We start from the raw sequence: 70,970 nt of genomic DNA, 5'->3' as shown, positions 1-70,970 counted from the left end.
TGGGATAGCATAAAGGTTTTCAAGTAAATGGTTGTTTTTTTTTTAATTAAAAACATGAGATGGGAAAACTTTAAGAAAGAATGAGTGAAAGGTACAAGCTAAAACAAATCATATTTCCTGATTGATTCTGACATATGAACTGATCACAGTGCAAGTGAGACACTTGTCATGGACCCTACATCCTACCTACCGTCACCGTCACCATCACCACCCACCCACCAGCACCTACACTGAAGCTCGATCAAGTTTTCTTCAAGTCACGTGAGCCTGTTGATTTTCTCAGTAACGCATCTGAAACATTTCTTTCATTTGGGGGGGAACTGATAGACTATTTACAGTGAACAAAGATTCCTAGTTTGGCCAGGATGGAACACTTCTGCTTACAAAAATAATATAACAATTTTGCAGAAATTGAAAAATGAATTCCATTTTTCATTTATTTACCTTTGGTTGAATGGGGAGAGGCCAAATGGAAATGAAATTAGCCTAATATAATTTAAGTAATTGCTCCTCATAACTTTCTCAGCATTCAGCTTGTGAATGTAAACCAATCTGATCAGAGGTTCCACCAATATGTCTCCAGTGGCAGCCAGATGGGGTGGTTTTAAGCCTGACAAAAAGCCAAACAGACTGGCCCTACTTCTGGAGGTCTCTCCCTCTCCTGTTGCCAAAAGAATGGTTTGAGATACCAGGTCTGTCTTCCTCAAGTTCATTGCCGTTGTCTCAGTGAACTGACTTTTGGGGGTGCACCGTTTTGGAGCCTTGTTGGAGGCTGTGGTCCCTCACACGTGCTCAGGACCTGGCCCTGTCTCCCCCTCTTCCCCCCGAATCCCTCTCTCCTTCTCCCTTCTCCCTTCTGACGCATTGAGGTGAGCCCCACGCAGCACCCTGGCCCCCTGTTCCCCAGGACTCCCCACACTAGCACGAGGTCTGAGTTTGCCCCCAGGCTGCAGACCCAGATTACTAGGCCCCGGCTGCTCGCAGAAGCTGGCACGGTGGCCTCCCCAGGCTCAGGCTGAATCGAGCTTCTGTCTCTGGTCTCCCAAGCACTTTCGATTCACTCTGCCTGGCTTTTATCCTCAATAATGAAGCTGCTGTGAGTCTTCTGAACGGCCTCCAGACTCTCATTAGCTTTCCCTCTGGATACCAGAGCACAGAAAGGGTAGCTGCGCTGAGCCACAGGGACCCGCCACCCCCCAACCCCACCCTCGCTTGCGCAAAGACAGCAGAGCTGTGGGCAAGGCCCAGCGTGTTCTGAGCACACCACCCACTCTCCCCCCAACCCCACCGTGCTCGGGGGCATCCCCAGCCTGCCAGGGGGCCTCGCCAGAGCAGAGGAGCTGGGAGCTAGGCCTTCCGCGAGCCCCAAACCCACCCACCTCCCGAGGGAGCCCACTGGACTTGTTCCAGAGAGTTGAGCCCTGGGTCTCAGGGCTTCAGATTTTTCTCATCAGACTGCGGCGCTCTCTTCGCTGCCGCCTTTCAGCACCCCCGGTAACCCAGACATCCCCGTGCCCTCTTTGGCCTCGCTGTGGCGTTTCTTCCGCCGGGCTGTTCCAGAGAGCAGGGCCCACAGGCTCTGACTGTCGGGCCGAGGAGCTGCCTCTGTTCCGCGGGCAGGGCTCCCCACGCAGAGGGCTGGGCCGCAGGGCTTGGCTGCCTTGCTGGGCAGGCACCACACGCAGCCGTTTCACACGTGTCGTTTCATCTACTCCCCTCATCAACCCTGGGGAGGTGTGTGCATCGACCACCCCATTTCACAGATGGAGAAACTGAGCCCTCACTCACGCAGTGTGTGGGGAGCCAGGGTGAACCCTGTGCCGTCTGATGGTATACACCCCAGAGAGCAAGTACCTCCTTGGATAACGAGAGCCATCAGGAACAGCGGGGTACACTTCACCCTCCACAGCACATCGCTTTCAAAGCATCTCAAGAGATTCCCATGGGCTCTGTCATCCAGAGGCTGGATCCCCTTTCGGCTGCCGCGGCTCGATGTGATTGCATGTGGTTATCTGCATTCCGGGTTCCTCTGCATCGGCACAGGCTTATCTTTCTCTGCGGTGACGGGGACCCCCGGTCCCAGAGGGACCACGGCACTCAGGGCACATGTCCAGAAAGGCGTGAGAGCAGAGGACGACTCCACTCTCCCATGCGCTCTGGCTGTGTTTGTAATGTGCCTCGTCCAAGGGCCAGGGGTGGCCGACCGCGGCCCAGGGTGGCTGTGGACGTGGCCCAAACGAAGTGGTAAACTTACCTAAAATGTGATGAGATTATTTTGTGATGACGTGTCACCATGCATTTAATGTGTGGCCCAAGACAACTCTTCCTCTTCCAGTGTGGCCCAGAGAGGCCAAGAGGTTGGACACCCCTGAAAGCCATCTGCCCAGGGGACTGGCCACTTGCTCTGTGACTCTGCACTGCACAGGGTTGCTACTGGGCGAGGAACCCCATCGTGTGACAGGGTGGGGACTTACCCCTCCTCAACAACAAAAGCAAACGCACTGAAGAAAACCCAGACGTTAGGCACGACCTCTGAGACTCTGTCACCCGGTGCCCAGGCTGGAGTGGACGGGTTTTGTTTTCACCCGAGGAGTGTGATACAGGGTGGAGAGACTCTGAGGGGTGACCACTGAGGACGGTCCCCGGAGAGCTGGGCGTGTGGACAGCATGCATTTGCAGGCCCACCCACAGCCTACCGGGAGCACGAACGCACCGGAGTCCCAGTGATTGGAAAAGGCTGTCTGATTCCCACCAGCCCCCTTTTCGCCTGGGGATGTTGCGGGTGCACGCATTTGGGCACAGAAACGTGTGTCTCCCAACGGGCACTTAGGACCGCCTCATAGTCAGAGAAAACTGGCTTTAACCATGGGATTCAAGTCAATAAAACCACCTTTTTTCAGTTAAAAATAGCTCCTTTTCAATAGGACCTGCTGCTGATTTCACAAATGTCTCTAACATGACAATAATTATTAATTAGTTTGCAACCTGGTGATTTGTGCTTTTGGCTTGCTTTGTTTACAGGCTAGCTGGAGCATTTCTCTGTGTGCAGTGGGCACAGACCCCAGGAGACCCTGGGGCACTCTCACACTGGGGACCGGGACAGCCGGGGCGGACTGAGCTCAGGTTCATTTGCGTCCTGCGTGCGTGAGAGGTGTAGGAACCGAAATGCCCACGACCCTCCCCCCTAAAGAGGGACAACAAAGAATAGCTGTGTAGTAACTGCATTGGGGGTGCTGGCTCTAACGCAAGCAGTCTCCTCTGACGAATGAGGTCACGGAGCCCCGAAAGTCAGTCACGGACCTCAGAGCTCACCTGGGCGCCTCGCTCTTACCTGCTGTCCTTTCGGAGGCTTGACACCGCATCCCTGAGGCCTTAACGAGCCGATCTTCGGAAAACAGCCGACCTGAATGTTCCCCTCCAAAGTCAATAGGTCGTGTGCCAAGTTCAATGAGTAGACCATTGTTCGAAATATCTTGCAACTCCTGTTGGGAATTGCCTTCCAAATTTGCAGGGGCAAGTCTTGTACAGATTTCAGTTTGACTTGGACTTGATTTCAGTCCAGCTTTGCAGGGAAGGCCGAGCTGTGGGGAGCCCGAAGGAGCAACAGGGGTAAGCGAGTAAGTAGGTGAGAGCCTGGGGCAGAGGGGCACCCCCACCAGCAGGTGGCCCTGACTCTGCCCGTCAGGAATTGGTTGTATGGGGCGCAGACGTAGGAAACGCACTTTGATCGAAATCCCCAGTCCGTCACTCACAGGCCTGTGGTCTGACCTTGGTCTCCACACCGTGAAGTAGCCTGGTTCTTCGACCACCCCTTGTGGCTCTACAACTCCCGCCATTGCACAGGCCAAGTTCATTGCGACGGAGCTGCCCTCGACCCCCTTGTCCGAGAGGCAGACTTGCAATTTGTCTTTCAAAACTGAGCTTGGATGCATCTGTCCTGGACCAGGCCTCCCTGGCTCCCTGCTTCTGATGCCCAGGGCTGGTCGGAAAACTAGCCTTCTCTGCGATGACCAGTCCTCTGCACCCGTGACCTTGGTTGGCCTTCACACATCTCCTGAGGCACGGTTTTGTCATCCCCTATTACAGATTTGAAAACAAGCCTCACACCTGGTGAGGGGCAGAGCCCGGAGGCAAACCCGGTCTTCCGCACACCGCAGCTAGCCGCGCTCCTGCCTTCCCCATGTCATACCCCACTGTCTTTATGAGGCTCGACGGCAGCCACCTCTGTTCTGTGGACCCCAGGGCCTAGTCCCGGTAGTTGGGGTGCAGCTCCGCTCCTGTAGAGCTGGACGTGTTCATTGGAAGGTGGCCAGGCGTGGCTGGGACGAGTAGGCCCTGCCTGTGGCCACTCCTCCAGCCGACCTGTTGTCAGGGCCTGGCCGGACTGTCTTCTTAGGGACAACATCAGCGTGGTGAGCGGGTCACTGGTCTCCCCACATAGCACCTGTCGGAAGGGCCCCCAAAGATGAGGAGAAATGCCCCAGGTGAGGGCTCCTGGGTGTCTTCCTCACCAGCATCAGGAACCAAACACCCTCCCTGTGGGTCCCTGACCCAGAGGTCAGAAACCACAACTGAGCCCACGAGGTTCCTCCCTTCTGAAGTGCGTCCCTGGTGACGTCCTCTCTCTGGTCCCATGGACACCAGCAGTCGTGAGGCCTGTACCAACTCCCATTTCCTGCAGCCAGATTTCTGAGCTCTGTGACCCTCCTGGAGCCTCCGGGCCCCACCAGCGTAAGGGCCAGAACTGTGGCCTCGGGCCCCGCTCCCCGAGATCTGACCTAGCGGCCCCTCAGATGGGCTCACGAGCCCTCGGCGGCCCTACCACCTGGCCGTGCCCTCTCGCCGACAGGTGAGAAAACCGAAACGCAGGTGGCGAACCGCCTTTCCCGCATCACCAGCTGGACGGGCGGAGACCTCCCGCTCCCTCTGAGCACTGATTCTGAGGCCCCCGGCCCTGGGCCCGACTGAGACACATGAGAATAAGACAGGTGTGCACCCACCTATCACTCAGTCTCGCACAGACCCGAAGAGCCTGTGGGGTTCGGACTTGCCAGGTGTCAACGGCTGCTGGACGCATCCCGAGTGCAGGGAGCGGCCTGGGCTCTTTGCCTGCCCCCCCCCCCCCCCCGTCCCCACTGTGTTGTAACCCTGTCCTCTATCTCTTCCTTCCAGTGCCAGGATTACCGGGGCGGGGCGCTGGCAGGCGACCTCTGCGAGGACCTGTGTGTGGCAGGGAACCTGCGGTACCAGCGCTGTCTCTACTATGACAGGGGCAAGAAGGTGCTGCAGGCAGACTGGCGCGGCCGCCCCGTCGTCCTCAAGTCCAAGGAGGAAGCCTTCTCCAGCTTCCAGCCGCCCGGCCTGCGGGGGGGCCCAGCCGAGGACGAGGGTCCAGCCTTGCCGGAGGCAGAACTGCTCCTGCTGGTGGCCGGGGAGGTCAGGAGTGCCCTGGGCCTGGAGCTGTCCGAGAGCAGCCTGGGGCCTCTGTGGCCGGGCCTCCGGGGCCCACAGTGGCGGGGCCAGCTGGCCAGCCTGTGGTCCCTGGTGCAGCAGGAGGAGTTTGTCCTGCTCAGCGTGCTGCAGGGTCTCAGCCCGCACGCCCTGCCCGTGCTGGGCTCCTGCGGCCACTTCTACGCTGTGGAGTACCTGGCGGCCGGCAGCGCCCACCACGGGGCTCTCTTCCCCCTGCACGGGGCCTCCAGGGGCCCGGCCCGGGCCATCAGCGACATGGCGCTCAGCTTCCTGGACCTGGTGAGGCAGTTCGACCAGGGCTTCTCCCACCGCCTCCACCTCTGCGATGTGAAGCCCGAGAACTTCGCCATCAGGAGGGACCTCACGGTGAGTGCTCCGCAAGGCGGGGTGTGTCACGTGGGGGACTTTGTGGTCCAGTGCGGGGGTCAAAAATGAGAGAATTTCTGAAATCCTGGGAAACAGGGCAACATGATGCAGCCTTCTGGCCCGCCCTACCCGAGCTGCATTCGTGAGAACTCAAAGGGCTCGTGCACCCTCACCCCACCCCAGGAAGGGGGACCATAGTGACAGGCGGGGACAGCAGGGGCCTGGGCTGTGACCCAGCAGGCCAGGTCCTCCCTGAGGCCTGTCTTGGTTTTCCCTACAAAGCCTGTCCTTGCAGAAAGCAGTCCTCAGGGACCACGGGGAGGACGGCCTCAGGGGGCTTTTGGACGACGGCCCAGTTGGGGACGCTGCCTTCAGACTGCCCAGGCCCCATGACAATGTGCAGAGTTTTCTGGTACTTCCTTCCTGGAGGTTTGCGTGAGCTTATCTTCCTTAGGTGAGCCTTCTGGAGGGACACGTAAAGTTTGGGTGCCTTCCACAAGGGACAGGCATGCCCAGTGGAGATGTGGGCCCCTCTCCGGCATCCACGGAAATGAGCAACTGAGGACGAGGAGCAGCAGCAGGAGGGCTGCAGTGCCATCCGAAGGTCATCCCTCCCCACCCCCCGCAGCTGGGCCAAACCCAGGTGTCACAATAAGGGGCTGTCTGCCAACCCAGGTGTCATTGCCTGGGGTCCTCTCGGACACTGCCGGCAGCTGCAGGTGAAGGGCCAGTTCAGCTTGATTCTGGCCCCCTCGGTGGGCTGGTCACTGAGGGGCTGGCTCACAGTGGATGATGCTCTTCACCGAGTGAGAACGTGGGGGACAAAGAGAGGTCCTGTGACAGCCAGCCAGGGCCCCATGGCAAGTGACACAGGGATGTCAACTTAAAGAAACAGCCTGAAGTCACGTGAACCCACTGTCCTGTCAAGCCTTTGTCCATGCGAAGGGCGTTGCAGCATCTTGCCCAAACTGCTTTGTCCTAATAACCTGTCCCTGGTGATCCCCAAGGGGCTGATAAGCTGGGGGGTCTTCTTGAGGTTCCAGAGGGTTCTGGTGAGTTCCAGGAAGAGACCCGTGCAGATGACCTGGGAAGGGCAGGGAACCCTGGGCTCATCAGCTTCTTTCCCGGAGCTGAGGTCCTGGCCAAGGCTGCCTGACCTAGTGAGAGGGGACATCCCGTGCCAGACTCGGAGGGCCGCTGCTCTCCTCAGGGAAGTCCTGGGGATGCAGCCGCCCCGAGGCCCCGGGAGAGGAGGGGTGCAGAGCTCACACAGCGAGGGGCCAGTTCTCCCGGCATCAGATCCCACGGGCATTGGTCTGGGTGTCGGGGCATGATGTCAGTGGAGGGGCCTGAGAGGCTGTCTGGGCTGGGTTTCCGGGAAAAGTTTGGGAGAGGAGGTGCTCCTGGGTCCGCCCGGGTGTGGCCCCCCTCAGGTGGGCCTGCCAGCATCTCCAGCAGAGCAGGTGCGGGACTTCAGTTCGATGATTCGATGTGTGGACGGACTGTTCCAGAAGCCCTCGGGCCCTGGCCCGGCATGAGCATGGGTGAGGGCGGGGTGCTAGCACAAGATTCCACTGTGCTCACCCCCCTCAGTGAACTTCCTTCCAGGGGCGAGGCTCCAGGAGTGAACTTCACCTACAGTTTTACAACTTCTGAGTAAGAAACAGCCCTTTCAGCACCACCAGAGAGCTTGTTAGAAATGCAGGTTCTCCGACGTTCCCCGAGGCCTCCAGAGCTGGAAACGGGGGGTGGGATGTGGCAATCCATGTTCGGGGAGCAAGCCTCCAGGTGTTCCTGATGCACCCCGGCTACGGGACCGCAGGCGGGGCCTCCCTTTGGGCCAGGTTGCAGCGCCCAGCTGGCAGGGGTGGGCGGGAAGAACCGAGGCCTCAAAGCCGTTCACTTTCTGTAGGTTCCCACGTCCAGGTGTTGACAGTTTACCCCCCAACACAAGTACAAAACACCACTGTGTATGCCAGCAAGGGCTCCTTTCAAGCCGGTGACATGTCTCCTACCCCAGAGCCACACTTTCCAGGGGACATCCTTTCCAGGCCAGGATGAAGCCTGCAGACGGCGTGGGTTGGGTCTGCCCACCGGGGAAGAGTTTGCATTCTGAGATGCAATTTAAGATGCAGTTTACGAAGCCTCCTGCAGCTTCTCTGATTTGTTTTGTTGCCGTTCCTATTTTAGGTGCTTACGGTTCTGCACACAGTAGCTGTAACCCCTCCCTTGCCTTATGGAAAAATTAAAAAATAAATCTGGCTCTCCTAGGTGATGGGAAGGGAGCCAACAGAAATAGTGGGGAGAGAAACTGCAAGGAGCTGAAGGTCCATCTGGGGGGCCCAGGGGCAGCTGGGGGCGTTGCCAAAAACTGTAGGAAAAAGAGAAGGGTCTTGCAGGTCCAATCATACACTGGAGAGCCAAAGAGCTCATTAGCATAACCTAGTCCTTTTTCAGTCTATTAGCCAGTGCAAATAATGAAGTGAGCTATTTCTTTTGGCTAAATAATGAGACAGGAAAAACTGATTAAAATGATAATTTCTGTGTGCGGTGCCTGAGTCAGTAATTGGGCAAAGCTCTTCACAAGGAAACATCTCCCTGTTTTGTTTTCCATTATTCTCCCCACATTTTGAAATAAATTATCTTCCCCCCTCTGTTTTACTGACTATTCCCCGAGAAACTTTCCTGCCTCTCGGCATCCGTCCTGAGTCAGACACCGAAGCGAGGAACCTTTTCTCCGAGAGGCCGCCAAGCAGAGCAGGGAGGGGGCGCGCTTCGGTGTCGACCTGAGAAGGCTTGTGCGGTGCCGCCGACTCCCTCAAATCCATCAAGTCTTTTAATAGCTTTTTGATACCTTGAAGCTATGAACTGCTTGATTTGGGCCAGCTCCAGGTTTCCTCAGGTTGTAGTTCCTCTTTTTTCTTTTTTTAAAATTCAGGTGATGGAGGGAAATCTGCATAATTTAGATGTTATTCTTGTGGTTTTGACGCCTCTTTGGTTCGAAGCCAAGAAGCTGGAATTCCAGGGGTCGAGGTTCTCACACTGAGGCAGGGATGCGAGGTCCGATGCGGCGTCAGGCTCCACACGCACCAGGCTGATGGCAGGGACATCGGGGCTGCCATCTCCCCCCGCGTGTCCCTCCAACCTGTTGGGGGCAAGGCAGTTGACCTTGGTGACAGAGATGCCACCAGCGGGTGACTTAGATACCATCTGCCTCCTCCTCACCACCGCGTCCGCCACCCTGCCTCTTGAATGTGGTTCTCTTCTGTCGTTTCTGTTTGTGCGGATGGATGACCTGATCTTACGGCCTCCCGACCCTTGGCGGTCAGCCACCAAATCGGGAAAGCTGGGAGGGAGGCAGTTCCTTCCGAAGGCATTTTGGAGGTGGAGAGCTGAGAAACACTGGGAGGTGAAAACAGACGTTGCTGAAACAGGGCTCCAAGTCCCTGGCTTCCCCCGGTGACAGCCAAGGCCTTCCTTGCAGCATAGTCGGTGTCGCTGTCATCTGCGAGGGGAATAAAGCCTCGTTTCCCCGATGGCCGGGCTCAGCTACCGGCCGCAGAGCCCTGGGAACAACCTGCACCCCCAGGACCTTGGCTTGAAGGCAGGGACAGAGCTCCCTGAAGCCTCCCTCGGTGCCGAGCCCACTGCCCCTCGCTTACCCTTGCTGTTTGGTGACAGGTGGTGGCCATCGATGTGGACATGGCCTTTTTTGAGCCCAAAATGAGGGAGATTCTAGGGCAGAACTGCACAGGAGACGGAGACTGCAGTTTCTTCGACTGTTCTTCCAGGTGCGACCTGCGCGCCAACAGGTGCGGCGCCCAGCGCGCCAACAGCAACCTGCAGGTGAGTGGCGCAGGCTGCTGCTGGGCGCTGGCCTCTGCCAGCGACTCGCCACGGCCACTGTCACCCACACAAGCTCTGTCCTTGTGATGTGCCACCTGAGCTTCCCCCCTGCCCTGAGGCCACAAGTGGCGTTTTCTACCTGACACAGGGTGGCTTTGCCCCGGATATGAGGTTTTTCCGGGGGTCTGAGTCCCAGGATGTCTGCAGGACCCCCTGACCCCGGAAGGCCCTTGGGGGAGGGGTGGGAGCACAGGTGAGGTCACTAAGGACCACTTTCTGGCTCGGGGCTCCCAGGGGGACTCCCTGTCCCCAGTTAACGTCCCCCTGCCCTCCCCCCAGGTCGTCTGTGACAAGATATTCCGACACTGGTTCTCCTCGGCAATCAGGAGCTCCTCCGTCTCCCCCCGGCTTCAGCGGCAGCTGCGAGAGGCGGTGCAGGAGTGTGCAGACCCCCGTGGCCCGCAGACAGCCTCTCCCACCATGTTCTGGAAGCTTCGGCACCTTCTCCAGGCCATGCTGCGGGAACTGCGGGAGGCGGAGGCATAGCCACCACTGGGCTGTCAAATGCCCGCTCAGGAGAGGTGGCCGCTGCCCGGTTTCAAAGAGGAGACGTTTTCACCCTGCAAATGACCATGGCCCTCCGCACGGGAGCCCGCCTGACGCCATTCCTGCCGCACATCCGCAGTGGGCCCCTGCGCCGCCTCCTCTTCGCTCCAACATCCGCCTTGCCCCCCTCGGACGGAGAGGCCGTCCTGGCCTCTGACCGTCCCCCTTTTGAGCAGGACACACGGGAGGTGGGCACAGAGGGTTTTGCTGGGGGGGCCCTTCATCCTGAACAGCACAGTCCCAGCATGCAACTGCTCTGAAGAAGGGGCCTGTGATCGGAATAGACGTTTCTTCCTGCTGCCGATGCTTGCTGGGTAAAAAAACCGCGCTGAGTGTTACATAGGTGTGCATGCATACGTGTGTGGGTGTGAGGGCACAGGTTCATAGACGTGCACACCAGTGAGCACACATGCCTGAGGGGGTGTGAGCGGGTGTGGGGGGGTGAGCAGGTGAGTGTGTGAGGGTGAATGTGACGTGTGGGAGCTATGAGACAGGGAAGGCGGCCTCCCTGGTGCGTCTTGGGGACGGCTGGCCTGGTTGGCGGAGCACAGCTACCGTCCCCTGGGCATCTGACGCAGCAGGAGCAGCAGCCGGTTGTGAGGAGGTGTGCGCCAGTGGATCGGTGCGTGGTGCTGGAGTGTGTGTGAGGACGGCCCGCACGGGCATCGGTTGGGGGCTGGACAACTCCAGGCTGGGTTTAGGGGTGCCTGTCCCCCAGTGCAGTCTGTCTTCCTGGGGTGCAGCGTTTGCAGGCCTCAGGGGTTTGCCCTGAAGAACATAAAGCAGAGGGACTTGGCCCGACCGGGGCCACAGACAGGGCCAGGGCCAAGGCCAAGGCCAAGGCCAAGGCCAAGGCCTGCCCATCAATGGGACGGTGGCCCAACCACAGGCTCACATCATCTGTCACATGCCGGCAGCTATGATTTCTGGGGCGTTTCTTACAAAGCTCTTCCCCGAAAGACAAACATGAGGGAAGCCACACTCTGGTCACTACCCTGGCCAGGCCTGGGACCCTCGGGAGCCAGCCAGGCATCCCCTTAGAGGGACGCATCCTACTCCAGTCCCAGGAGACTCAGCAGGTACAACTGGTCATGCAGGAGGCACACTGAGACAGACATTGAGGGAGCTGGGACAATCCTCGTTGGCGTGCCGACTGGAGAAGACAAATCAATCTGAAGTTTAAAAAACCCCATGGCCAATAGACAAATAGACCAATCCCGCGCTATTTCTCTGCTCCTCGCCCACCCCTTTCGGGTCCAGTCTCGGGGACAGCCTGCTTCCGGTGCTCGAACACAGCCCCCGGCCGCCCCTCAGCTCCCCCTGGGCCATGCCTTGTGGGGCAAAGAACGGCCCAAGACCCCACAGCTCTGGTTCTAAATTCCGAGGCTAAGGAGCGGAGTCAGAGGCCCCGAGTCACCCACTGGGCCCCTGGTCCACCACCACGGCACGCACGTCCTCATGTGACGGAAGTTCAGAAAGGCTCCCCTCTCATTACGAACCTGGACAACTGGGAAAAACCCACCTCGGTCACCTTCGTGGCCGGAGCAAATGAAAAGTGAAGTTTGGTGCCCAGGCCTCAGAGCAGCCGATTGTAAACCACAGGGGACCCGCTGTCTGCCTACCCGGCGGAAGTGAGGGCCGAGGTGCTGGGGTCTCGGTGGACCACAGAGCCGTCTGGTTGGGCTCTCTTTGTGCGCATGAAACAGAGGGCGAGGCAGGGAGGGGACAGCGGGGGCTGGTGGCCTGTGCGCCGAAGCAGTCAGCCTCTGCACTGTGGGTCTCGGGCCGGCTGACCCTGGGGTCCCATCCCAGCCTGGAGCTCACTGGCCAGGCTGCAGGGCTGGCTCCAGAAGGGGAAGAAGTTCGTTCTCATTTCCACCGAAATGGAAACAAATGTTTTCGCTTATCCTGGAAACTATGCACTATGTAATTACCCAACACAATGGTGTTTTTGTTGCGGAAAGGGAGCAGTTTCGTCCTTTGCCCTTGGTTTCTCTCTCACACACACATGCGCACACAGCCCCCACTTTCCCACCCGCCTGCATTTACAGCAGGGCTCTTAAACTCTCTCTGGTGAAGCTCGGTTTTCTGTTTTGTTTTTTAAATTTTCCAGACCCTTGCAAAACAATGCCTTCATATTGTTTACCTACGATGAACCCACAGGGCTGTGTCAGTATTTGGCAGTGATGCCCCACAGCAGCCTCTCTGCTGGTGGGGAAACGGGGCCTAAGCGACCCCGACGCTTTGTTTTGATGACACGCACGCTGGACAGACCACTGTCAGATGGGTGGGCGGGGCTCGGGATGGGGAGACTATAAAGGGGGTTCAGCAGCATGGGCGGTGTGGCTTTCCGTTGCATTCGAAGTAAAGCAAGTAGAGCTTAATTCGCCTCCAGTGCCTCTTCCGAGTCAGCTGTCCTCTGTTATCCCGACACCTTATCGTCAACGTTACCTTGTGATGAAACCGTCCAGAGACAAGCAGGAGCTGCACAGAAATTGGAGGCAGTTTGGGTCCCCGGCTGCTGTCCTCCAGACACCTGGGCGATGGGTCCCTGGAGGCCTGGGGCATCTTTCCCACACGGTAGGCCAAGGGACTCTGACCCCCTCCTGGGGCCCAGGAACCCACGGGTGGTCCTGCAGCCTTGCTTTGCCCAGAGCCTCTGGCTGCCAGTCTTAACGGAGCAAGTGCCATTTTGTCCCCATTTCGTTGGGAGGTGGCCTGTCTGACAGCTCCTTGTTCCCTGCCTGTCAGAGTCCAAAGAAAGTGAAGTGCCCTTTGCTTGCGGCCGGGACAGACCGCATGTCTATTTCTATGTCTGAGGCGGGCACACCTGTGGGTGATCAGAAAGGTTGCTGTCCCTGAGCGGACCTAGCTGGTCCGCAGGTGGGGACCAGGGCCACCACCTCACTTTCCTAAGGCCGCATCTTCCCTTTGTCAGGAGCATGAAAGTGCCATGGGGCCCCATCACCGACGGGCTTGGAGGGTCCGCTGGCCCGCCGCTGGCAGCCGGCCAGTCCTGGGCCCTGGTTCTTCAGATGCTCAGCTGTCCACACCCTCATTCTCTGCTCTGGATTTCCTCTCCCTTTCACCCTCCCAATCCCCTTGGAAGGCGGGAGCCGAGACTGGGGGCCGCAGCCTAAGAAGCTGTGTAGTTCTGAGGGAGCTACCAAATTCTCCAGATTCCTGCTTTTGGTCGATGCCTCTGCCCACCGTAAAAACTCCTGCTTCACTTCTCCTGCCGCAGTCTTCATTTCACTGTTTTCTACGAAAACACACAGCTGAGTCCTTTGCAGGGTGAGCAGTCCCCACAGGGATTCTGACACAGAGGCCAGGGGAGGGGCCCCTGAAGCTGGAAAGGAGGGGACTCTGGAGGCACCACTGCAAGGTATGACCTCTGTGTGGTGGGTGGTGGCCGAGGGGGTCCTGGGTGCATGGGAATGGGCACAGGATCGGCCATGCCTGTAGCGGCTGAGGGTCTGATGGGGCCCCAGGGCCTCTCCCGCCTCCTGGAGCATTCGGTCGTGGGCTTCAGTTCCAGGAAAGCAAACCAGGAGCCCTAAGAGCAGTTCTGACTGACTGAGCTCTGCGAACGGTTGTTTTGTGGGACTCCGCACCCCGGGGGCCAGGCCGCACATCCACCTGGTTCTCGTCCCCACAGACGGGCAGATCCTCCAGCCAGGCCCGCGGGAGGAAGGCGCAGAACAAAGTGCTTTGTCTCGATAGGTGTGTGGCATCGAACGGAGACTGCTTTGAAGGAGACTGAAGTTTAAACTCGTGGAAAGGAATCCACAGCTTTTTATAAGTAAATTCCAGTTTGGGGGGCCTCCTTCGTACTACAGGGTGCCCAGCAGCACGGCATTGGCCGACACCTCTCTGACGGTACGCGATTACTCTTTTCTGGGGCAGGAATGATTCTCATCCTGTCTCAGCACAGAACTCACTTTTTGTTAAAGGAAAAACCACATCTTTTTGTGTGTGTGTGTACATACGTACAAAAACGTGTGTGTGAATCTCTGAGACTTACACACGAAAGTGCTGCTTGTGATTCTCTCTGCGGGGCATTTGCTTCCTACGTCGTATTCCTCAGTCTTGTGTATTTCTGATTTTTTTTTGTAATAATCATTTTGGTCATGGGAAATAAATAATAATATATATTTTTAAAAGTCAATGTTTTTAAAGTCTTCCAAGAGTGAGTTTTCAGTTTCCCAGGGAAACTTATTTTGAACTATTACATTTAATACGCTTACGGGCCAAGGCCTTGGGAAAAAACACGAGTCTATAAAAATCCAGGTTATTTTTGCTCAGACCCTCAGCATAGAACACGTCTGTGAGTTGGGAGGCTGAGCAGCACCGTCCCCCACTCGAAACCCACGCTGCCTGCCTTCCGGCCACCTTGGAGGCGCCCCAACATTCGCTCCCGTGTCGGGGGCAGGCCTCATGTTCCCCAGGACTTGGAACTCACCCCCGAGACTCCAAGCCTCACAAACACAGCGCCTGTGTTGGGGGCGATACTCATTCTGAAAGTTACGTTATTTGAACCCACTGCTCCTGTTTGAAATGCTTTGCAATTCAAGGCCCTATCTACCCAAATACAGGGTTTACCATTGTGAGCACACGACAAGCAGAGTTGATTCCTGCCTTCTTATCGATTAATTGTTGTACCTCTTCTTATCATTACTGACCCACCTTTGCCCACCCCGGTTTGCTGACTGCATGGAATTTGACTTCACTTGTGATACTGTCTTTTAAAATATGTTTTGCAGTTTTATGAAGACATTTTGTTATTTTTAAAAGCTTTTATTCATTTATTCTTAGAGAAAAGGGAAGGGAGGGAGAGAGAGGGAGAGAAACACTGATCGCTTGCCTCTCACATGCGTCCTGACCGGAGACCAAAACACAACCCAGGCCTGTGCCCTGGCCGGGCATCAAACCAGCAACCTTCCGCTCTGCGGGGCAGTGAAGGGGCGACGCCTGACCCACTGAGCCACACTGGTCAGGCATATTTATTTTTTAATGACAAATGGAGACGAATGGCATGACCTCGATCCATCGAGGACACTGGAGTCCTGAAGCGTCCTCCTCGGACTCGAAGATGCCAGTAGGAGGGGCAGATGTGGCAGCCGAAGGAAGCAGATTTGAGTCGTGGGATGGAAGCCCCCCCACCGTGGCTTTGGGGTCCCTGAGACTCGGCCTTGCTTTGGTTTGGGTTTCGATCATCCTTCCGAAGGTTGCTTGAGAAGACGGAGTGCCTCTGCGGCATGAACCAAGGCTGCATGCACCACGGTGCTCCGTCTGGGGCCTTCCTGGACAAGGAGGCTGGGACGCAGCCGGTGTGCTGGGCCCCAGCGCTGGCTGGCGTGCGGCGGCCTCTGGAAATGACACAAACACATCTGCTCCTGGCCTCGCCTTTGCTCGCATCTGTCTGTGCAACTCGGCTCTCCCAAGCTTCCTGGGACTGTAACAACCCCCAGGGGAGCCCTAGTCAGGGGGCGGGGGAAGCTCAGAAGATGGGAAGCGCCATATGGTGACTTGGAAAGTTGCTGGCAGAGTGGGTGAAGACCTTTCTACTTGAGGTCAGCGGTGCAGCTAATTTTCAAGTCCATGGGCCAGAGGCTCCGAAGACAGCTGCCCCTGCCGCTGCCCCAGATCCACGGGCTCATGGTGAACTCTAACGTGCATCGTCCTGGGGACATGCAGGCCCGAGATCCCCTAGTGACACCCTCAGTGCAGCCTTCTCCTCTCCGGCGTGAGTCCGAAGACTGAACCAAGAGGCTGTTTTCAGTCAGTAAAGAGCCAGGAGTTCCAGGTGCCTGCTGTGGGGAAACAGCTGGGATGTGCTAGCTTTGGAGAGAAGAGCCACTCTCTCAGCCACCATGCAGCCCCCATGCACGTCTATCCATCTACCTCTGAATGAAGGCACTTCCTTAAAAAAGAAAGAGCCTGCACAGGAGTTGCCAAGAAGGTGTTAAATGAGGCGGAAATAACATGCGCAGGGACGCTCACGATAGCGGTGACCCCGGTTAGCGTGTGGACTGGACTCCGTGCATGGAGGGGCCGCCAAGCCTCACTCAGTGCGCTGGCGAAGCTGGGCCACCCACAGCTGCAGAACACTCGGCACTCCGGGGAGAGAGGCAGTGAAGGGGCAGGGCCAAGTCCTCCCTGACCCCTCTCCCCTCACAGACCTTTCCTTTAAGGTGCAAACCCTCCGTGTACCAGTGAGAGAATGAACTTCCTGCATCCCTCCCACCCCACCCCACCCCTGTGGCAAAACGGGGGAGCCCAGTGAGAGGGAGGTGGTGCAGAAAGGGGCCTGGGTCTCACTCTCAGCAGGGCCAGGGAAGCTTAACGTGGAAACGGGGGCCAGTGGGCGGGGCCCTGATCAGAGGCACTGAGCCCCAGGTCTGGGGAGGCTTGGCCCAAGGGCGCCGCCGTGACCCCGCAAGCTGCGGCTCTGATGCAAGCCTGTGCGGGTTCCTCCGCACGGCTCTGCCCCTCTGGCTCCTCCCTGAGGCTGAACTTGGGAGTGCGTGTGAGCACACGTGTGCATGCATGTGTGCACATGTACTTGTGTGTGTTTTCACATGTGTGCTACACCAGTTGGAACCAGTTCGATGTTTGGAGGGAAGAGAGGAGAGGACCCCGAGGGAGCCACACCAGGCCAGGCAGGTCCTCTGACGCCCTCAGGCATATCCTGGAGGCGAACTCCAGTGGGGTGGACGTGGGGACACGGGGACAACTGGGGTACCAGCTGGATCCAGCAGCTCTGCAGGCGACAGAGGGGCAAAGGCTTTTCCTGGCTCCCCTCCCCACCCCCGGGCTCCCCCTGCAGTGCCATTATCGGACAGTGCTGGCAAGCCTTCCTCCTCTTCCGCCCGGCGGTCCCCTCAGCTCTGTCCCGAGCCCTCCTGGGGAACCTTCTTCAGCCTCCTGGGGGCGATGTGGAGGGTGGGGGTGGGACGGCAGCGGTGAGGCCAGTGCCCTGCTCCGCGGAGCCTGGGAGAGGAAGGTGATGTGTCCCCCAGGCTGGGGAGAAAACCCGAGAGGGGAGGGGCAGCCCCAGAGGGATTTTACAGTAAGAGTAGAATCACCCCCAAACCTTTTTATTGACTAGAAGCAACTTCTAATGCTGAAGTTGCTTCTCAGCAAATGAGAAGTTGCTTCTCAGTTGCTTCTCAACTTCTCAGTGATTTGCTGAGTTGGCCAGCAAAGCCCTGCACTGGAGACCACGGAGAGGAAGTGAGGTGTGCATGCACCGTTGGCAGAACGGGCCGCTGATGGGCTTCCCACCAGGCGGACCCAGCCCCTGGCGATGGGTGCCCACGCACAGTGATGATGGGAAGTAGTGACCTGGGGCATCTTTCTGCCTCTTTGGTGCATTGGTGGCCTCCTGGGAAAGCCTGTTTTGGAGCAAACCAGCTCATTTTATATCCATACAGTGCCGGGCCGTCGGCCCAGTTTTTCCCAGTGAGATCACACACCAGTAATTACCGTTCGCCCAGAGTCAAACCAGGAGGAGTATTGATCTGAAGAAAGCACTTTTCTCAGTTGCAGCCAGCTTTGGAAATGGAAATCGACACCCAGCCTCCTGATTCCTTGGAAGAAATAAATGGGGATCGGTAGAAGACGACCCACTGGGACCCCACTAAAGAAACGGGGTGGGGAAGAGAAACGGAAAAAGCTGATGAGAAATGGTGGAGCCGATGACGGTGGGACGAGATCCTTCCGGAAGGCTCCTGGAACACGACCCGGTTTATCGCTGCTCATTTGTAGGGGGATGGCAAAGCGCCCGCCACCCCAAGTGGGTGCCGTTGTCTGCGCACCTGAGGACCCCTGAGTGGGTTTCCCTAACCCACGGGTGGTGCCCCTGCCTGTGAATGGCCCCCACTCTCAGAAGGAGGGTGCCTGGAACTTGATGCAGCAACATGTAGTGCACAGAAGGTGGGCCCGGCCTCCCCTGGTCTGTGAAGGGTCTGCAGCCCCCCACGTCACTAAAGCAGATGATTTGGAAACAGGGAGTGGGGGCCGTCTCCACGCAATCCGGACGGGACCCCCGGTTCCACACCAGCTCGGTGAATCCCCGTTCAGCCATCTTCCAAAAACCCACCAATACTCTCCCATAGACCCGCTTTGTTGCCTAGAGAGAAAAATTCAAATGCCCACCCGAGTGTCACGGGTCCGTGAGCTTCCAGAGCTCCCACTGTGCACGGAACCATCCCAGCTCTCCGCCGAGGAAGGCCACTCACAGATTACACGGATTTGCTTTTAAGAGCAGTTGCAGGTCCACGGCCGAGTTGCGCAGACAGTGGAGTTGCCACAGTCTCCCTCCCCCATTATTGACACCCCCACCAGAGAGCCGGAGGTGGGGGTGTGCAGAGTGAGTGGTGGGTTCTTTCACAGTGTCCGACCCAGGAGGGCGGCGGGCAGAGGTACGGTCGGCTGGGAGAACGGGGACATGCTCAAACGTGATGACAGACTGGAGGGCGTCTGAGGGGCCCCCAAGCTGCCTGAGCCCGAGATTTTCCCAAAGAGACACGTGCAGCCTCCTCGGTCCCCCACCTCCCGAGTCGGACTGCTGGGGGCGTCTCTGGAGTCCGATTTTTTCAAGCTTCCCAGCTTCCCAGGTGACCCTGAGGCTCCACCAGGCTGCTTTGCCAAATGTCAGTACAAAAAACAGAAACAAAACCCAATGTGACGTCTCTAAAAACCAATGCCAATCTGTTTGAAGTGACTTTGGTGTCGTTCTTTGCAGAGGCTGGGGGGGCAACTGTATACTACTAAGCTGAGGCGGGGTCTGCCCTCCCCTCTGCCGAGTACCCCACAGCCGGAAGACGGAACCCCAGCTCCGAGGACGGCCCTGCACGGGTGCGAAATCTGCGCTACAGCAGTTCAGCTGCCCTGGGGTGTACCCGGGTTTCTTCCCCGCAGCTGCCATAACAAGGTACCAAAAGGCTCGTGGCTGAGGAAACACTCACATACTCCCCTATCATTCTGGAGGCCACAAGTCCAAGGTCCCTGTCACTGAGCAGGAGTCGGTGTGGGCAGGGCTCTGGGAGGACCCCTCTCCACATCTCCTCCAGCTGCAGTGACTGCCGAGCTCCTCGGCTGGTGGCCTCACCCCTCCCCTCTGTCTAGGTGTCACATCCTCCTGTTCCGTGGCCTAATGTCCAGCTGCCTCCCTTTCATAAGGACACTTGTGACAACATGCAGGACCTCCAGGTAACCCAGGATAATCTCTCCGCCTCGAGGTCCTTAATCTGATCACAGCTGCAAAGTCCTTTTGGTGGAGAAAGTATTCCCAGGTTCCTGCCTTTAGGACTCGGACATACGGGGAAGGCTCACTGGTCAGCCCACCACAGGGTCAGCCCGTGTGGAAGACCATGCAGGCCTCTCACAAGCTCACTGACCTGCGTGTGCCCACAGCCAGCTGCTCGGGTGATGAGCGTGTGTGTGATGGGAAGGAGAGCTGGAGAACGGAGGAGGGGCCCGGGCTTGGCAAGCGGAGGGCCCGGCTGCTCCGTCAGCCAGCATTTAGGGAGCCCTGAACGGTTCTGAGAAAGCAAAGCCCGGGGCGCACTGGGCGAGGGGCAGGGGCGAGTGAGCACCAGGACCCCGTCTCCGGGGGGAAGGCTGACCTCTGCTCCCAGCACCGGGCGGTGGGGGCGGTTCTGGGAACAGAGACCTGTAGCCACATGTTAGTTATTATCACCGTGGCTGCAACCTGCGCACCAAGGTCACCTCCACAGTGAGCTGTTCCGTTCCCTGAAGGAAACACTCCATTTTCACTGTTTACTTTGTCCTTTTAACCCAAAGCCACTCTGCTCTAAGAAACCCTTTCCTCCTGCAGAACGAGACCGCGCCGGCGCGAACCATGGAGAGGGTTGCTGAGAGGAGCAGCTGCGGATATTAACGCGGAGGCCCGAGGGTTACAAATCGGGTTACAAATCACCAAGAGCCTGTCTGTCGACAGGGCCTTTCTGGTGAGGCTGGAAGGAAGGGTTTGTTTTTTTTTACAAGTACCTCAAGGTTATGAATAGAAAGTCGCCGAATTTAAATAACTGTGTTTTTAAGAGACATTCTTTCCCTTCAAGCAATAAGTGAGTAACAATGTTTTTTGTCTCTGACACTAAATAAAGTCACTTAAGATGAAAAACTGCTGTGAGCTGCTGACGCTCGGAACTGGTTGAAAACTGAGAGGCTGAGCCCCGCTGACTGTGGGAACGTGCCCTTTCTCCCCTGGGACCCGCCAGGCGCCCAGACACGAGCCTAGGGAGGCTATCGCAACGGGGTCCCTGGGGAGTGGGGCAGAATCTCAAGGAACCCTCTGTGTTTGTCTCGGGAGGGAACACGCCTGGACGATGAATGTGCGTGGCCTGGAAGGTGGCCTCCCACCCTCGCCGGCACAACCGGGGTCCTTCCCGTAGAGCGAGGGGGTCACTCACCGGCCCTGTGGCCTTGGGGTCCGGGCCTTGGCGCTGAGGGCTGGCAGACCCCCACCTCTCTCAGCTCTGTTTCAGCTCCTTGGGTTCGTGGGCTTGAGCTCCTGCACTTCATCAAGGACTGCTGGCGAAGCCTAGTGCTGGAGTGTGCCGGTGGGTTCAAATCTCGTTGCTATGTGTGCCTCAGTTTCCCCACCTGGGGTCAGATGCTCCTGAGAGCGGCCCTGGGCACAGGGCCTGTCAGGGAGCCAGGGCTGAGGGCTGGCGGTGGTCTGCCCCCAACGCGGCACAGCGCCTGGCGTAAGCCGGGGGGCGCCTATGAGGGCCAGGGGTGGGACGGGGCAACGGCGTTTTCCCACCCAGGGCCGCCTGTGAGCAGGGCGATGGTGACCGTGTTCTAACGACTCTGTGGGCCCCAGGACGTGACTCTCCCGCTGAGGACTGGCCACTCGCGTGTGTCCCATAGCTGCACTGCTGGTTGTCATCTCTGCACTGCACGCTAGCGTGAGCACCCTCACTTCACCCCAGACTGACCAGCACAGACATCGTGGGGGGCATCCCCCGCTCCCCAGGCTCTGACACTGGGGAGCCCGGCACCGGGCCCCGCCTCCAGATGCTGCACTGCCCATGGTTCTGGCCAGGGCTTCCAGGGGCACCAGCTGCTGGGCTCCAGGCCTGGAGGGAGAGTCTTGCTCCCATGTCCTGGCCTCCCGGTCCCTGGTTTTATGTAGAAACTGGGCCTGTGGCTGGACCCCAATGACAACACCGGGGAGCAGCTCTGAGTCTGGGCCCCGTCCAAGTCAAGCAGAGTCAGAGAGAAGCTGAGGCCAGGGAGTGAGATGCTGCAGAGCCATTTGGAGCCTTCGGAGAAGGGCCTGGAGGACTCAGATGAAGCCATTTGCTTTGCTAAGGAGGACTTGTGGGGGGGGGGACTTCTCCTGGGGGAGGCCCTGCCCACTCCCAGGGCAGCAACACCCTGGAAACACAGGGCTATGCTTTGTGGTCGCAGTACAATGTCCACCTACGAAACTGTCCCACGCCAGCAAGCCCCACCCAGGTGCTCAGAGTGGTGAGCCTGGTGCTGGTTGCAACGCCCCTGACGTCCGCGGAGAACCAGCATTCCCGGAGCGTTCAACCTCTGTTCGTGTCCACTTCTACCCTGACTCCTCTGATGTGGGGATGGGCCTCATGGCATGCAGGGACCCAGCTGCCCCCACAACCTGTGGCTGTCGCTGAAATCAGGAGGCCTGGCTCTGTGGGTGCCCTTCCTTTGAGGAAACGTGCCAGCCTGGGCAGCAAAGGCCAAGGAGATCCTGACCCCTGGGGCCATTCTATGGACCTCACCCAACCTGCGCTTGTTCTTTAGGAAAACCTGTGGCCGAGAAGTGACCTCCGTCCGGACTCCTTGGTCACAGATGGGAGGGTAACGAGAGCGCTTGGCTTCTGTCTCTCTCTCTCTCTCCCCCGAAACCAAAAGGAAAGGACGCCCATCTTGTGCCCGCCGCCCTCTCCTTGGAGACTTGTGCATCCATCCTTGTCTGTGCTGGAGTGGGGGTGACCTGGACCAGCTGATGTGGTTGCGGGGGTCTCAGGCTCGCTGGGCACAGGGAAATGTTGGGTGTTTCAGTGGCTGGAGACAGGCCTGCGGAGGAAGATCTCCCCACGTCAGAAGATGAGTAACATTCACAAGGAAGAAACGCCGTCAGTCTATCTGCCTGCGTTCTGGCACCGGTGTGAAGCCCTCCAGGCCGGGGCCTGTGAACCTCGCACACCGAGTTCCTGGTCCTGGAGGCGGGAGGCCCAGACCCACGTGCTGGCAGATGAACTGCCTGGGGAAGGCTCTCCTGAGTCACAGGACCCCCTCACTGTCTTCACACAGTGGAAGGGACAGGGAGCCCCCTGGGACCCCCTTCACGAGGGCTCCTCCTTTGTGCCCTCCTCACCTCCTAACACCATCACCCTGGGGGGCAGGTTCCCGCGATGAATTTCGAGGGGACATAGCCATTCAGAGCCTCCTCTGTAAGAGGCTAACCCCCGAAGCCTCTTTCCCTGTGCGACCCAGGAAGGACAGACAGCCTCTGTCTGGGCCGGACCCGCAGCCTCACCTCCCGCCTTCCTCCCGCAGCAGGTGCGCCCTGGTGTCTGACACACCCCTGCGGAGGTGGGGTGGACGTGAGTCCCGCGTCCTGGGACTCCAGAGAAACGCAGGTACGAGGGGGCTGCGGTAACAACCCCAGCAGCCACAGCTACTTCTTCATGATTCTGGTTCTTTTCCTTCAGGGTCCTGCAGAGACGGGCAGCAAAGGCGGCCTTTTGGGAGCTGTTACCTGCCTGTTGTTGCTTTTTGCTCATGCCTCGCCCGTTGCCCTCTTCAGGTCCGGATGCCCACAGCAGAGGGCCACGGAGATGGGGTTCCTGATTGGCAGGAGAGGATTCCCAGTGGCAAGGCCCTGGGGGGAGTGGAGGGACGAGACCAGGGCCCAGAAGGGCAGGGCCGTCAGGTGAAGGCGCCTGGTGCCCAGCGAGCTCCCTCTGCAGAGGTGCAGGTGGGAGGTAACCAGAATCAATTGCTGCAAAACACTTTCAAAGGCTCGCTCCCCTTCCCGCCTCCCCTAACCTCTCCTTCCCTTTCTCCCCTTTTCTCCTTCTCCTTCTCAGTTCTGCTCCGCACTGCTCCCTGGCAGGTCTGGGGGAGTAGAGCAGCCCCAGGTCCTACCAGCCAAAGATCTCCTTTGTCCTCAACCTGGGGGGCCTCCACGCCTGGCCCCCTGTGGAGAGAAAGCCCCCCAGAAACTGGATGCTCTGCACAGCGCATGGGCCACCCGCGGAGGGTCACTTACAGCTATTTGGGTCATCAATTAGATCAAAAGAGGCATTATAGTCCCGTGAATGGCAGGCCCTGAATAGATGTGAAAACAGCTTTTTCGAGAATCCCAGAACCCAGGGTAGAAAGGATCTAAAGGGAGCTAGTGTCCTGGCTCAGCTCAGCAGTGGCTGGAATTCCTTCCCTTGGCCAAGACCCCTGCCAGGGTGTCTAGCGGTACCTGACCTCTCCCAGTGCCCAGCGGCTCAGCCCACCCCCGAGGCCCGCTCGGCTGCTTTAATTGGCACAAGAAGTCCTCGTCGGAATCAGCCCAGTGTCCACTTAGCTTCTACCCACTTGCCTGTCTTGCCACGGAGGCCGAGCTGGGTGGGTCTTCTCCCTTCTCCCACATCCTCCGTCCGGCAGACATCGGAAGGCTCCGGAGTGCGTGGTCCTAGAACACTCGGGCTCTGGCCTTGGACAGACCTCGGCCAGGGGTCCCAGCTTGGCGCGTTCTAGCTGCGCGGCCTGGGGCCTGTGACTTAGTCTCGCTGGGTGTGTAAGTCGGGCGAAAAGCACACCTCCTCCGGGAAGCCGTGAGAACCAGCAGAGACATCTGTGAGCCCCAAGAGGAGTGCAGCACCTCTCGCCTGGGGGCTCAGCTGGGCCTAGCAGGTGTCGGGCATGGGAACCCGAGGGGCTGCCCTTCCTCCGGGGCTGACGGGGGAACTGCTGGCACTCGGGCAGCGCCCGCGGGTTTCTGTAATCAGCTGGACTCGGCCGCGCCATTAACTGAAGATTCCGATTCTGCCCCACGATCTCAGAGTTTCGGTCAGCGGGACAGGGTGGATGTGGGAGCTGGTCTGGGAGTCCTCTCCTTGAGTTAACAACACAGGGGCCCTGCTCCACATACATTAGAGAAAGCTCCATGAGACGACAACACATGTGGAAGTTCAGACCCCGGCTGCAAACCCCAGTGCCAGGTTGAGGGGAGCTCAAAGCCATCGCCGAGGACCAGGACGGAGACGTGAGTGAGCCACGCGGCCTGCAGGGCTCTCAGAACTCCAACCCCACCGGCAGGAAGGAGGGAGCCCAGACCACAGGGGACCTGTGCCCTGATCCATCCCCGCACTCAGCTCCAAGCTGGGAGTCGACATTTTCCAGGGAGTCAGGGAGGGCTCATCTGTGAGCAAGAATCTTCTGCCCATCCAACCTGGGGATGCAGCTCAGAGCACGCCCCTCACACTAGGTCACACTAGGTGGAGAAGTGTCAGCAGAGACCCTCGCCACTGGCAAGCTCAGGGTCTGGATGGGTGACGGGTAGAATCCAACTCCATGATACTTGGTTCCCTTTTCTGTTGCCACACCCGCACTGTGGCCTCCAAAGTCAGGACGGGTGATATTCCCTCTCCACACAAGGAACCTGTCTGAACCCAGGTCCCGCTGAGCCCCTGGGGGTCCTTCCCTCCTCTTGACCGGCACTCCGGGGGGGGAGGGGGCGCTGTATATCACCTCCTATGTGGTTTCCTTTCCAAGAGGGTGCTGGCCAGGGAGGACCGACCTCAGTCCAGGCTGCAGGCCCCTCCGTGGGCTTCGCTCGGCGCTTTTCTTGGCTTCGTCCCAGGCCCCTGGGGCAGCTATTTTTGGTTCCTTCAGTGAAAAACTTTAAATCAATGTCTTTTGTTCCAAATGCTCCCTGCAGGGCTGGTCCGCACGCAGCAGGGCACCACTGCAGAGGGTCTGCCCTGACCCAGCTCCCTGCTCGAGGACACCGGGCAGCCCAACTGCCGAGCCCCACAGAGAATCCAGGTGTCTGTCTGTCTGTCTGCTGCAGAGTCGTTCTCAGAGCCCACCGCCACCACGAGGGAGGGCCCCGAAAGGTGCTGTGAGAAAATTGCCATGGAACTTAACCTGCACGGCTTAGCGGCAGGCCCTGTGAGTCCCCAGAGACTTGCGGTCCACAGCGGAGGTGAAGGGCCGGGCCGTGTGGTGAAGAGGACCCGTGGCGGCAGCCCCACACTGTGCACAGAAGCCCAGGCCCTGCTCCCGGGCTGGCGGGGCGCAGGCGTGTCATGTTTTCTCGCCCGCCCCCTCACCCGTGTGAATTCCCCAGCTTTGCTGCAGCAAATCACCATGGACCTCATGGCCTGAAACCACCCAGGCTCATCATCTTGCAGTTCTGGAACCTTCTGAGGCAGTGCGGGAAGGCGGCTCTCTCCTGGAGCCTCTAGGCAAGCACCTGGTCCCAGCCTCTTCCAGCTGCTTCTCCAGGCCGCCCACACCCCTGGGCTCCTGCTCTCTGCTCCATCTTCAAGGCCAGAAGCCCCTGCCCTCATCAAATTGCCCTCCCACCTGCCCCGTCCTCATGTTGCCTCCTCCGACTCTCCTGTTCTCTCCTGCCCTCAGAAGGGCCCTGGTGCTTGCACTGGCCCCACACCAACGTCCCAGGTACTGTCCCTTCTGGAGACCCAACCCGATCACGCCTCCAAAGCACCTTATGCCGCAGGAGGTCGCACTCAGTTCCTGGGGATGAGGAGGGCGGCATCCCTGGGGGGCATTGTTCTGTCTACCCTCCCCCCGCCCCACGCACCGGGATACCCTAGTTTCCGCCCCCCGCAAATCCACCGTAGGCACCACACCCAGTGCCCGGTGGCGGGGCCAGCATGAACAAACTCTGACAGAAAGCTGCTCTCACCAGGACTTCCCCAGCACAGTGACGGTCGGTCGCCTGTCTGCGGAGAGCCCATGACCCCTTCACCATCTTTGGTTTTTACCCAGACTTCTCCAGGATCCACTTCCACCTTCTACCTCATTTTCACTTCTTTTGGGGGGGTTGCACGAGGACCCCCCCAGAACTTTCCAGAGGAGAGGGAGGGGACGGGCTGCAGCATTTCCCACAGGGCAGCTGCAGGCAGAGGCAGTCGGGGCAAGGGGCGTCCTGGGTGGACGTTCTGTGAGTCCGGCAGAGGGGAAGACGCCTCTTGGAACTCCCCTCATTCCTTCAGTTCTCGTGCGCTCGGCTCCGTCCCTCATTCTACCTGGCTGGTCTGCAGGGAGCCCCTGGGGCTCCGGCCTGAGCGTGGGCCTGAGCAAGGTGGTGGCGTGGGACAACTCAATACCAGCGGTCCCCAGGCTCAAGCCCTTGCCAACCCCAGGGTTGATGCAAGCTGCGCACAGGCCTGGGGCTGCCGGACCCTTCACTCTGAGGGGAGGACCCATGGGAGCCTCATCCCTGTGTCCCAGACTTGTCACATGACGAGGTGCCCAATCACTATGTCCTGGATGCAGCTCTGGCCTCCCTGAGCTGGGCCTCTCGCCTGTGGCAGGTTTGCAAATCGACTTCCTGGGTGTCCGGCAACTGGGTGGCCGGCAGCCGTCCCTGTAGGAACTGTTCCCTCCATGCCCTGTATTGTGATGTCTGATCCCTGGAAAGGAACGGCCGACCCATGATTTTCACAATCCCTTAGGGTTTCATTGGCGTCCAGATCTGTTCCTGTAGCGAAACAGGGTCTTTTCAAGAAGGATCGGCTCAGCTTCTCGCCCTGGGTTGGCTGCTGCATGGGACGTGGAGGTTGCCCACGCCCGTCAGAGACACAGATGCGGGACAGATGTGGCTGAAGCGCCCAGTGCAGCCGTGTGGGTAGACCTTGTGGTGCGGACCCCAGACGAACTAGCCTTCCAAAGAGAGCAGAAAGTCCCCTCAGCTGTTTCACGTTCACGTTGCAGGTGGCCACTGTACTGCTCACACCATTCCACATCCTTTCTCCTTCCCCCTTCCTCTTTCAAAGTACAGGGTTCGGGACGACCGGAAAACGTTTCTCCGTGTTTCCCTCCCTCTAGATTCTGCTGACCTCCCCGTTACGTGGGAGTGTGTGGACTGCCGGGGACTCAGACGGCCGTCTGCAGAAGGTCCTCACGTGCTTTTCTCAGCGGCTCCTCCCACCGCCGGGTCTCGGGCAGGGCCCATGCGGTGCCCCCTCAGGTGCCTCCCACCAAATCACAGGGGGTCCCAGCTCTCTCCAACGGGCAGGACCCAGGTCTGAATACATACCGGGACCCCAGTGTCGGAAGCAGTAAGTCGAACAACTTTGCCCCAGACTCCATTATAATCAGAAGGTGGAGGGGTTGTGAGCCGGCACGAGCACCAGTAGGCACCCACCGCCACTCGGGCGCTACTTGTGTGTTCTATCGGGTTACGGCAGGCAAAGCAGCCCCCGTAATTCCCAGCTTGATGTGTGTTTCTCTTCCTTGCTGAACAGCAGTATGTATGACAACCCTGGGTGAGACTGGGTATGAAGATTTCACACACACACACACACACACACGTATAGGTACACATATATACAGATATGGCTACAATGACATGTGAAAATTATATAATTTATAGAAACTATCAGGATGTATACTATATAAATATATTTATACATATAAATATATATTATATACTGCCGCCGCCCGCGGCAGCAAGGTGTTCGCGAGGTGAGGCGATGGACTTAACTTAATTAAAATAATGGAGAGGTCCAAGTGCTCCTGGCTGGCAAATGGCGAGTTTATTCAAGGAACTGCTGGCTTATATGCAGAACTACAGTGGCCTGAGAACAATGCTGTTTTACAAAGGTTTGTACATTCCCGAAGGCTATCAAGAGGGCAAGATGTTCTCACATCCTGAGAACATTAGCCCACAGATAGCAGTGTCCTCAAGATTATCTCCTTCCTGGAACATGACGCACATGCCAAGACCTTGTTCTTTCCTTCAAGGCTGAGAAGGAGAAGGTCCGGAAGATGTCAAGATACCCGCCGGCTCCAGGGACCAGAAACCAAGTCCCGCCACCGTTTTCACAGTGGGGGCTCTGTCCGTGATCCCCTGCGGCCTGGTGGGCCCCCACAATATACCCTTAATGAAGTGAGGAATCTAAAAAAGTTTTAATTTTAAAGGTCCTGCCATGTCCTGCCTCTTAAACCATGCGGGTGGATTTGTCTTTGAGGCTGCCTGTCTGCTGCTTCTAGGAAGCAGCCCCAGAGGGCGGGACCTCTGCTGGGAAGGAGATACTTAAAACCCTGCGGCACTGGCTCCCAGGAGCTGGCCTCCTCTGCACGATCCTGCAAAGGTTGTAATTACTGTGCTTGGAGTCACATTCTGCAGATTGTAACTCTTTAGAGGAATTTTCTTTCCCAAATATGGATTCAGGCTACAATGTGTCCATGCTTTACTGCTTATTTCGTGAGTGGGTGTGTAATCCCTTCCAGGCAGTGCTGAGAAATGAGCCCCAGGCTACAGGAAATCCACGCAGACCTGACCTGGATGGGAGACCATCGGCCAAGACAGAGAGAGAGAAGAAAGGAAACTCAGGTAAGGCAAGGTAAGGACAGATAAAAAGGGGAATCTAATCAACTGGGCTAGGGATGGCCCAACACCAGGCTGTGTCCTAGGCTATCGAAGAAGTCCCAAGGGGGCTTCTTAAAATGAATGGCCAAGGGGACTTAAATGAGAAAGTGATACCAGAAAGGTGTCTAGAAAAGGCATAGCTATTTGGAAATTAAACCAGCTTCTAAATAGAAATCTGGAAGAATTTAAATGGAATGGAAGTGAAAATTCAACATGTCAAAGTTGTGGGAAACAGCTAAAGCCGCGCTTTGAGGGACATTTATAGCACTAAGTGCTTACAGTAGAAAAGAGAAAGATTTAGATTTAACATCAATGACCTGAGCTTCGACCACATCAATTAATCGCTGAGTCCTGTTGGTTTTCCTCCCTAAGTGTTTCTTAGTTTACCTCTCTCCCTCATGCTAATACAGCCTCCTAACCGATCCCCATCCCCAGCCTTGCCTTCCTCCGACCCGAAACCTCCAGTTCCTTCTGTCCCTCTGCGTGGCCCTACCGATCTCCTCACTCCTCAGTTATTGCGCCTTCCGAGTCTCCTCCCATAGTCTCCTCTGCTTCGACCACCCTTTTGTGTCTGGTCCGCACTGCTAGCTCCCACCCACAGAAGCACCCCACTTAACCCCTCTTCTTCCTGGGAGCTCTGCTCCTGCTGGAGCTTCCACAGTATCCCCGCGCCCTTTGCTTGTGGTCACATTTAACGCCTGTCACAACTCATTTCATGGACTCTCCCCCGCTGGATTGCAGGAGCAGGGACTGTTGGAGCTGCCGTGTCTGATATTGCGTATCTGGGCACAGCACAGTTCCTGACATGTAGTATGTGCTAAATAAACAGTTTACACATAAACGAAAGCCTGTTTTAGTGAAAATAGGACCACTAAGTTTGTGGTTATAGGTCAGCAAGGTCAGGATTTTTGGGTTACAGCCTGTGGTCAACACTGGCCATTTCCTGGCACTCCCTCACCCTTCCAACTTAACCACAGCCCTGCATTCTATTTGGGGACCTGTGTGGCCTCTGTGACGTGTGTACTCACCCTGCCTCCAGGAGTTACGTAAGTACTCCCCATTGAGAGTGTTGGTCTTCTCTGGGCTCCAGCTGCTTGAAACTGCAGCTTCGCAATCCAGTGAGTTACTGGGACTCCCTCTGGGGCCTCCCGTTCTGCCACCTTCCTACCAGGAAAGTCACTGGGTGAAGGTCCCTGGCAGGGTTCCCATCACGCTTTCTGGTAGGGCTATTGAACGGCATCTGGGTGACCGCCCAGTGCCCGGAAAGCATGAGCCACGGCTTCGCACGTGTCGGAGTGAAACAGCCTAATGTCACGCAGACGAAGTAGGTGAGGATGGACCAGGGGAGCCAGCGTGGGTTTCTAAACAGCATCAGGCGGTGACATTTTTGCATGCATCAAGCAAAAGGAAATGGTTGCCTTGCTCCATCTATTTTTAACAATAACATGAATAATTCACGTTCACTACGCAGTCTGGACATTGAAAAAGAGTTAATGAAAGGCAGGAATCACCCAGAATGAGCACAAAGTAACCATCGGTGAAGTTCTGTTCTCCTCCTTCCAGAGGTGTTTGTACGGGCAACACAGACGTGCATTTTTGTTTTAGGAAATGTTCACACAGCCTCCTTCTCACCTTTCCGGACCCGGCTCAAAAAGTCCTCAGAAGGAGAGAACTTTTCCAGTGTAAAGTCCTCTCGCTCTCTCCACATCAACTCTAGAGTCCAAGGAACCTGCACACGTGCAAGTCACCTGCAAAACAATCAACACAAATAAACAAAAGTGCCCATAGGAAATAATAAAAAATCGCCCTGCCGTGGATGACTACATTATGGCACGTTCACATATGGCATGATGGGGTCTGCAGGGGAGAGTCGGCCGCAACGGTAGCATCGGTGTGGTCGAACCCCAGACACATGCTGACTGAAAGAAGGAAGCCACGGGAGAACCCACATGGCATCGCGTCCCTGCGCATGGTGTTCACACGCACTGCCCAGGGTGCACATGCATGAGCAGTGAGACTGGAGAGGTCTTGTTTCACTTTTATTCTTCATGTTGCACATACGTACTCCATAAACTCTTCCTAACAAACAGGCTGTTTAAGAGTAAATGGGACTATAAAGCATCATAATTATTTTTCTTTGTAATTATAATACGGGTGTGAACTGCATTAACTCCCCATATCCCGGCTTCCTCACTGTTAAGTGATGTGACTGGCCTTGTTGGTCAAGGTCTCTGTCTTTCTTTTAGCCCCAAACAGGCGGGTCTGCGGGAGCCTTCCAAGGATATCTGATCAACCCCCGTACTTCCCAGTGGAATCGCTGGTTAACTAAAACCAGTGCAGGCAAAATGGGCCCGTCCGATTTGGGATTTGGCTCTCCCTTGCCCTGGGAAGAAACTACCCAGGCGTGATGCAAATCAACTTCCAGTGTCTGAAGATTCCTCCTCCTGACTTGCACAGAGCTCTTCACCTTGGAGGCTCATTCCAACTGTGAGACACTACTTTCAGAGCTGAAAAGTTCGGGGAGATGCAGTCTGAATGGAGCCATCTGTCGGGAATGTCATGGTCCCCAACCTCTGGGTGGAACTGTGTGTCCTTCCCAGGTGGAACTCAGCCTCACAGGCAGGCATGCTGCAGGTAGCACGTGAGTATGGAGTGGGACACCCCCGGCCGATGCTGTCCTCGGCCCAACTCGGTCTTTGTCACATCGATGGTTCACACACAATATTCAGGGACCTGCCAAAGGAGAGCCTGCCTGTTGAGTGTCAGTGTTCCTGCGTGGTAGGGACACGCAAAGCCATGTGTTTCCATGTATGTGCTTCCTGGGGACGTGGAACCAGCGTTCTGTTTCTCATTGCCCCCACGGCTGAAATGCACTTGACACCAGCTTGACTAGACTAAATTTGATCATCGTGTGACTGGCTGGGTGTGTGCGACCTGGAGTATTGAATATCCTACTTTACGTTGCTTTAGTCTCAGTTTCATCCAGTCGTTTCCTTGGGGACCAGAGAGCAAGAGGAGGACAGCAAAGTAATGAAATGGGGTAAATCTGGTTAAAACGACTTTGCTTTGTTTCATCCATTTACAAAGTACTAAAACCAGTTCTTAGGAGGCAAAAGCCAGGCTGGATTTATTGCTCCGGGAAACACAGAGCTTGCTCAGTTCTGTAACACATACAGGTCCTTTGTTTGGCAGACAGGCCACAGAAGTCAAGGTCGCAGTTGGGAATGCCAGTTTACGCCGGTGCTGCAGTAAGCACCGGCCTTCGTGGGGGTCTCGTGAGGTGGACGTCACGTGGGCTGCAGGGGCTCGGAGGGTCTCCAGCCCTGTGGCTTCGCCATCTACAAAGCAATTGTATAGCCTGGGGATGGTTAGGGTAATGTATGTTGACACCAGATAGACCCCAGAAGCCTTGACCATGATCTCTGGGAGGACAGGCCCTTCTGCTGAGAACTGAGAGAAGTCACACCAGCTTCTGAGTTCTCGGTGCCGTAAACTGGGAAGACCTCTGTGGGGACCATTCTGTGTGGCGTGGGCCCAGCTCCCACTCGGGAATGCACAGGACCCACGCCTACAGACAGGTTCTCCCATGGGGAATAAGGCCTGTAATGTAGCTAGGTCACTATGAGACTTGCTTTTGCTAAAACTCCCTCACCATGAACTGAGGCATCAAGTGCTTGCTGTAGCTTCCTAAAATCCATGCTAAAACTCCCCAGTGTGGAGTGTAACCGGTTCAACCACTTTTCTCTTTTCATTTACAAATATCCCTCTTCTGTGATGTGATTAATAGCATCGGCTCCTTTGTTTTCTGTGAAAGGTCACCACCTAAAGCAAACCTGTGCGTAGTAAATGAGGACCATAATGTAATGCACCCAGAAAAAAAATAAACAAACAGGTGGCCCTCCACCTGTCATGGTGGAGGCCGCAGCTTTTTCTCCCCTGGAGAGAAAAGCCATGCTGTCCCTTTTCTTCCACAGGACTCGGTAGTCCGTGTGAATGAATCTCATCTCATCCATAATGACGCGGACACCGTGGACCAGTGTCCAAGTCATACCTCCAGGCTGGCCCCGCCCAAACCAACTGAGTGGTGCTTAGGAGACTCAGAGAAGCGGGAAGGCCCTCCCCGCCCACACCCCCGAGGGCACGAAGGGCTTGTTCAAATATGTAAGCTGCTCACATTCTCCCAGTCCCCCACAACACCTCAAGACTCCCCAAGTCAGATGGGAGATGTCCCTGAGAAAACGAGTCTACGTGAAAGCGGAAAGGAGACAGAGCCCGAGAACTTGGAACGTGAAGCAGGGCTTTGGAGAAGTCGTTCGGAGATGACCGACACTGTGCAGGTGTGCACGCAAATGTGTCTTGTGAACCCTGCTCTGATGTGGGCACCACGGAGCCCGTGCAGTGTGGAAGCAGTGAGTGTCGGCAGGGAGGCTGCATGGCGTGTCCGAGGACCCGACACGCCTCCTGCCCAAGTTCGAGGCGTCTCTCTGGGACGCCCTTCCTCCAGTGCTCCTCATCCAAGTGTCTTTGGTGCATTCAACCAGCAACGGAAACAGATGCATTGGGTCCAAAGACATAAAAAAGATTAGAGGCCATGGGAGGCTGCTGAGTCGAGAAGGGGGTGATCGAAGGTGAAGTGGGAAGGGATCCCTGTTAAGGGACCAGTGACAGGAAGGAAGGAGACACCCACGGATGACGCTTCCCAAAGGAGCAGTCTGCACCCGGGATTGCTACCCCCACTCACTCCCCCTTTTCCCTGACAACCAGGTAGGCTTGTGATAGTCAGTGTAAGGGGCCCCTCAGACAGCATCACCGCCACACTGGGAAACCCGGTGTGGCCCAGCCCCCTCCGCCCCGAGCCCTGCCCCTCTTCTGCCATCAGCAAAGCTGTCCTCCTGCCACCAAGCCCAACCCCGCCCCTTTTCTCAGTGTCCTGATCCAATGGCCTGCCCGTCCAGGGCCTCCTCTCACCTCCCCCACCTCCTCTCACCTCCTCTCACCTCCTCTCACCTCCCCCACCTCCTCTCACCTCCCCCACCTCCTCACCTCCTCTCACCTCCCCCACCTCCCCCACCTCCTCTCACCTCCTCTCATCTCCTCTCACCTCCCCCACCTCCTCTCACCTCCCCCATCTCCTCTCACCTCCCCCATCTCCTCTCACCTCCTCATCTCCCCTCACCTCCCCCACCTCCCGGGTGCACCAGCACTTCCACCCGCCAGCAGCCAGGCCTCTCCACTCACCCCGCTGTCCTCTCAGTACTGCCGTCGGAACGGCCATCGAAACCTAAGTCAGAGCAGGTCACTCTCTGGTCTCAGCCCAATCTCTAGTCAGGGAAACGTCCTTGCCACGCCAGTATGACCCGCTTTTCTCCCAGTCACTGTGGGCAACCTGGGCACAGGGCCGTCCTGAGGCCTGGACAGCCCGCCCTTCAGACAGCCGTGGGGCTGACTCGCTCCTCCCTGCGCGTCTTTGCCCAAGGTCGCCCTCCTTAACCATCTCCCTTGCTTCGCTCTGTTCTTCTTTCCTACACTTGTCGCTTATTCACCGCGTCTGTTTTCCATCCCTCCCACTGGAACACCAGGGCAGCGTTCCCTGGTCCATCGCAAGCGTCTGCAGCAGTGCTTTGGCACATGGCGGACGGCGAATACGTACCAGGCAGATGCAAGACGAGGGCGTTCGGGCAGGAAAGTCCTGTGAAGTCGTGGAGGCTCAGCCTAGGTCACGTGGTTCCAGCAGCGAATGCACGTGAAACAATGGAGCCACAGAGGCAACGACCTGGAATGCACCCAAGCCTTCCCACCCCTGTCCACAGTCACTGTGACATATGAGAAATACATCTCTTTGAGATTATTATTTTTAAAAAGACACTATGTAGGATACAACACAGTTTAAGCATATGTATATAATGACCGTGACATCTACAAACACTGGTAAATACTAACCATTCTTAAGTATTAATAAATCATCGAATACACTGTGGTTCCAGCATAACACCGGACGACCAGAACTTCCAAAAGAGCAAAATCTGGTTAGCGAGCTGGTCAAATAAAAGCCAACGAATGACAAACCCGTATCTTTTACCTGTTGGTTATACTAATATTGTCCATATAGTAAGTACAAATAATGTGTAATAACACAAAAATACAACTAAAAACAAATATAGTAAGCAATAAATACTGTGAAATTTAAAGTAGGAATAATACATGAAAAGTATTTCTATGGTTCTATGAAGATGAGTCCTGCATTAATTCTGGCACACTGCCATAGGTTTAAATGCAATGGCTGCTCTCCTAAGATTCTTGATAACACAGAAATCATTTCTGTATGGTTCTGAAATCACAATGGTTAGAAAACTCACACACAACTGGAAATGTGACGAATGATCTGGGGGCAGGGCAGAGGGCGTCCGCGACACCCACAGATCACCCATACCTAATCGAAGCGCCATTTAGTTTCCTTAATTGAATTCAGAACTACCCTGGCTTTCGAAATCATAACCTTGAAACGAGCCAGTCTTCCTTGATTTCTCCAGTGAACCCTAACACAGAAATCTGGTCCCCAGCTGCTTCCCTGAACACGGACAGTAAATGAACAGTCAGCCCATCTACAGCCCATCATAAACACAGGCACGCATGCACAGATACATCGTTTTGGGGGGTGAACTTTCATCGGATGAATGTTGTAAGACAAAAAAGCAACCTACTTCTACACCACCAAACCGACTGAACCTCACATAAGCAGGCTTTGCCATACAGGTTAACATTTATCTAAACGAAACACTACACTGTAAATTCTAAGTTTCAGACACTCGTGGAATGGAGGAGGTGCTATCAAGGGTATTTATTTAAAGAACTGGAAGGTACTGCACACTACTTAAGTTCCTCTTCTAGTTCTTTTGCTTGGGGCACGAACGATGGGAGCCCCCGCCCCCTACGATGCGCCGCTGGGCGGCCGCTGGAAGGCAGAAGGGCGCGGGGAGCAGAGGGGACCTGGAAGGCAGAAGGGCGCGGGGAGCAGAGGGGACCGGGGCAGGTGCGGGCGGCTGTGTGACCCCACGCACACGCTTCTCGGCCGCCTTCCGCACCGAATGCTCTCTCCGCAGCCTCGGAGACAGAGTGACAGGCCACCCTCTCCCGCAGTCTGCTCATGACCTCTCGCGCCAGATTCCAGACGAGGAAGGCGCACTCCAGATGGGCTCTAAACTAGAGGTATTTCTCTATGAAAGTGAGAAAACAATGGTAAAGCAGAGAGAATTCCAGAAAACAGAAATGCTTGCAGTAACATCATATAGGAAATTAGCCAGGCAGAATTTCAAGAGAAAAAATTGACTATTACAGTTATGAAGCAGGGTACATGTTCACTTTTGCATTTAATTGCAATGGTTTAGTGAGGTAGCAAAACAGCAAATCACAATAAAAAAATCAAAGTTCCACTTAAACTTGGCTCTCTGATATTTTTAAAAGTTAAATGATTTCTTCAATGGAACAGTGAGAGTTTTTAAAACATTTTACCACAAAAATGATCCCGTTTTGTAAATTAAACACCCAAAACGTCTGAAAGGCAGAACACCGATGGTGAGCAGCCGTTCTTCCTCTCCTTACATGTTCGATAACTTACTCGTACACGGACCAGGAGGCTCTTTTCGGCGTTTGCTTCAATGCGCCTGGGCTTGCGTGTCTCTGCCAGGAGCCCCGAGGGTTTGCCGGCTGGAGAGCGGGCAGGTCACCTTTTGGCAGCCCCGCGCCTCACCCCCAACCAGCACAGAGCACAAGCTGATGAGCAGGTCCAAACAGAGACACCTCTACGCCAAAGCCTGGTTACATGACAGCGGGCTCTGGCTTTTCTGTGAAAGAGGTTTTACATTTATTGAGGGATTTCTGTGAGCTTTCAATAAAGCAAAGTGAAATTGAGTGAGTCCATAAAGATACGGCAGACACCCCAACACATCATGTACACATACACATTCTCAATAATAAAAAATGAATGCAAATAAATGTCAACAATAGAAATAGTAAGGGCAAAACAAAGATATTTCCAACTAACAAAACCAGCCATATGAACGGGCACTTGCAGACACCCGTGCGAGACCACTCCCTCGACACTGTCACCATGGTGAAGAGCTGGGGGAACGTGGGTGTCATTGAGCAGGCCCAGCTAGCTATGCTCACGTGGACCGCAGGTGCGGCCACGAGGGACGAGGCTGTCGAGGAACGAGCGGGCCCCGCCCACCGCCGCGTCAGGAGCCTGACTCCTGTTCACCCGAGTGCGTGAGCGTCTGTCCGACATTCTGAGGGGTTGTCTCTGCAAAGAGAAATTACAGGTGGCTTTCCAAACTTTTTTCTAGAAACTGTTTCATACTTCTCAAATTTTTGACAGGGGCATATATTAATTTTATATTTGAGGGAAATTAGTTGCTATAATGATATCCCATAATTTTTCTTATTATGTTATTCCTTCTGGGTGATAGGAATAATTTTGTATTTTAAAGATTGTCTTAGGTCTTAAGTAATTCAAAGTGGGAAAATGATGTGCTTCTAAAAATTATGAAATCTGGAATAGAATTCACTTATTTTAAGAATGAAAGTTTTAAGGCTGCAGGCACATACGTTTTCCCGTAAGCACCTGCTGAGCGCATTCAAGTGTGAGGTGTCACAAACTGCACGGCAAAATAGGTAGGGGATTTCAGCGCCTTCTGGTTAACTCAAATCAGGCTGCAGATTTGATTTGTTATAAAAAGAAATAGCACTTGGAAGAAAAAAAAGAAGAAAATGTTTTTTCTAGTTTGCTCATAAAGACTTTGAATTGAAAGTATTCCAATAGTTCCATGCAAAAAAAGTGTGTGTGGCTGTTTTGGCGGTATGTTTGTTCTTAGAGCAGACAGATGGCAGGACGGGACGACATGTAATTTCCAGATGCGCGCTTTCCGACTTCAGTGCTGAGACGCAGCGTTATCAGCTAAATCTTGAGCTCGCCCTTAGTCACCACTGCAATACTTCTGGGGTCAACTTAACTGCCCTGAAGCATCACTGAGGGTTAATCGTCCTGGGTAAGAGTCCCCGCAGGTGTGTTCGGTGGTGGTGGGCTCACACCTCTGGGCAGTCAGCAGTGGCTGCTGTGCCCCCCGCACCGAGTGGGCGGGACGGGGCCGCAGTGGGACCTCTCCCGGCCTCAGCTCTCTGCTGTGCACAGTCTGGACTCAAGAGCTGCCCTGTCCTTAACACCTATTTCCTGGCTGGTTTCAAGGATCCAAGGCATCGAAAAGTAGCTCCTTCTTACCAAGAGGTTGGAGACACCTAAACCTGGCAATTCCAATTCAGGTAACACAATGAAAACAAATGAAAAGGTGTCACCTACATTACCTGATGGGTACTTCCTGCTTCTGCATCCATGCGGTAAGCCTGAGCGACACCGAGAGATTTCTTGGGTTTTGATTTGTCCACGTCATGTATCTGTAATCAGATTAAAGAATCACATCTTTAACACGTTAACTATATCGACTTGCGGTTGTGTTGGGGACAACTTTTGTCTCAGTGTGGTTCTGGGTGACTGGGGAAAACCCTTTAGATCTTTATTTAGGGGTTCTCGCGACCCACCATATGGCCAGTGTCCCCGGATTAAAGCTGTTTTCTTACCTGGCCCGTAGAAGCACTGGACTGGCCGTTGCGGGTATGACTGGAACGAGGCTGCTCTGCCGTTTTCGAAGCCTCCTGACCCAGTTTTCGTTTGGACCCGTGGGCCGTTTTACTCGCCATCTGTCTGGGGGCGCTTCCATCGATTTCTTTAGCTTGATTTACTGACTGATGCTGTAGCAGTCGGGCATCTTCCACGTCCGTGTCGGACTCAAAAATGTGTGGTCTTTTCACTTTTAGGGACCCGTGTCCTTTCCCTAAAATTTCTGCTATGCATTTGCTTGTTAAAATTTCTCTCTCTTTCACCTGGCAGTCAACAGCACTTCTTATCACACTGCAATGCTTATCTGAGATCTGAAATCCCGAGTGGTCAGAGAGCGGCTGACTTCCACCGACACCCACGGCTGACGCTTTTCTGGGATATTCTGTCCCGTCTTCACAGGACTCGGTCTGGTTTTCTCGCAGAAGTCTAGAAGTCTTCTGGTTTAAATTCCTCCCATTCATCTGAACGTTACGATTAAATCTTTTTGTAATAGCTGGGTCTAAATTGGGTTTGTTATTCTGGATCACATTGGTTTTAAGCAAAAACAGTTTAGATTCCAACATCGCTTTTGGTTCTAGGTACATAATGTGTTGTTTTCTTTTCAGGTTGCCAGGTTCTAAGACCTTTTTGTTCATGTGTATGGACCTATTTCTGAAGACTGGTATGAGTTTCGGGGCCACGTTACTTTGGGAGCTAAAATTTGTGTCTCGAACTTGAACGCTTCCTCTGGTGGGCTGCGCTGCTTCCAAATGTACCTGCGGCGCCTGGTCAGACACAGCGGCCTTTCTGTTCTGAGCAGAGCCAGGCTGCAGAGGTGGAGTCGCGGAGCCCAAGGGCTTTTGCTGGCTGCCCCAAAGCTCCACCTTGTGGTCCGTGGCTACTGAACAGGGTGGAAGGTGTTGAGCCAGGGTAGGTCCTGTGGAAGGGGCCCGAGTCAGAGAGCACTGGAACCTTTGTTTTGAGGTCAGATTGGGTGGCTTGATTTTGTTTTCCTGAAAGAATATAGATTAAGAGATTTTTAAAATGTAATAAAGTCCTTAATGGAAAAAAGTGATATAAAGCATCATCAAAATATGGACATAAAGTAACACTATACCATGTAAAACAGGTAAAAATCCAAAACAAAACAAAAAAATGCAGAAACAAAAAACCAAAGGAGCCTTCTTGAGGAAATGTGTGTATTTCTTATGGTTTGTACCCCTCTTTAGACACCAGCCTTTTGTGACATATTTTAAGATGAAGAAATGTTTTAAATTCTGTGTAACAACTTTAACGATTTTAACGATGATCAGCTACCAGCCGTCCTCCAAACAGGCCCACGCAGCTCCCTCGTCACTCACTGTTTCTCCCTCAACTCCTGCCACAGGCAGCCGTGGCTGCACGATGGACACGGGGCTGGGTTCAACACCCACCCACGCTTCCTCTGGTGTTCCTGCTAGAGCTGGGAAATCGAAGATCGTCCCCTTCGCAGCCAGGGGCCAGGATGTGATTTGGGGCCGACCAACCAGGGCACGCGCACCACGTTTTGGAGGCAGGCAGGACGTAGAGCCACACGTGCGAAGCTGCTGCTGAAAAGCTGGACTGCGGACGCCCTTGGCCTCCTAGCTGCAGAGTCAGCAGAAGCCTGGGGTCCACCCACCAGCCTCGTCGGTGTGTGGAAACAGCGCCCAGGCACTCACTGCCCTGACGTGGACAACGGGGAGACGAGGGGGACGCCCTCGACCATGCAGCCCTGCATGCCCTCCTCGCCCCCCAACGGAGGCTCCCCCTGCACACAGAGGAGAGAGCGGGTCTCATGTCCCATGAAGTGCTGCCTCCCAACCTGTGTTTTGTTGGAAGCGGCTGAGTCATTTAAAGTGTCTAGAATGATTTCTTTTCATTTGATGAAAATAGTTAAAGAACTAAGTTAGAATCAATCATAGAAAACTAAAGAACAGCCATTTTTTTGGACTCCTGGTGTTACAAACAACAGTAACGTCCAACAACATGCCTAGCACTCGGCACACCAAACGACAGAAGCAAAACGAGCCGCCTCATTCTAGGCAGACTCCCAGAACAGGCTCCTCGTGTCCCGGCATAAAACTTCGCTAGAAAATGCATCTGGATGATGTTTGCATTCACACCTGTTCTGTCTCTGCCTGTCACTCAGAGGTGTCTACCTGATGGAAATAATTCCCAGGAGTTGTTTTGCCCCCCAGCCTGTCAATACATTATTTACTCGTTCTTCCAATTTCTAAAACACAGTCAATGGCCTAAAGTGGGAACCTCTAGGTTTATATTCAAAATTTATGAAAGACTACAAAAACGGCCCACAGAAACACCAGATGAGATCATAAATAATTTAGGAACTTAAATTTGAGAGCTTAAAATACTTAAATGGTCACCAAACCAAAGCTTCAAGAAGTCATAACCCCACAAATAATGCGTGCTTCGCCACACTGTTACCATTACTCTCCCAGGGGTCACTGGCAGATGTGGCTTAGTTGACTTTCACTTTCTAAAATGTTACACATAATTTATATAGCTTTGTACATTAACATGAACTTACAGAGGGAAACCAAAAGCTTTAACCTCTATTTAGATGTGAATGGATTGACCACAACGACCCATCAAATGTGTCTTATCTATTAAAATCCGGCTGTGCATTGCACACCTTGAGCATTTATAAAAGTTGAACCAGAATTCAGTGACACTTAGATCCATCCACAGGTTTGTGGGTAATATGGGGTTTAGAAGGATGCAGTAACTTTAAATGACACGATACAAGGAAGCAATCAGCCAAATCTGGGATACAGGACATTTTCCAGGGAAAATTATCTAGTTTTCCCTGGAAGTAACTGGCTTAAAATAAAGAGCAGTGAGTTGGAATGTTACAGAATGAAAGAGACTTAACAGAAATAACCACCAAATGAAATTATGTGGCCCTTGCTTGGATTCTAACTTACACAAAATGCCTACAAATTAACCTCAGAGATCATGGGGAACTGGGGAATAACATGGTATCAGATATTAAGGAGTTGCTGTTAAGTCTTTAAAGGCCCTGTGAGACAGACACGCACGCACAAGTCTGCAGATGAGGTAAGAGCGGGCTGGCAGGGCTACCTGGCACCTGCTTTGCCTCTGACTCCTCCCTTCGGGCAGGCAGGCTTCCTGCCCCGCCCGCCCACCTGGCAGGCGCGGACTCCAAGGGCAGCCCCATAAGTACCATGTGCGCTAGCCTCCATTTCAGACACCTCCCCCCCCCAGAGAGCCTGATTTGTGCCCAGTGCTGTTCTATCACCACCACCACGCCCCCCTTTGCAGCCAAGGAAGCCAGGGCCAGGGAGATCAAGCAAGCTGCCCGGACTGCACACACGGTAAAGGAGTTCGAACCCAGGCAGCCTGTCTCCACAGCCTGGGATCCTAACCACACGTCTACACTTTCTCCAACTTCAGGATTAAGAGGCTGGCTTTGGGTTTCAGTCGTCATTCTGCAATATATTTAACTGTACGGCTTTGACACGACTGCCCGGAGGCCCTCAGATTCGGTTTCCTCCTCTGCAAAACTGAGAAAAAAATCCTTTGTTCCAAGAGTTTATTTTGACAATTAAATGAGATAATATGCATAAATTAGGCAGCTGGCATACAGAAGGCACTAAATGAATTGAGCAGGGAACACTCTTATTCTCAGGAGCAGCACAGAGACCAGACTTTCCAATTTGTTGTTTCACAGTTAAGACCCAAATTTTCCTAAGCTTATCATTTGGGTTCCCATTTCTAAAACAGACACGGGCTAGAAATGTCCAGTATTCAATAGCCACAGAGGCCGGCAGCAGTGAGGCTCCCCTGGCTGTGGTTGGTGGGGCACGTGAGTGTCTCCCACGAGATGGACAGCAGTTTGAATATTGTGCCTAAAATGCCACCTGGTGTGCTTGAGTGGGATGTTGTCGTGTTACGGAATTACGTGCTTATGATTTTGTAATAAAAAGGGGTTTTATTTGTGCATCTTCAATAAAAATGTAGGAAGTAGCAGCCTACCCTCTAAATTCCTCAAGTTCGGACCTGTCCAACAACTGAACTTTCTAAGCAGTTACATCTGGGCAGGAATTTCAGACTCATGGTCACACAGATGTGAACGGTATCTGTCCATCCACACTCCTCTCTGAGGACACAGCCTTGCCCACAGACCCACCATCCAGGCTGCCATGGTTTTAATTTAGACCATGGGTTTGAAGAGCTGCCCCTGCCAGGGACACAAGCTCCACACGTTGACTAGTGGCTGGTTAGTGGCAGGTGAGCAGCCTGGCCTGAGGGGACGAATGGGGCCCATCACACTGGCTCTGGTGAATTTCAGTGGGGGATTATAAAGAGATGGAACAATCAGCGTGTCAGCAAAAGCTGAAGAAGCGCCCTTCAGGACACGTGCTGCAGCCCCAGCGTGTCCATGCACATGAAGGCCAAATCCCTGGAGCAGCGGGAGCTACAAGCAACAGGGGACATGGACACATCCGAGAGAGGAGACCGAGCAGACACAAAAATATTTACTCCATGTGATACTTCAAACTGCTCCAGTTGTTCAAACTTTTGTCTTTCCTTTGATGAAAATATGTTAACTATGTGTCATTCTGCAGAAAGATCACTGTTGAAAATTTAAAATTCACTTCCTTAGATTTGTTCTTTAAAAACTTTCCTCTTAATTTTGTTTTCTTTGAACAAAAATATCTTATTCTAGTGAATGTGAGGATACGCCATATTTTCTTTACCAGTATCACTTAATTTCTACTTCCTTTTCATAAATAAGATTTCACTTAGCATGTCATCTTACAATGAAAATGGTATTGAAATAATTTAATCTCTATAAGTGAAATCACTCAAAGCCTTTTTCAATCACGCAGACTCAAACGAAGTAGCAGAAGTTCAAAGTCAAGTTGGGTCTGTATGAGGCAAATGTTTCCCAACTATCCTGTAAGGTCACCCCTTCACTTAATGACCTTAGTGAACTCTGCTGTCCCAGGTGCTTGGGACAAGGAGGTGGACACAGGCCCCAGGCCAGGGGCTCCCACTAAGCAGATTGGCGAACTACGCTGATGAGCGCTCACTAAGCACCTGCAGTGATAACAACCAATGGCAGTGACAAATGGTTAAGTCCACTAGCAGCCAACAGGGAAGCACTGAACTGCGGCCTGAGTCAGAAATGTCTCAGGGAACTGGACAGGACATGGGTCTCTTACCTGTACGCGTGGTTTAGTTAGTTCTGGTGTGTGGTAGCACGATTTCGTTGTCATCTTAATGGGAAACCCACAGATATGGGGAAGTTCGGACTTCAGATCTGAAAGAAAGCTTTTCAACACACCTTCCAAGTCTGCCCTCGGGAAGAACTGCAGCGGCCGACTCCTGATGCAGCGGAGGGGGTAAGTGAGCGGCGTTAAAGATCAGTGAACATCTTCACGGACTGAGAAAAAGTGAAACAGCGACTGCTGGAAAGTGTGCAGCCTAAATCCTAACTATTTCACATAGTGCTTATTAATTCCAAGCTAACTCATTCCAAGTTCACAATCCAAAGCTAAAAAAAACACGTTTCCTCACAGGAATAATATTAATTACTTCTGTTTTAATACTCACAACTGAGACAACTCAGTGTCTCCTTAGGAGATGGCTCTCTATACAGACTGGCCAACGACGACAGTCCAAACTGATTTATAAGGAAGACACTATGGCCCATACGACTGTAAAAGAGTTTACGGTCAACAGTACGCGGGCCACATCTCCAGGAGGCAGGGAAGGATCAGGACAGAGGAACAGCACGGGAAGATTTCACCGAGGGCCCAGAAGCAGTTCTTGGAAAACAGCAGTTACTTTTCTGATGAAGACTCTTCTGAAGATTTGGAATAATGACTTGTCATCTAACGAAAGGGAATGATTGAAACCTGTATCTGTCCACTTTCCTTTTATGTTAACACGTGGGTTAGGAAACAGGGAGAGAGAGAACACTGTGGCCCCTGTCCCCCCCTTTGAAAGCCAGTGGTGACGACGCGAAGGGACAGGGACCGCGGGGTCGGGATGCAGAGCTTCGCCTGAGCTCTTCCCTTGGGCTCTGTCACGTGCAGACTTTTAAAATACTCTTAAGATGTTTTCTTAACTCTATGGAGAACATCAAGTACAGGGCAAGCCCTCTACATTTGCCCGTAAAACAATTTTCCAAAAATAAAATTCTTTGTCAAACTAACTCTTCCCTTTCAGAAATACCAAAGTACCACCGGAGGGAGCCCTTGGCTAAGGAGAATCCACGACTGTGTTCTCCCTGTCCACTAGGAATCCAGTGAGCGCTTCCCTATCAACCGCACAGTTCCCTCGCTGTCTGAATTGCTGCGGTCGTGTTTCAGGGAAGAAGTGGTTTTACGAAGCTCATGCTCAAGTAAAAATGGGAAGACACTGAGAAACAAAACTCAGGCAGATAAATAGGAGCAGAGAGGAGAGCAGCTGCATCTGGACACAGAGAGGGTGGCAGTGTGTCAGCACCGGGGCGGAAGGTGGCGGAGAGCAGCAGGCCCCACCTGCGTGTAAAGGATATGTAAAGGCCCTCCCTCCCAGCATCCTGAAGTGGACGCTGCAGTACACGTGAACACCTCCGGGATCTTCTGGGAGTTTATAGCCGTACTGAAAATGAAGAGCAAAGCTGAAACTCTCTGAAGAGAAAGCCAAACTTAGATTACACTATAAGAAGCCAAACCAGGTAGCCCGTAGTGTGGGTTTCTGTCCCTTACCAGGTCATCCCAGTGCGTCTGGAAGTCTGCGTATGACTGGAAAGGGCAGTCGGGAGGCGCGGCACGCAGGATGCTGAGTATCTGTCCCAGTTTCATGCTGTGAGAGGCAAGAGTGGCGGCGCTGCATGAGCCACGGCGTAGGTGTGGGGTAGCTACGCGCTTCAGACGTGTTCAGGAAGACTTAGCGACTGCCAGCACGTAAGTGATAGCCACTGGTCCCTCGTCCCAAACACACGCTGGATTTAAATTTTAGCTAGAATTGTTAGGAAAAACTAAACTGAATTGATGCAAACAATATGCCAGTTATAAACACAAAATAATGACTAATGTTGCCACAAATAGATATGCCTGGTAATTGTTAGACTTTAGAGAAAAGTTTAAGAGTTGAATAAACACGAGTTAAATCTGTATTTCCCATCTACCCTTTCCTGAATGATAAAATTATTAGGTGTATGCTTGCTAATGTTATTTTTCATAAAGCAGGTTAAAATTTCATCCCACTATTCCTATCCATATTAATAATAAGCTATTTTTTCTGAATATAGTACAAACTTAACTCATTTCAAATAATACTGAGTCATTAATTATATGTAAAAGTTCTCAGGGTTATATTGAGATTATTGTAATAGTTTTCATCTCATGAGATATCTATAAATTTTACTTTAAAATAGATCTAATAAAATGTATTATAAATGTATATTATATATTTAACGTACAATTATTTTAGTCACCTGATACAGGGAACTGATGGCTTCTGTAAGTACGACAATATACTTGTGATCTCTCTTTAAAGTTATCATTCAGTTTCAGAAATTCACAAAATGGTTTCTGCTTTTGCACATGTCAGTGTTGAAGCAAAATTAGAGAAAAATGGTATACCATGTGCCTCGTCTGGGTAATGCAGACCGAAATCTCACCTTGGCAGAACGTAGCACTCGTTGCTTAAAATCGAATGTCCCTCAATGACAGCACTCTTGTGAGTATCAAAGTCCTTTATGACACTTTGAGAAATACCAAATTCTTGTAGCTTTTAATAGAAATAAGATTTTAATGCATGAGTCCTCAAAAGAATTTGGCAAACAAAAAGAAACATTAAAGCCTCACGCACACAGCCAGCTGTGATTTTGAAGGCGGTGGTTACGCTGGACCAACCACCTCCTGTAACGTGGTCCGTGTTCCGACTCACTCTGTCTCTCCTCTACACACCCGCACGTGTTTCCTGCTCTCCCTCCCGTCGCCCACGCAAACCTCCTGTCCTGCACTGCCTCACAGACATGCACAAACCGACCGCTCCTGCAGTCGGGACCCGGCGAATACCCCGTCGAACAGGTAAGTGAGGTGAGATTGAGAGGGGCTGACGCCGGAGGACGACGGAGGGAATGAACTGAAATGAGCTGAACGAGCACGTGCTGAATGTGCAGCGCTGGGCGAGAAGAAAGCGGAGCACCCCCTCATTTCCGGGGTTTGCTCCCATGCTGACAGGAGCTCTACTGTCCTGATGTCGATACACGACACCTGTTGCTTCAAACAGAGCAGGTGAGGCAATTTATCTGGTGGGCAAAGCTGGGACAGCCCCGTCCTCTTCCCCGTGGGAGCTGGCCCGTGGGCAGTGAGTACGCTACGCACCCTCAGTCAAGCTGGGAGCAGGGTCTGATCTCCCCAGGGAGCCCGTGGCTTCTGCACCACCACTCACAGGTGGGTCAGCCAGCCTCATTCTAGGGTGCAGACAGGCCACCTCCTCCCAGTAATCTTGTCCATCTTTTTCAGTAGTAAAGAGTGTGACTGTGTGTCTGTTACAATAAATACAATAAATGCAAAAAACTTGAGAATGCTTTACCCAGACAACACCAGTTAGGCCATGCACTTGGGTGCTATGAGAATAAAAATAAAAGACATGTCCTTCTCCTAAGAAGGCAAGAAGTGTTATGTGTAACTGTTGTGTGTTAGGGGCAGCGGGGAGTCCTGAAGGCCACTAAAAGGGTCGTGGAGCAGGAGAATTACATGGCTGGATCTGTGCTGAGCTGACAGTAATTTCTTTGGGTAAACAGACTAAGAACTGCATCAATATATTAAGAATTTAATATGGGTTTTGAAAATTAAAAAATCTTATCACTCTTATTAAACATTAAAACCTGCTACATGTCAGTAATAACAAGAAATATACTAAGAAATCTAGCACATATAATAAAGTAACTGTAGAGATAAAAATATGTGGTACCTCAGGTGGCGGCAGTCTGATTGTATAAGCTTCTATACTCAGACAAACTTGAGTCTCTGTTACATTGATGTCTAATACTGAAAATAAAATATTTAATTGTAAATTTTCCATCCAATCAAATTAACTACTTCATTAGTTAACAAAATTAACAAAAGAATTAACAGAATCTATTCAAGTTGGAGACGCAGTAAGAATGGACAGTTCTCTACAGGTGGTGAAAGGCAGCCTCTGAAAGACCGAGGCTGAAACAGCCTGGCTGCGTGGGGGTGTTCGGGAGGGTGTGCTGGGTGCTTGTGGTGGGGTGTCACGGGCAGGCTTGCAGTAAGGGAAATGAGGTCCACCGTTGAGAGGAAAACTGCACGAGTTCCTTGTACAAGCCTGACACCTATTCTGTGTGAAAAATGGAGAGTGTCTTCCGAAATCAGGAGGTGCCGCCAGACTCTGACCCCAGTGGCCTTCCCTAACCATGCCCTCAGGTGCCCTGGAAGGCTCCTAGCATCTGATACAGCCTCAAGGCTTCTGCCCGCTTTCTCATAATTAAAAGCACTCACTGAAGGCAAATATGGTTACCTTGGGAAGGTAATGTTCTGTCTCTTGACCTGAGAAGTGGTCCTAGAGTAACTTTAGTTTGTGAAAACCCCATGAGCACTGCACTTCCCATCTGTCAGTCTCACTGTAGAATATTAGAGTCAGTAAACTGAAAGACACAATTCTAACACAGAATTGTGGTGGAGGCCTTTGCTCCCCTAAACTGTTATCTTTACTTTACTCTTATCTCTGAACTGTCGTCTCCTGCTGGTAGTCGAGGATGACAACTGTCGTCTCCTGCTGGTAGGTGAGGATGGCACTAAGCGTAGCACTGAGCCCACTGGCCCACAGGCAGAGTACAGGCAGGGCCGCTGTCCGACTCCAGCAGGAACTAGTACAAGGAGGGCAGCCGAAACGGAAGAGCTGCGGACTACGGATGTCCCCCCAGGGGTTAGGGCTGTGCCCAAGGGCGGGAAAGGCTGCCGGGACCGACTAGTCATGTCTGCTCTCTGGGGACGACTGTTCAGGAGCCTGTCTGCCTGCACAGTGCAGCCGCACCGCTGAACTCGATTAGACCGTATCACGCACTGTCATTTTAGATCATCTGTGTCTTCTCAGTTTTTTAAGAGAAGAATCATGTTCTCATAAGAAATAAAGCTTTTGCTGGCAACTACCCATTATAAGTGGCTATAAGAATTAAACTACTTCATAGTCATAATTTTTTAAAGAAATAAACAAATTATAACTTTTATTCAAATTGTGAGAAGTGAATTTTTCTCAATGAGGTAGGCTATGCACTTTGAATCAGAGGTGATTTTCCCAGGTGAAATGTGATTATAACACCTGTTTGAATTCTGATATGACCTAATCACCACGATCGTAACAACTCAACAATCTGTAGCACTGTTTAACAACTGCTGATTAGATTAACGTTTCATCTATTAACTTAAGCATTTTTACTTACCAACAGCATTTTGCTTTCCCATCTGAGAAAGAAACTCTCTTCCTTAAAAAATTGATAGGATATATCATATTATTATAACCCACAAATCATGCTTGATAAATGCAACCTTTTTATGTGAAATTATCAAAGTTAAGGAAAATGCTTTAAAATGCAGTTTTATACAAAGAAATGTCAGCTCACATAAAAAATATAATCATTCAAAAATTATCTCTTCAATTAAAAGGATAAAAATATCTTATTATAGCCTCAAATATTTATTTTGTAGTATAAAATGCTTAGGAAATGGTCAGACCTCAACGTAAAACTCAATACCATTTTGGTTCCAGCAATATTAGTAATTTGTTTACAGTAATTTTTATCTCTCATATCTTTTTCTTCTAAGCATCAATTATTACATAATAAACGTATTTTCTTTAAAGAAATAAGAGCGGGCCTCTGGATACAATCCCCAAGCAAGAAGACGATGTCTGTGTTGCTGTGGGCCTGCCTGAGAACGCGTGGTGGGGCTATGCTTTAGCGACTACTTCCCGAGTGGACTCACATAACAGAAGTGACCTGTCTCAGCAAGTCACAATGGCTGACAGGGAAAAAGTCACCTTGCACCAGGAGATGGCCGGTCTTATTCCAGGCTGGAGCAAGTCTGGCCGTGAGTGAGTACGAAAGGCAGTTTTGAAGAATTACAGGAATTACTCTTTGAGGTGCCTCTGCCTGAAAAGGTTAAAGGACAAAATATGAGCAAATCACAGCAATCAGTGTGTCCCTACAGACTCATGGAAACTGTCTGCACCAGGACCACCCTCCACAGGCTGGGCTGCTCTGATGTCAGCTGTGTCACTGCCATGGTCACCACAACCCTACCTGGTCCTAAGGTTAAGAAGCATTGAACTGTTTTCACTCTGAAGCCATGACGACTGTCATGCCGTGACAGCCCGTCTCTGCCTGCTTGTCCGCCTGACTCAGAGCCCGAACCTTCAGAGCGCCTGAGCTAGGCCCCGCAACTCACTCTGCAGTCTGCTGTACACAGAAGACACAGACCAGAACCGCACTGCAGCAGTTCTCATTACTGCCCACGCTCTCCAGTTCCGCACCTGAAAACAACGAGATGCTTCCCCGAGTACCAGCAAAACGCATCTCTCCTTGTAGAGAGTTTTTTAAAAGCAGGACTTCTGACCAACAAGACTAACAGGATGCAGACTTACCCTCCACCTGAGACAAAACTAAAAACTGGGCAGATCATATGAAACAACGGTTCACAGGACACTGGACATCAAGCCACAAAGAAGAGTGGCCCCTAAGAGACAGAAACCAGCACACTGACCAAAGAGGGTTTCCAGGTGCGGTGTGGGGCTGTGGGGGTCCTGGAATAGCTGGGGGACTCCCTGGGTTGAGGGGAACAGAGCTGACATTCCAGGGCAATAAGGACGGTAAAGCCAGGGGGACAAAGAATTGGAGGTGAGACAGCGGCGCAGAGAGCAGACTCGGAGACCACAGAGCCCCTCTCGAGTACGGATTAGCACCCTAGTGAGGAAGCTCCTCCGGGCTGGGGAGAGAACCAAGGCCGTGTTCTCTGCATGTCTGTGCAAACACAGTCCAGAGGAAAAGGCTGCGTGTGCCTCTGCTGGTGGGACGTGCAGAAAAGTGGCTGTGCCCAGGAGAACTGTCTCCCAACATCATCCCCCTCATTTTCATGCCATTTGGGCTTCTGGTCAATTTCCCAGGATGCAAGTAAGTAATCCGTTGGTGGGGACAGGACCAAATCTGTTCATCTCTCTCAAAGAGAATTAGGGCTCCTGTCAACAGGACTCCAAGCAGCAGGGGAGGGGGCCAAGCTGCAATGTTGACTTCACATGTGCCCCCGGGGTCCAGGACCCAGGCAGCTGAACGAATCCCGCCAACTGTCAGGATGTCCCTTAGGAAGCCAAATTCAACACAGGTTCAGCAGGAGGTATGGGCTCACAGGTGCGCCAAGAGGAAGGCGAGGGCAGGTCTACCATTCATAAATATCTTGCCTGGTACCCTGGATGCCCTCTGCCAGGGCAAAAGTGGTCTCATGGATCCCATCTGCCACAGCTGCGGGCAAATCCTGTACCACACTTTCTCAATAACTGATAAAACAGGGAGACAGAAGGTGAGAATCCAGTACCTCAACAACATCAACTTATGTGACCCAACTGCACTGTAGACTATGTGACACAAGAGCACAATATACCTTCATCTCAAGGGGACAAAAATCATTTCCTAATGCAGACCATATTCTGGGCCATAAAACAAGCCTCAGTAAATCCTAAAACGTTCAAGTCATACAAAACACGTCCTCTTGCCACAGTTAAATCAGAGGACAGTATCAGAAAGATCTCTGGCCCCAGCCGGGTGGCTCAGTTGGTTCCAGTATTGTCCCATACGCCAAAAGGCTGTGGTCGAACCCTGGCCAGCACGCATGGGAGGCAACTGACTGACGTTTTTCTCTGTCCCTTCCTCTCTCTCTAACATATCCTTAGGTGAAGATTTTTTTAAAATATATTTTATTGATTATACCATTACAGTTGTTCTATCCCCCCTTCATTCCCCTCCACCTGCACACCTCCTCCCCCACCATTCTCCCCCCTAGTTTATAACACGTGTCTCAAGTTCTTTAGATTCTATATTTCCCCCACTATTCTTGCCCTCCCCCCTATCTATTTTCTACCTACCGTCTATGCTACTTATTTTCTGTACCTTCTCCCCCCTTCTCCTCCTCCCTCTCCCCTGTTGCTAACACTCCATATGTTCTTCATTTCTATGGTTCCACTCCTGATCTAGCTGGCCTCTTGGTTTGCTTTTGTTTTAGGTGTGATTGTTAATAACTGTGAGTTTGCTGTCCTTTCACTGTTAATATTTTTCATCTTCTTTTTTTTATATAAGTCCCTTTAGCATTTCATATAATAAGAGCTTGGTGATGATGAACTCCTTGAACTTGACCTTATCTGAGAAGCACTTTATCTGTCCTTCCATTCTAAATGAAAGCTTTGCTGGATAAAGCAATCTTGGCTGTAGGTCTTTGGATTTCATGACTTGGAATACTTCTTTCCAGCCCCTTCTTGCCTGGAAGGTCTCTTTTGAGAAATCCGCTGACAGTCTGATGGGTATTCCTTTGTAGGTGACTATCCCCTTATCTCTTGCTGCTTCTAGGATTCTCTCCTTCATTTTCATCTTGGCTAATGTAATGATGATGTGCCTTGGTGTGTTCCTTCTTGGGTCCAACTTCTTTGGCACTCTCTGAGCTTCCTGGATTTCCTGGAAGTCTATTTCCTTTGCCAGACTGGGGAAGTTCGCCTTTATTATTTGTTCAAGTAAGTTTTCCACTCGTGGCTGTTTCTTTCCCCCTTCTGGTACCCCTATAATCCGGATGTTGGAACGTTTAAAGATGTCCTGGAGGTTCCTAAGCCTCTCCTCATTTTTTTGAATTCTCATTTCTTCATTCCTTTCTGGTGGGATGTTTCATTCTTCCTTCTGGTCCATTCCATTGATTTGAGTCCCAGTTTCCTTTCCATCACTATTTGTTTCCTGTGCATCTCCCTTCATTTCAATTAGTTTAGCCTTCATGTCCCTTTAATTTGTGACTATAATCAACCAGTTCTGTGAGCATCCTGATAAACAGTGTCTTGAACTGTGCTTCTGAGAGGCTGGCAATCTCTCGATCGCGTAGAGTTATGGGCTCTGGGGCTTTGAGTTCTTCTTGCGCCATCTTTTGGGCTGTTCGTGCCTGTTACGTAGCAGGATTGGAGCCCTAGGTGTTCACCAGAGCAGGGCAACTAAGTCGCTGGGTTGTGACACTGTATGTGGGGGCAGGGTCAACAAAGAACAATGGCGTCCTGTCTGCTGCCTCCTGCCTCGGCCCCCACAGGGGGCCAGTGCCACAGCTGCCACCGTCACCTGGGCCCATGTGTTTCGTCCCACTGCACGCGAGTGCGCCACCGCTGTTAGCCCTCCACTGGGTTCGCCCCCTGGGGCCTGCGTGGTCCGTCTCACTGTGCGCGAATGTGCGACTGCGGTCAGTCTGCCCCACACCCTGACGCGGTCCAGGCTACTTGTGCGCCTAGGTCTGGTGATCTTTTCTGCCCGACTCTGCTCCACTGCTGGCTCCGCCCCTCTTACTGTCCCGGTTGAATGGTTCGTTGTTGTCAGACTTCCGTATAATTCAATTTTCTGTTCTTTGGCTGAGTCTTTGTTCTCCAAACCTTTGTTGTATTCAAACCTGGCTGTGGGAGAAGGCACAGTATTTCCACCTATGCCTCCATCTTGGTGGAAGTCCCTTAGGTGAAGATTTTAAAAAATCCCTAAAATATCCCCAAATGGTGGAAACTCCATAATACATTTCTAACTAGTGTATAGCTCAAAAAAATCAAAGGGGAGTTAGAAAGTATATTGAACTGAAGAAAATGAAAGCAAAACATAGTTATGAGAAAATTTATAGCACTTAAGTGTGTTTACATTGGAAAAGAAAAAGTTCTCAAATCAGTGACCTCAACTTCCACCTTAAAAAGGTCGAAAAAATGAGCATCATTTATTTTTGCTAACGAGGTTTCCCAGGAGATGCGTTTACTCGTCTACCCCTTCAGCACATTCATTGGGTGCCTGCTGAGTGCCTGGCTCTGTGCTGAGTGAACAGAAGCAGACGTGCCCTGGCCTTACTGGAGCTCACCCCACGGAGGAGGGTCAGCCTCCTACTGTGGGGAGGGCTTGGACAAGGAGGTAAGGAGGGCGTGGTAATGGAACACAGCGAGCATAAATCAAAGGGCATCATGGCCTTAGGCGAGGCTTCATGTGCGAGGGCCGGGGGCAACCTGTCCGGCCAGGGGCCTGGCCAGCTCCAGGCCCTTTCTGCGACGTGCTCTCTTGTCTAGATCCAGCTTAGCTTCCCAGTACATCTGATGACCATTCCTGGTTATTCCCAAAGGCACTCTCATTACCACTGCATGGGATCACATTTTATTTGTGTTTGCATCTCCCCATAAAGAAATACAATAGAAATAAACCCAAAATAAGCATAAGAAAGGAAATAATAGAGGCAAAAATGAAAATCAATGAAATAAAAAAGAGAAAAATCAATGAGACCAAAGCTGTCTTTTGAGATCAATAGGACTGTGAAGCCTCCAGCAAGACTGGTAAGGCAGGAAAAGAGGCGCACGCCACCAGTGAGTGGAACGAGAGAGGAGACACCACTCCAGGCTCTGCAGCCGAGGGAAATCAGGCAAGACTACAAGTAAGTTCATGTCACTGGTCTGACGGCCGAGACGAAAGACACAGTCCTTGAAACAGACAACTTGAGTATCTCTATTATCTATTCAAGAAACCGAACTGTACTTAAAATCCTTCCTTTATGAGTAACTCCAGGCCCAGATGATTTGATTGGTGAATTATACCAAACATTTATAGAAGGAATAGTAAAAATTCTATACAAACTCCAGAAGCTTTTTAAAAAGGACAAGACTTTTTCCTGTGGGCAGGGAATTTATCTGGTTCACGGCTTCAACTCCAGAAGCAAGTAGAATGCTCAGCATATAATAGATGTTCAATAAATACCCACTGGCTACAATGACTATTATCCAAAAGTATCCATAAAGACAAAAATTGAGCAGAATCATGAAGGCCCAAGAGGGTAAGAAAGTCAGGCTGGGAGAAAGCTTATGAGTTTCAAGGCATTTGGGATCTGTAAGCCCGGAGAAGGGGACAAAGCAAGTTTACTTAGTCCCAGGGGGGCACTGGGGTAAGTGGGAGAAGGAAGAGAGCATAAACAAAAGGAATCTGGACAACTTCCAGGGATAAGGCCGAAGGTGCGAAGTAAAACACTGGAAAAATACTTCATAAAGTGTGTTTTTATTAGTGTATAATGACTGCAGAAGCTATATTTCTTAGTTTTTTATTTTTTCTTATAATCTTAAGATATATATACTTGGTATAAATATTCTTTTACTCAGTACTCACATGTGATCTATTCTTATGCTAAAAATAACTTTTAACCTTTAGAATTCATCTCTAAAATCATATTGTATCGATTAGTTTTGTGACACACTTGTCAAAAAGGCACAATTTTGACCTTGAAGTCAATACATTAATAAGATTAAATTCTCCACAAGCAGCCCGTTAGACAGCAAAGGGATCTCCACTAAATGGAGACACTTGTCATAACAAAGGACAGAGTTTTGTAGAGATCCCTGAAAGACCTGGTTTCCAGTTCTAGGTAAACAATACCCCGTGAATTTGGTTTTCACAGTTTGGACTCCTCTGAGCACAAGGATGACACTAACGCCCTTCCCCACGGTTCCTGGAGAACACAACCCTCCTGCAGACCATGACCAGTGGCTGGACCTGCTGCCCAGTGGTTTAGAGACACCTCTGGGGCCGGGGAGACCCCATCCCAGACCCTAAAGCGCACGCTTCATCCTGGAGAGGGCCGGCAGCCTCATTCCCTGGACCTCAGCAGGTTGGTCTGCTGGTGTAACGGGGGGCGCAGTGCCTCAGAGAGACGTGCGGAGACGTGACGTGAGCACCAGCCACGTCTCCTTGGCCTGAGTAACTGGGATGCACAAGGCGCTCGACCCACGTATTCCTATTTCCCTTGCTAAGATCTAGAGATCATTACCATGAATGTGATTTAAACTGTTTTGTGCCTCTACTTATTAGCTATATTGTTACAAACCGTATTTTTTATCTCTCAGGGCTTTTCTTCATCTGTACAGATTATTCACTTCCGGGCAGCTACATACCATAAGTAAGATTATGCCAGGTAAAATCCCCACAAGTTGTTACCCAGCAAAAATTAAGTGTCTTCCCTTTTGTCTCTACTAAATGAAAACCACCATTCTGCTCGTTCGCATGCACTTATGAGAAAGATACCCCAATTTTTGTTGGCTGACAAAAAAGGTGAATACAAAATTAATATGAACAACATCTGGAATTACATCTTTTTAAACACTTACCTTAGCTCCATACTTTTCAAGATAGGCATTAAGTTTTCCAGCCTTATAAAATGGTATCTATAACAAAAATCCACATATAAAAGTGACTTAAGAAATATGTTATTAAAAAAGCAATACCTAAAAGACTTAAAAGGCTCGGCAGCAGAGCACAGAACTGGACGTCTCCCTGACAGCCCCTGCACCCCAGATGCCAACCTCCCCTGAAACACAGGAGGGTGCGCTCCCCTCCAGGGAGGGAAGCCTTTCTGGGGGTGGCAGGAGCCCCAAAACCATATGACAAAAGAGGCCAGTAAGCTTCATATAATAAACACGAATATGTTTCTTTACCTAGAGTATGTTCTCAGACATTCACAAGGAAAGGGACATAAGTGGGGATCAAGCGGAAGCTCACACGGCCAAGGCACCCAGCTCCCCCACGAAAGCCATACAAACCAGCAGGCAGTGTTGGGGACCTGGAAGACCGGCAGGTGTGGAAAGTCTGCAGATACCCAGTGTCTGTGGGCATGTGGAAATACAGAATTTTCCAAACACGGTTTGTTAAAATGTAATCTAGCTCAGCTTTTCGGAGAGCAACTTCACAGTATCCAGATTATAGTTAAAATGAGCTGCAGTCTCAGTTCTAAGAATTCAATCCACAGAAACTACCAGAAAAATGCAAATGATACCATTTCTATGATGCTTTCTGAAGCACTGTTTGCAAGAGCACAACACTAGAAACTCCAGATGTGCATTAGAAAGTGAAAGGCAAGTTTCAAAATAGCATGCACAATATTTAAATATTTTTGTAATATTTTAGAGCATGTAAATACTTATAAAAAAGCAAAACATATTTTTCAGATGGCTATTCTAAGATTAGAATATTTGAATTTATTAGAACTCTAAAATAATCTCCTCTTTGTTTCATAAATTTTTCAGGTAGAAAAAAACACAATTAAGAGATATTAGTATAGTATCTACTTGTTCACCAATAATTTGTTCTTCTTAACAACTATATTAAGGATGAAAAGAAAAAGTTGGACATATAGCCACATAACCCAGAAGAAAAAGACCCGAATATTCTGTGTGGCTTATCTGCACTGTTAATAAATGTTGATTTCACTGGATTCTGGGGAATTACAATCTGAGAGTAAGAGGATTTTCAGAAAGATTTTTAACAAAAATCTCGGGATAGTATCATTTTTACAAAGATTTTTGGTAGTTCATTATCATTCCCAGTTATATATAGTACTAGGAAATATAATTTTTACTAACTGTAAAAATTAAATTTCCAAATTAAAAAATATGTTGATTTAAATTCTTTAAAAGCAATTAGATTGGTTGGCATGAGAACTTTCTTCCTTTTTATTAAGTGTAATTCTAAAGAATAAAATATGACAAGAAGATTATCTTCAAAAATTTTGCTCTAACATCCTCATTCCTACTCTTTATCTTAACATTTGTGACACAGGAAACTAAATATTAGAACACAAAAATGAATTTTAAACATCAGGTATATCGAAGTTAAAGTTTGCTAATGGTTCAATCGAACTACAAAATAGTGCAACTCATCTTCACAAACCATCTCTAATTTAGCTGTAAGTAGTACCTGGATTACTGTGTACCAGTATTGCCCAAAGTAATTCATAGTAATACCTTATAAAATGTTAAAATACTAACCGCCATCACCACCCAAATTTGGCTAAATACTCCAGGCACAGGTGACGCAAGAATATCTTGGTGTAAAAACAGCAATTGCCTGTGGAGATGAAAGGTATTAATTTTAAAGTGGACTTGCCCACTGTCTGTCTTTACTTTATCAGAACATTTAAAAATCACTTAGTTCCGGCCCTGGCCGGGTAGCTCAGCTGCTTGCAGCATCGTCCTGATACGCCCAGGTTGTGGGTTTGCTCCTCAGTCAGGGCACATACACGAATCAACCAATGAACACACAAGGAAGTGGAACAACAAATCAATGTTTCTCTCTCTCTCTTTCCCTTCCACCCCCTCTCTAAAATCAATCAATAAAAAAATCATTTTTACTGATCATCTAATGAGATCAATCATCTAATCAAAAATTTAAGTCTCTTCTAGGCAAAGACTGTGCTACAGATTTCTGTACCTCTCCCCATGCTTAGCATAGTACCTTGAACACTGTAGGCACTCAGCCAAGATTTGAATAGAATTATAAAATTTAGACACTGATATTAATATGTAACCTTGTCCCTGCATCTGAATGACCTAACCTCTTTCATCTGTGAATGAGAATTCCTCTTTTAAACACCTATTTCCACCCTGGCTGTAGATCTGAAGAAGTCTTGATACTGAAGAATCCATCTCTTCTAACTCCAGTTTCTTCCATTCTCCTTTGTTTTTTACATGGTTGGGGGAACAGGGGTGGGGGGCAGTCCAATGATTCAACTATCAGTAAAGTTATCAACTACTTCAATGTTAGAACTATTGACTAGATTCTTTTCCTGCAAAAATGAATTTTTTCCAAGCCAGAGTGACATTAATGGTTTTAGTTTAGCATTCAGCGGCCAAATGAACATAGAACAAAAATGACCACAATTGAAATTATCATCAATAATTTTGCTTCAAAGATGAAGGAGAAGGTGGGAAAAACACAAAAAGAAACAGAGTTGGAAATATAAAAATTTTCCAAATTTTCCAAATTACTCATGGTAAAGGAAACACATTTTAAGAACCCTGAGAATTTGGGGGGGTGACTCCAAAAAGGGAGAGTGACAACTCTCCCAGCGAACTCCTCTTTCATCAGAACCTGGTGCGGCCGGTGCTTGGTTCTGCGGGCCCGGCCTTTGTCTCAGCGACTCAGTGACCGGGAGCACGAGTGACCACACCCCGCTCTGTGGCCATGGTCTCCTTTGATTTGAGAGCGAGTAGCAGAAAACCTCATATTTGGTTTTCTATCTATGTGTCTCCCAAAGGTGTCACAGGAAACCGCTATCACACTGCACGTTAGCAGGAAGGGTACAGGTTCCTGGGTGCCCCTGGGTGGAAATATGTACAATAGGGAGAAAAACATCTTTGTGAATAAGAGAAAATGGAGGACATCCAAGTGTCTTTCTCATTTCTGACTCCCAGCAGTCTCAGAAGTGCTTGTTCATCTCCAAGACATCCAGCTAAGGTAGAATCCCACCACCTGTTCTCAAGTCTCCCTCTGACCGCCTCAAACCAGGTAAGGGACCAACACATGGCAGGTCCTCAACTCAGCTGCTTTTCACAGGCTCTCTTGGAATGGGCATTTCCATAGTGTTCTTGGAAAAACACTCTTCAGAAATACTCTTATACTGACCTGAATGTTAATAAATTGTATTAGTCTAAAACATTTACAGTATCTCTTAAAGTGCCTCATAAACAGAAGGTACTCAGTATTTATAACTACTTCTAAGTTTCAGGGAGCCTGATTTAATTCATCAGTGTCTATAAAAATTTTAAATTAAAAAGTTCACACAATTTGGCTGGTGTGGCTCAGTGGATTGAGTCCAGGCCTGCGAACCAAAGGATCACCAGTTCGATTCCCACTCAGGACACATGCCTGGGTTGCAGGCGGCCCCAGTAGGGGGCATGTGAGAGGCAACCACACATTAATGTTTCCCTCCCTTTCTCCTTCCCCTCTTAAAATAAATAATTTTTTTTAAAAGTTCACACACGAAGTCATAAATATAACAACTCAACAATGAGACAGTATTTTAAGTATTTTACCTCAAGTATAATAATATATACTTTATAATATCTCAAGTATTTTAAGTCCTTCCCTAAATATAATCCTCTGGACCCGCACAGAACAAAACCGAATTTGTTTTGTAATTATATACACAGAATGAGTGAATGAGTATTTTGTTTTAAAACAGCTCTTACAGGTCTCAGAAACTTTGGGGAGTGTGGTAGTGGAACGTGTTTCTCACCTGCACATCTTCAGCTGCGCACTCCTGACCTCAGCACCTGCCCCCGAGTGGCGCAGTGCCACTCTGACAGCACAGAGTCTCTGCAAATCTGGGACTGTGACGAAGAACAGCGACTGCTGCTTGGAGTCACCCATCTCCTCCTGCTGGCCAAATGTCTCAGCAACTAGGCCTTGAAAACAATGCCCAGCAATAAAAAGTTAGTAAACCATCCTACCAAAGTTGGTGTTGGTTTCAACACCAACTCATGAGGATATTTGATATTGTGCTGGAATTAGATGACAAAAACAAATTAGCAAACGTCAGCAGTTAAAGATCACTGCCATTTTACCTTTAAGGCTCTCTAATCACCTAGAATTCTTGTGGTACATGTTTTAAGATATAATTCACATAACACACAAGTCACTCATTTAAAGTGTATAGTTGAATGGTTTTTAGTCTATTTACTGAGTTATGCAACCATTACAATATATTTTAGAACACTTTTGTCACCCCAAATATATGATTTAGAATTTCAAATCTGGTTTTATACCACAAATAGAATAATTTGAGTACAAATAATAAAAACCCCCAGCACTGTTTATTAAATACCTACTCTGCTCTAGGTACTAGATACATTTCTATCATACTGCCTTCATTTAATAAAGTCCTTCTAAAATTCCTGGCTATTTTCAAGATTTCATTTTGATCTTTTCTATGACAATAATAATTTTTTAAAAATAAAATGTATAGCAAAGTGTTCTGTTTCAGGTTACCCCTGAAAAGTAACTCAAGTTTAAGGAATATATTTTTCATCACTTTACATGAAAGAAAATATTTACTGAAATCTCTCAATTACCTAGTTTCCTTTCCTACTAATTATCTGGTCATAAAACTTCTACTAGAGACACATTTTACAGCTGAAAACTCACACATGTACTGTGAAATCTACCTTATATGCTACTTTACAGAAAAGCTGGAATTTAAGTTCCACTTTTCTGTTTTTCTAAATATATTTTACTGATTATGCTATTACAGTTGTCCCATTTTTTAATCCCCTTTATTCCTCTCCTCCCTGCACACCTCCTTCCACCCACATTCCCCCACTTTAGTTCATGTCCTTGGGTCGTACATACAATTTCTCTGGCTTCTATATTTCCTATAATATTCTTAACCTCCCCATGTATTTTCTAGCTACCATTTATGCTTCTCATTCCTTGTACCTTTTCCCATTTTCTCCACCTCCCCTACAGCTGATTATGCACCTGTTGCTAACCTTCCGTGTGATCTCCATTTCTGTGATTCTGTTCCTGTTCTAGTTGTTCGCTTACGTTGTATTTGTTTTTGTTTTAGGTGTGGTTGTTGACAGTTGTGAGTTTGTTACCATTTTACTGTTCATATTTTTATCTTCTTTTTCTTAGGTAAGTCCCTCTAATATTTCACATAATAAGGGCTTGATGATGATGAACTTTTTTAACTTGACCTTATCTGGGAAGCACTTTATCTGCCCTTCCATTCCAAATGACTGCTTTGCTGGATTGAGTAAGCTTGGATGTAGGTCCTTGTCTTTCATGACTTGGATTACTTCTTTCCATCCCCTTCTTGCCTGCAAAGTTTGTTTTGAGAAATCAGCTGACAATCTTATGGGCACTCTTTTGTAGGTAATCATCTCCTTTTCTCTTGCTACTTTCAAAATTCTCTCCTCTTTAATTTTGGGTAATGTAATGATGATGTGCCTTGGTGTGTGCTTTCTTGGGTCCAACTTCTCTGGGGCTCTCTGAGCTTCCTGGAAGTCTATTTCCTTTGCCAGATTCGGGAAGTTCTCCTTCACATTATTTTTTTCAAGTAAGTTCTCAACTTCTTGCTCTTCCCCTTCTTCTTCTGACATCCCTGATTTGGATGTTGAACATTTAAAGTTGTCCCAGAGGTTCCTAAGCCTCTCCTCATTTTTGTGAATTCTTTATTCATTCTGTTCTGGTTGAATGTTCATTTCTTCTTTTTGCTCCAAATTGTTGATTTGAGTACCGTTTCCTTCCCATCAATGTTGGTTTCCTATATATTTTCCTTTATTTCACTTTGCATAGCCTTCACTTTTCCTGTATTTTGCACCCATAGTTGACCAATTCTGTGAGCATCCTGATTACCAGTGTTTTGAACTATGCATCTGACAAGTTGGCTATCTCTTCCTCATTTAATTGTATTTTTTCCAGAGCTTTGATCTCTTCTTTCATTTGGGCCGTGTGTGTGTGTGTGTGTGTGTGCGCGTGCGCGCACGTGTGCACGCATGTGTAGCACCTGTTAGGTAGTAACAGCAGAGCCTTAGGAATTCACCAGGGCAGGCAACCCAGCTGCTGTGTTCTGGTGCTGTACATGGGGGAGGGGTCAGAGACGGAACAGTGCCACTTTTTCAGCTCTCTGCCATAAACTCCACTTTTCTAATGGGCACAAATAGAACACAGAATAAAAGTGGGATTCCAGTTCTCCAAACGTTTTGACATAGATATATTTTCTCTGTTTAATAAGAAAAGCGATCCCATGTTGACCTGCATCTGGAGGCTTACTAGTCTGAAGTCCCACCCCGGGAGGGCGTTTGAACCTCACTCAGGCATTGCCCCGCTGGTCAAGAACCAGCATTTGAAGTTTTCATCGTTCTTTCATTGTTAAAAAACCACTGATTCTTTGGAAAGTGCTCTCAGAGCAGTAAACAAATTTGCACAAGGTATGCACGACCCAATGATTTCTGAGACTAAAAGTAAAATACTCCTTCCTTCTTGCTGCATTTCCACTCTCTCCTATGTAAATGCCAGGCAAACACAACCTCCTTCACAGTTTTCCCCGAAGTCACATCCTGTGAAGCGTTTTAGTAAAAGGCATCAATAATGAATGAGAAACAACATACAGCACAGAACCGATTACGGCTTGGGTCCAGAGGCACAACTCCGTATTTTAAAGAAAATGGGTCACATCATTGTGGGTGAAAATCTGCGACGTCACTTTACTTTTGGAAACACATTTCCTCCTGAAATTACTTTCTATCTCATCTTCCCAGTAAACAGGCTGGTCAGCAAACTGCTGGCCCGCAGCATGGATCTGTGCAGGAACAGGCCAGGGCGGCTTCACTTTCACTGATTAGCAACACCTTTAATGTTTCTCAGGTTCGTAATTAGCACACTGGGAAGACGGGGAGGGGGGGGGTTGCCTTCTTTTCCGAGATCATGTTACCGAACAAGGGTTGGGGGGGGGGGGGCGCCATACTTGGCCCACCCAGGGATGCCAAAAACTGCTTCAGAAAACAGGGGCCCCTCCCAAGGATGGTATACTAATATCTATTAGGCTCTTCTGTCCGCTGCCAATTGGAAAGACATCTCTCAATGCCAGAGATTTGTGAAAAGGAAACAAAATGTTTATTTAATGCTATTCAGGCCTAATGCCTTCCTTAAAATATTAAAGTCTTTAAGGGTATACACCTACACACACACACACACACACACACACACACACACACAGCGCTCCCTTCTCCCACTGTCCCAACTCCGGGTACCGTAAATCAGGAAAAGAGCACACGTCCGTTTTTCAGGTCGCTGGCACGTGAGCTGTGTCGCCTGCCTGTCCAGGCAGGATCTCCAATTAATCCAAAGTCATGTGGCACCTTTCACTGGCAAGAGTTCTTTGTACCAAGTTCCAGTCAAAGTCTCTCCTGGTTTCCAGGCCACTCAGCCAAAGGGAGCAGCCCAAAGCCACGTGGGCCTCTTCTACCAAAGCCGCACTCCACCAAAAGCACGTTTCTTCACCTGGCCGCAGGGATCTCCATTCTGGCAAAGCTGCGTGGTTTTCACTCTGCTCAAACCACTTGCCTCTCCCTCCTAATGGCTACTGGGGTCTACATCTTTCCAAAACAGCGTGGCTCTCCCCCTCACCTGGCCAAGAGGGGGTTCCCCACTCTGCTAAAGCCACATGCCTCTCACACAAGCACTATCTTCTGAGCATCAGCCCCCAATTCCATCCTGGGTAGCTGCCACTCACTTCTCCCTGGCCCAAAACTTGGCCACAGCTCTTTAACATATCTATGAAACCAGTTAAAGGTTATAGATATGTTAAATGACCATTCCAGAAGTTAGCTGCAAAACTGTTGCTATGCAAAACAGCTCTCAATGGCCCTGCTCCATTCGTCCCTTCCCCCAACTGACACCCTGGGGGCGGGGGTTGGTGGTGAGGACATCTTCATATTTCCTCCAAAATTCCTGTACACTTTGAGTTCTGGACACCATTCCAAATCTTTTCTGGGCCCCCCCCTTGGCTGCACCCTGTATCATTATATCCTCCATTATATCATTATTATCCTCAATCAGACACAAGAGACGGGACCTAAGGCTCAGGCCCTGGGCCGTGGCCCAGCCAACATCCGGGGTTGGGATGAAGCGTGAATGCGCAGTTCCGGGCACAGCTCCACCGAAAGCGCAGGCGCCCCGGCCCGGAGTTCTACCGCGGGGGCCTCGGAACCCTGCTCCTCGAGGGGCAGACCCGGGCCTTTGTCTGGGTGAGCCACTTCCGGCCTTTCTTCCCGTGGGGGAGGGGGGATGCTCAACCGGAAGTGTGGCAGGTTCCTCTCTCTCCTTTCTCTCTCCTGTTCGCCCCTATGGCGGCAGCACCGGGTTGGGCGGAAGCACCCCCAGGCCTTTCCTCAGTTTAAACAGGCTGTTTCCAGGACGACGGTCGCTGATCGCCAAGTGAGACGCCCCAAAGGCCGGGCCCGAGGGCCGCCCAAATGTGCGTTCTTCGGCCCACAGCCGTCGCGCGCCCACCTCCCACGCGAGGTGACAGGTGTCAGGTCCGCGCACGCGGCACGCCCGGGTGGTGCAGACACGACCGAGACCCCTCCCCACTGGGCTGCGGGGTCCTAACCGCAAAACGAGCCTGGAAACCCAAAGCGAGGCCGTCGAGGTGACGCCCCGGCAGGCGGAGGCGCGGGCCTGCTCCTTCGCCTGAGGACGCTGTGGGCGGGCGGCCGGGCTGCGGCGGCCTCCTCGCGCTGAGGGCCCCTCAGCAGAGGTCCCCCTCCGGCCTCACCTCGGTGGGACCGCCGCCCTCTGCTCCTCGCTCCTCCGCGATCTCCCCGCTCCTCTAGGGCGCCACTCCCAGCATGCCCCGCACACCCCTTGCTCCAGACAAGCCCTGCAATCCCAGCATGCCTCGCTCACCAGCTCTCCAGACAAGCCCTGCAATCCCAGCATGCCCCACAGCTCCCAGCAGGCCGCGCGCACCACGTGCTACTGGCCCGCCCTGCAATGCCCCCAAGTGGCGACGCTCAGGGTAGACTTGGGCGTCTGAGGCTGCACTGCCGGTCAGCTCAGGGCTCCAGTGCCTGCGGCTCCCCCGGGTCCTTACCGCGCAGATGCGGCTGACCGCGCACCTTCGCGATGCCGCACCTGCTCTTCTCTGGGGAAACCACAGGCCGGACCTGCAGCGGCTGATGGGCCGAGATGGGAACGCCCTGCAGCGTGGCTTGAAGGCAAGGCCTGGGGCGAGCGAAGTACAGGCGCCTCCCCTTTTATTGACACGTTTTAGGAAGTGTCTGCTGTGTTTGGGGGGCTTTTCTAGGGGTGAGTGATGGAGCATTACGCAAACACCATTCCCTGCCTTGATGGGGTTTGCATTTTCCTGGAGGTCAAGGACAAATAAGATAAATGAGCAAAATAGGAGTGTGGCAGATGGCGATGAGTGCTTTGGAGGGAAGTAAAGCGGGAAAGGGAGACTTAGTGTTGGGAGAAGCTCTTAGGGAATTCGGCAGGCGGCGTGCAGAAGGCGACTTGTCAGACTTGGAGGAGGAGGCAGGGGCGACCGTGGGACGTTGGGGGAGGACGTTGCGAGCAAGGACTCCACAAACACGCAGACTGGTGGTGGGAGGGTGGCCTGCTGGCAGGAGCAGAGCTGGAGGGAGAAGTGGCAACGTGAGGCCGGACAGGTCAAAGCGCCCAGAGGGACCATTTCAGGCCCAGTAAGCTCTGCTGCCTGGTAGCGGGTTCACGCAGGCTGCCACGCTGGGAACAGGCTGGAGCAGACAGAGGGTCAGGAGGGCAGCGGCAGTTCCCTCGGAGGGCGACGGTGCGGCCTGGGTCGGAGTGGTGGTGGCAGGGAGGCCGTGAGATGACTGGCCTTATGCAGGGACTCTGAAGCTAGATCTGATGGGCTCTGGATGCGGATTCCTTTGGCATCAGACAGGGAGGAGTCGAGCATGACTCCAAGGATTTCGTACCAAGGATTTGGAAGGATTGCCTTCAACCGAGAAGGGGAAGACTGGAGGCGGGGGGGGGGGGGGGGGGGGGGGNGGTGGGGGGGGGGGGGGGGGGCAGCCCGGGGATGAAGGTCAGGAGGAATTCGTGTTTGGGCATGTTGACTTTGAGAAGTGAGGGGAAAAGAACCGTGTGTAGTGATAACAGAGAATATTTAAAACTATGAGACCAGGTCAGGTCTCCAATACAGTGAGCATGGACCCAAGAGAAGTCCAAACACCGGGTCCTGGGAGACCCGAATGTCAGTGCAGAGAGGCGAGGAGGAACCGTGCGTGGACTGTCAGCAGGTTTTCATTTAGTAAGAGAAGGTGCGATCCTTCTCAGCTTTACATCTTACCAGGCTGCAGTGGGTATGTCGTGAAAGAGTGAGGTTTTTGTATCGTGTTTAGTGTTCGATTCATAGTGTAAGAGTAATTTACTTATTTTATTTGCAAAATCAATTCTGGCAAAGAAGAATGTTCTTAAATACCCTGCTCGCTCAGTAAAAAACCGCTCAGCAATTACCTATTGTCACTCGAAACCGCAGTTGAGGAGATTATAGGAAGTGATTAATTAGCAAAGCCCTGGTGAGCAGAATCAGCCTCCCATGACGAAGAGTTTGCAACAGTAAGTGAACAAAACATGATATTCTGAAACAGCCACTCCAACGAGTTTAATGTCCTGAACTTAACACTTACAGGCTGGAGGTTTTATTTCAGTAGTCATTGGAATTATTAAAACCAGCCTTTGAAGGTTACAGAAAAGCTCTTTATCCTGCCTGGTATATTTACATAGGGGAAAGCAGTATGAAGACAAGCTAAAAAATACTTATCAATTCAAGTTAAATTATATGATAACTGTAGATATCCACTAGCTTTTCTTTTCTATTTAAATAAGTATAAAAACGACTTTTTTATTTTAAAAACACATGTCAATACCTCATGTTCTGAATATCTCTGCTATTGAACTGTGGCCTTTGGCTTCAGTAATTTTAACAAGGCAGAATTAAAGGCAAAAGGCATTTACAGTTTTTAAATATGCTCATGCCACCAAATATTCAAGTACTAAGTAGTCCAATTCTAGTCACATAAAAGGTGAATCACATCTTTATTTGAATAAACATACTCTAAAAAGTTACATATGAAACAAAAGTTTTCATACTGACTATATTTAATTGTACTAATAAATCATTTTATAGATGGGAATAGTACTTTGATAATGGTGATAAGATCTTTATGTTACAGACATATATGTTGAGATAGCATTTGCGGATGAAATTATAAAACTGGAAACTGCTTTAGAACGATCCCATGGGAGATGAGGGTGGTGACAAGGAAGAGACAGAATTGGCCACATTTTGATAATTGTGAAAAACGAGTGAAGGTTCATATTATCATCTGTGCTTTTGTGCATTATACACACTATCCTCTCGACTTCTGTATATGTTTGAACTTTTATATAATAAGAAGCTTCTTGAAAAAACTTGTTTAAAAGTAAAACTAAGAAAGTGAAGATACAGGGTACAGATTGGGAGGAGTTATTCTCCCATGTGTAATCTACAAATGCTTAGTTTCCAGATTATGTGAAGAACTCTTATAAACCAATCAGAGTACGACACAGTCACAGAAAAAAAGCACAAAAGTCATGAAGAAGCATCAACTTCCCAGGTAAATGAGTTCCTTACATTTCCTGTTACCTCACTCACAGTCATTCAAAGAATCCTCTTAAGGATTCCACGCACCAGATTGACTGTATGTATCTGTTTTAAGGAGATTAGGTCAGATTTTGTGATTGGGCAAGGACCCTGTGAAAATGAAGGTCTTTTTCCAGAAAGGTGACCTGCAGAAGTGTCACATCCGTAGATAGGAAACTGGAACTATGATGACAAGCCCCAGGTGGGGGCTGTGGCAGGTCAGCATGCACCTTGGCCTGGACACTGAGCAGTAGGAGGTCTAAGATTGTATTTATGGGTAAACTGTTGCCTGCTGTCCTCAATCACACAGACGGAGGCTGGGACTCAGAAGGACAGGGTCCTTCTTAGAAATACACAGGGGTTTCTAAAATGGGTCCTCACTGGGTGTGCCCCTCACAATCACTTCAGGAGCTTTGAGAGTCAGAGGAACTTCATTGAATTGGCCTCACCGCTTTGTTTCGCAAAGCTGAAAAATCTATCTCAGTCTCTAAAATCACTGTACTTGGTTCATTTGAATATCCTGATTCTGCTGTAAGAAAACAGGGCTGTTACGCACACTTCTGCCAGAGCTGGAGGAGAGCCGGGTGGTGGGGGGTGGCAGGGAGTGTCACCAGTAATGGGTGAACTCAGGGAGAGAAGGGGATGAAAGCTGCTGCCAGAGATGACTCCATCTCTGTGTCCCAGGTTTCATTTCATTTTGGAGTTTCATGCTGTGACCTCTGACCAGCCTCATTTTCCTCATTTTTGTAGCAAGTATATCAAAGCCTTCTAGTCAACTCTAATTGAAAAATAAATTATTTAAATTTTGAAAAACAGCCTTCTAATTGGTGAATGAGTACTTGTGCCTTAAAATGTAGCCATGGATATTTTTGTTAGGCTGGAATGCTGTAACAACTGAGATAAATGTCAAACTAGTGATAGTATCAGTTATAGACAATCATCTATCATAAGGCCCCTGGCACCACTGCATTCTCTGTCCCTTTGTCTTGTAGGTCATTAGTATCTGAGTGATAGTATTGAAAAAGCACGGGAACAGGAGTCTGTAGTGGAGAATAATTTCTGCAGGCCCTTGGGTGGTATTGTCTGCTTGGACCCTATTTCCTGTAAGTACCTTACGCTGTAATAGATTCTGTTGTATTTCCTGGACTTGCCTGCTTCAGGTTTTGATCTGAAGATACCTTCTTATTTCCATGGCCACTATGCCTTTGCTGGAGAGAGAGATATTTGGGGGAGGATAAAGATAACCTATGGTAACATGATTTTTAAGAGACACAGATATGAGTACAATGCAAATTATGTAGTTATTTGAACTAGAGTCTGTCTTTGTAGAAGTGCCCATTTCTTGAGAGAACTGCCTTTCTGTAGTTGTAACTGTATGATGGCAAAGGTAACTATTTACCTAAAGGGTCAAGAGAGAGCTGCTCAGGTAAGTCTTATGCACAAGGGGCATAAAGAATTAGGAAAGAAATGTTAAAATCAGATAATGTTTGCTTATTTTTGTCTTCTTTTAGAACAGAAGACTGAGTACATTTTACAGTATATTTTTATCTAAGTAACTTTAGGAGTAGAGTTAGTGTTCCAAATGTTTATACATAGATTTGCTGGAGAGGAGGTCAGGAGGAATCGGTAAGTATTTGTGTTCCTTTAATTTATCAGGTTTGTTTGTTTGAAATTTGCCTAGATTTACTTCTCCTGGGAGCACCTGCCAGATAGGATGCTTTCTCATACCTGTGTTTTAGAATAAGGAAATCCTGTTGAGTGAAAATAATAACATGAGAACTAGCTAAAATCTGCTGATTGCTTTCTGTGTGCTAGCCCCTGTGCTAAGCACTTTATAAGCAGTTGTTTGGAATCGTTAACCTTTTGGCTCATAGTCATGCATCTGATAAGTCACCCCTGAGAGAATCAAGGTCACAGGCACCAGTGTTTTGTTTTTAACCACTTCCGGAGCTATTTGGAAGTGGGACTGAAATCTGAAACAGTTTTGACATTGGATTTCAGAGGTAAGCATCCAGTCAAGAGACACATTGCTTTGCTCTAAGTCTTTGGGTGATTTAGCAGTCCTGACAATGGTTAGGGAAGTAGTATAATTTTGGTCTACCATTTTTAAAGCATATTGGAATATTATAACATTAAATATTAGACATGCAAACAATAGAAAGGAGAAAACATTTCAAATCAATAAACTTGCACCTGAAGAAACCAGGGGGGAAAAGAAAAAAAGAAAAACAAGACAAACAGAAGGAAGAACATAATAAAGAACAGAAATCAATAACACTGAAAAAAAGAAAACAACAAAATTTCAAGAAAAAACCCCAGCTCATTGAAAAGATCAATAAAACTGACAAACCTCTAGCAAAACTGATAACACAAAGTAGAAGTCACAAATTACTGGTATGGGGAATCAAACAGGATTTCACTACAGACCCTGTAAACATCAAAAGGCTAGATTTAACAATTTAAACAGAAGGGGCCAATTTCTCAAAAAGCACACATTACCATGGCTCACCCAGAATGAAACATAATTTGAAGAATCCCGTAACTGTTGTATGTAAATTAAAATTTAAAACTCCCTGAAGAAGAATCTGCGTTCCTATTTGGTTTCACTGGCTACTTCTACCATACTTTTAAAGAATAACACCAACTGTACATAATCTTTTCCAGAAAAATAGAAAAGGGGAACTTCTCATCTCATTCTGTGAAACAGTATTACTCTGGTCCCCAAACCAGACAAAGGTAATGCGCAAACAGAAATCTATGCACTATCATAAATATAGATGCAAAAACTCAACATACACTTCATCAAATTATTATATGCCATAAACAACTGGGGTTTATTCCTGAGGTGCAAGGCTGGCTCAGTATTTGAAAATCAGCGTATTCCATCATTTGAAAAGGCCGAAGAATACTGGGACCACTTGGGGAATTGTTTTCCTCTTCATGGCCATGCATTTCTATGGAGAAGGTCAGGGGTGGGCACTAACTTTCGGCACCTAAATGCGGAAGAACTGTGCTCTGTGTCCTGGGGAAGATGACCTACGTGCGCACCCTGTCACGTAGTTCCTTTGGAGTTAATTACCATCACTGAAAAGGGCCTTAACAAATATCAGGTGTTTTTTTAACGGGCCGG

General features: G+C 50.8%; 2 protein-coding genes across 2 annotated transcripts in view; one reads left to right on the top strand and one right to left on the bottom strand.

Moving 5' to 3' along the window:
- DIPK1C (divergent protein kinase domain 1C) overlaps positions 1 to 12,552 on the top strand; it is a 13,985-nt gene extending 1,433 nt beyond the window's left edge. Inside the window, exons 2-4 of the mRNA XM_037035847.1 lie at positions 5,173 to 5,838; positions 9,520 to 9,684; positions 10,024 to 12,552. Of these exons, the coding sequence (XP_036891742.1) occupies positions 5,173 to 5,838; positions 9,520 to 9,684; positions 10,024 to 10,230 (1,038 nt within the window). The 3' untranslated portion in view covers positions 10,231 to 12,552. The remainder of the gene's footprint in view (positions 1 to 5,172; positions 5,839 to 9,519; positions 9,685 to 10,023) is intronic.
- A 23,247-nt stretch (positions 12,553 to 35,799) lies between these two features.
- Positions 35,800 to 60,036, bottom strand: CUNH18orf63 (chromosome unknown C18orf63 homolog). The gene is given in 14 exon segments (XM_037031428.1): positions 35,800 to 35,867; positions 38,273 to 38,305; positions 38,308 to 38,362; positions 38,546 to 39,577; positions 43,796 to 43,979; positions 45,136 to 45,221; positions 45,329 to 45,425; positions 46,246 to 46,355; positions 47,547 to 47,623; positions 49,039 to 49,080; positions 49,635 to 49,746; positions 55,998 to 56,054; positions 57,654 to 57,732; positions 59,903 to 60,036. Coding segments are annotated over 14 exon segments (2,166 nt in total).
- Positions 60,037 to 70,970: the final 10,934 nt, after the last annotated feature.

The sequence above is a fragment of the Sturnira hondurensis genome, unplaced genomic scaffold (assembly GCF_014824575.4).
Source record: "Sturnira hondurensis isolate 20B ecotype Veracruz unplaced genomic scaffold, ASM1482457v3 Scaffold0001872, whole genome shotgun sequence".
Lineage (NCBI taxonomy): Eukaryota > Metazoa > Chordata > Mammalia > Chiroptera > Phyllostomidae > Sturnira > Sturnira hondurensis.
The sequence above is the reverse complement of the archived record's forward strand: the minus strand, read 5'-3'. Positions and strand labels throughout refer to the sequence as shown.